Here is a 72,089-nt window from a genome sequence, read left to right as displayed (position 1 = left end):
GCTGTAGATATTAGGAGATGGAAGATCCTTTCTAATCTCAATTAGTTAAAAGTCATATTCATGTTGAATTGGTTTCAGAGGCTTTTTCCACATCCATTGACATGCTCCAATGATTTTCCCTAATTTGTTACTGTGGATAATTATAATTGAGCTATTTTCTAGTTTGAATCATATTTTCATTCTTTAGCCATAACCTGTCTGTTCATGTAATTCACTGCTATATTGAATATGCTATTAGTTTGCTTAGCATATTTGCTACTGTGTGGCTGAACTTTGCTCAAGTGTTCTTTTCATGGTGGGAGTAGGGGTACTCATCTGGTTTTATAGTCAAGAAGAGCTAGTCAGAAAATAAGTTAAATAATTTCCCCGTTTTGTGTGTGTGTGCTTTAGAAAAGTTTACATAAGATGGAGATTAGTTCTCCCTGACCATTGGTAGAAATGACCACCGGAAATGCCTGTTTTGGAACATTTGAAGGTAGCCTGGGTGTTGACTACAGTTTAAGTTTGTATTGTTTAAAGTTTTCTATCACTTTATGGACTGATTTGGTCTTTTTTTAAAAGTAATTGTCCATTTCACCCAGAATTTCAAGTTTATTGCATGATATTACTAATACAACTTTATTATTATAACAGATGCTGTAAAACACATATAGCAGTAGAGAATGGTATAAGGGACCCAATATGCTTGGCAGCCAGCATCAATCATCTGTAGCACTGGCCGGTCTGGTTCCAATGTCCCCTAACCTTCCCCACATCTCTGCCAGTTGACTAATGTGAAGGTAGTCCAAGACATCAGGATGTTTCATCTCTAAATATGTCAGTATGCATTTCTAAAAGACAAGGGATATTGTGTAAAACATAAACCCAAAACAATGATCATTCCTAAAAATTTAAATGTTTCAACAAGAGCAAATATCTAGTAATTTTTCACATTTACCTTATACAGTAATGTTTTTTCAGTTTGTTTGGATAGAAATATGGTCTATATATTGTGATTTTTTTATGTTCCTTAAGTCTTTTTTAATCAATATGTTTCCCCTGCATCTTTTTTTCTTTGTTTTGAAAAAAAAAAAAAGAAAAGTGTTTGTTGTGAAAAGAAAAAGCAAGTTTTGTATTTTTCAAGTTTTCCATAATATACATTATGTTGAATGAAAACAGTTTGATGTCATTTAACACGACTGGCCCTTAAACAGTTCTTTAAATTGCTAGTTACAGGTAGAAGCTTGATTAACGTGTTTATCTACAAGACTGCTACCTAGGTGACGCCATGTACTTCCATTAAGAACATGTTTTCTTTTCCTTTGTGCTGAGTTGGCAGTCATTGATGATCCTCACCTTCATTTACCCATTGAGGGTTGCAGAGGGGTAATTTTCAAATTCTCTCATTCAGTTTTAGTTTATTACCTGAAGTACTTTCATATGGAGAAACGTTTCCTTGTCCACCATTTGCTTATCTTGAGGGAATCATATAACATATTTGCTGTGTCTTTACGTCATTTAAGTAGGTTTGGCATCTATAGTTTATACAGTTTTAATTTATATTGTTTATGTGTTATATTTTTTCTTTAGTATCTGGTCATATTTTCGAAAAAAGCCTCTTTCATAAATATCTTCAAGTAACTGGCATTTGTGTTTTGGCCTTACTGCTTTCCAACTCATTATTTCTACACTTATCTTCATTATTTCCTACCTTCTATTACCTAAGGTTTCCTATGATGTTCATTACCTAGCTTCTTGAATTTCTTGGGGGATTTAGATAGCTCTTGTTTTTTAACACATCTATTTCAGGATATATATTTCCCTTTGAGTACCATTTTGGCTCTTTTGCAGAAGCCATGCTATCTAATTCTATGTATACTGCTTGAGAAATCTGTATGCGGGTCAGGAAGCAACAGTTAGAACTGGACATGGAACAACAGACTGGTTCCAAATGGGAAAAGGAGTAAGTCAAGGCTGTATATTGTCACCCTGCTTATTTAACTTATATGCAGAGTACATCATGAGAAACGCTGGACTGGAAGAAACACAAGCTGGAATCAAGATTGCCGGGAGAAATATCAATAACCTCAGATATGCAGATGATACCACCCTTATGGCAGAAAGTGAAGAGGAGCTAAAAAGCCTCCTGATGAAAGTGAAAGAGGAGAGTGAAAAAGTTGGCTTAAAGCTCAACATTCGGAAAACGAAGATCATGGCAACCGGTCCCATCAATTCATGGGAAATAGATGGGGAAACAGTGGAAACAGTGTCAGACTTTATTTTTGGGGGCTCCAAAATCACTGCAGATGGTGACTGCAGCCATGAAATTTAAAGACGCTTACTCTTTGGAAGAAAAGTTATGACCAACCTAGATAGTATATTCAAAAGCAGAGACATTACTTTGCCGACTAAGGTCCATCTAGTCAAGGCTATGGTTTTTCCTGTGGTCATGTATGGATGTGAGTGTTGGACTGTGAAGAAGGCTGAGCGCTGAAGAATTGATGCTTTTGAAATGTGGTGTTGGAGAAGACTCTTGAGTCACTTGGACTGCAAGGAGATCCAACCAGTCCATTCTGAAGGAGATCAGCCCTGGGATTTCTTTGGAAGGAATGATGCTAAAGCTGAAACTCCAGTACTTTGGCCACCTCATGCGAAGAGTTGACTCATTGGAGAAGACTCTGATGCTGGGAGGGATTGGGGGCAGGAGGAGAAGGGGACGACAGAGGATGAGATGGCTGGATGGCATCACTGACTCGATGGACGTGAGTCTGGGTGGACTCCGGGAGTTGGTGATGGACAGGGAGGCCTGGCATGCTGCGATTCATGGGGTCGCAGAGATTCGGACACGACTGAGCGACTGAACTAAACTGAACTGATATTGCTTGAATTATTTTTATAAGTTGACTAAATCACTGTGTTACTTATGCTATTAGAAATTTTCAATATATGCCCCCAAAACAGCAAGTGTAAAATTTAGTTTTGAGAAGGCTGTGAAGATGACGATGAAATATGCATTATTTGTGGAAAGTTTCAGAGCCCAGGGGTATTTTGTTTTATTATTATTTTTATTAATTACAGAAGAGACAAACATATTTAACTGCTGGTGGCAGAGCTGGGTTTATGCCAGGAATGCAAAGGACTTTACTAGAAGATCAGTCACTATAATTGGCTGCATGTAACAGTCAAGGATTGTCCAGGAAAATAGAAAGAACTGTAAATACTTAACATGGAGAGAACGTAATGCCAGGGGTTGGTTACAAAAGTGGTAGGAAGCCAAGTGGGAAAGAATTGGGAAACCCAATTATTAGCAACACGAAGAAATCAATCACCTCTAGGATGGAAGGGCAAAGAAAGGAGACAGTATTACTGGAACCTGGGTGTTGGATTCAACAGGATCCAGAGCCATGATGGGCCAATCTCATGGCTGAATGGCTGGAGCCATGACTATAGAACCACTGAAGGGCAAGAACCACCTGACGCAGAGGAAGGAGAAAAATCTTTGACTGCTCTGTCTTCCAGGATTCTAAATTCTTGCTGGTGTTTCTGGTGAGCTGAACCAAAATGGCAGCCAACTGTTGGCTAGTTTGTTTGCAGCCTGCCAGACTCGGCCCCTGTGTAATCTAGAACAGAGCAAGGAAGAATGAGGGATGGATCTGGGAATGCATAAGCCTCATTAAAATAACAGATTGAGTGAGAAAAATCAGACCTACACTGATGCAGGAAAGTATTAATAAAAATCAACATCCAGTCATCATCAAAAGAAGGGTTAGTCCAAAGTATTCAACTGAGGTAATGAGTTTTGGGGAGGAAGACCAGAGAGACAAAGTGCCATTCTTATCACATCATATCAAGGGTACATACTATCAACATGATTTATCACCATTGATATTTACCTCGATCACCTAGCTGAAGTAGTATTTGTCATGTTTTCTCCTCTCTTGAGCTCAGATGCAGAAATAAGGAATAGAGGAAGACAGCACTTGCATCATGTCCTAAATAACCAGCCAGAAATCACTGCTAACTGTGGCTAACTTGTCACACAGATTCAGTTCAGTTCAGTCGCTCAAGTCATGTCCAACTCTTTGCGACCCCATGAATTGCAGTGCGTCAGGCCTCCCTGTCCATCACCAGCTCCCGGAGTTCACCTAAACTCATGTGCATCGAGTCGGTGATGCCATCCAGCTATCTCATCCTCTGTCGTCCCCTTCTCCTCCTGCCCCCAATCCCTCCCAGCATCAGGGTCTTTTCCAATGAGTCAAGTCTTCGCATGAGATGGCCAAAGTATTGGAGTTTCAGCCTCAGCATCAGTCCTTCCCATGAACACTCAGGACTGGTCTCCTTTAGCATGGACTGGTTGGATCTCCTTGCAGTAAAAAGGAATCACAAGAGTCTTCTCCAGCACCACAGTTCAAAAGCATCAAATCTTTGGTGCTCAGCTTTCTTCACAGTCCAAATCTCACATCCATACATAACCACTGGAAAAACCATGGCCTAGACTAGAGGGACCTTTGTTGGCAAAGTAATATCTCTACTTTTTAATATGCTGTCTAGGTTGGTCATAACTTTCCTTCCAAGGAGTAAGTGTCTTTTAATTTCAAGGCTGCAATCACCATCTGCAGTGATTTGGGAGCCCCAAAAGATAAAGTCTGACACTGTTGCCACTGTTTCCCCATCTATTTGCCATGAAGTGATGGGACCAGATGCCATGATTTTAGTTTTCAGAATGTCGAGCTTTAAGCCAACTTTTTTCACTCCCCTCTTTCAGTTTTATCAAGAGGCCTTTTAGTTCCTCTTCACTTTCTGCCATAAGGGTGGTGTCACCTGCATATCTGAGGTTATTGATATTTCTCGCGGCAATCTTGATTCCAGCTTGTGCTTCTTCCAGTCCAGCGTTTCTCATGATGTACTCTGCATATAAGTTAAATAAGCAGGGTGGCAATATGCAGCCTTGACGTACTCCTTTTCCTATTTGGAGACAGTCTGTTGTTCCATGTCCAGTTCTAACTGTTGCTTCCTAACTTGCATATAGGTTTCTCAAGAGGCCAGTCAGGTGGTCTGGTATTCCCATCTCTGTAAGAATTTTCCACAGTTTTTTGTGATCCACACAGTCAAAAGCTTTGGCATAGTCAATAAAGCAGCAACAGATGTTTTTCTGGAACTCTCTTGCTTTTTCCATGATCCAGCGGATGTTGGCAATTTCATCTCTGGTTCCTCTGCCTTTCCTAAAACCAGCTTGAACATCTGGAAGTTCACGGTTCACGTATTGCTGAAGCCTGGCTTGGAGAACTTTGAGCATTACTTTCCTAGCGTGTGAGATGAGTGCAATTGTGCACATCTTTGGCATTGCCTTTCTTTGGGATTGGAATGAAACCTGACCTTTTCCAGTCTTGTGGCCTCTGCTGAGTTTTCCAAATTTGCTGGCATATTGAGTGCAGCACTTTCACAGCATCATCTTTCAGGATGTGAAGTAGCTCAACTAGAATTCCATCACCTCCACTAGCTCTGTTCGTAGTGATGCTTTCTAAGGCCCACTTGACTTCACATTCCACGATGTCTGGCTCTAGGTGAGTGATCACACCATCGTGATTATCTGGGTCATGAAGCTCTTTTTTGTACAGTTCTTCTGTGTATTCTTGCCACCTCTTCTTAAGCTCTTCTGCTTCTGTTAGGTCCATACCATTTCTGTCCTTTACTGAGCAGATTACAACCCAACAAAAAATATTCAGCCCTGTTTCCTGCAGTGAAACAGAAGTCTTTCAACATGGAAAACAATAAATGGGATCATGGTGTAAATAGAGAATCTATGGCAGTTTGTGTCCAACTTACGGGGACCCTGAATATCAGAGGAAGGGGTGTCGACCTTATGTTACACACTAAGTTGCTTCAGTCGTGTCAAGACTCTTTGCGACCCTAGGGACTGTACTTTTCCAGGCTCCTCTGTCCATGGGATCCTCCAGGCAAGAATACTGGAGTGGGTTGCCATTTCCTTCTCCAGGAGATCTTCCCTGCCCAGGGATTGAACCTGCATCTCTTATGTCTCCAGCATTGGCAGGCAGGTCCGTTTCCCCTGGTGCCACCTGGGAAGCTTTTCTTTTATGGGTGGTAGATAATTAAGCAGCAGAGTGACATGATCACACCTGGGCTCCTCTCCTCCCCAGTTCCTTTTGGGAGTGGGATTTGGATCTGTTTTCTTATATACTGTCCTCACCGGGTATGAGGAAGGCTTAAATGTTCTCACTTTGGGATGTACTTATGAATATCTCAAAAGAACGGCCCATTTAAGCTCCCGTCTAAGAGCAATCCTTTGCTCATTTTGAGATTAAGGTGTTTCAATAAGTCACACATTCAGTTCACCTGTGTTCTCTTTATTCTTTCAGGTCAAATTCCATCCAGTCACTGCTCAACATCATGGCCCCAAACCCTGGAAAGCATGAAGTCTTGATGAGGAGCTGAAAACACCAGTTGAGCACCTTCATTCTTCATTGTGTATTATGGACTCCCTATCCTATGGTCATGTGCACCATTGTATTTCCATCTGAATTCTGATTGTAGGCCTATTTTTGTGCCCAGGTATCTATCACCTCACTGTCTTGACCTCTCTGTTGCTAGAAGGGTGGATTTGCTAAACTAACACTGTCTCAGGTCCTTTTGACTTAAGCAAAAGTGAAACAGAAGTACTAAATACTTGTTTCACACACTCACTTTTCTGTAATAGTGACAGGAAGGCCAGGCCTGGAATTCGGACTGTGAGGGTACTTGTTTCTTGTGTACTGACATTTAACACATACACTGTCATGGAAGGGCCAGAATGTTTATCTTCTTAGAAGAGTCAAAGTTGTCTGTATCTTGGAGGTGCCAGAGGAAAGGCACATCCATCCTTTCCTTTTAGGTAAGGACTGGGTTTTATACTTCTGGGAGTCATCAGAATATTGTACTCCTCCAAACCTAAATTGTCTTCCTATTGTGCCTAGTTGGTCCTTGCCTCCTAAATGCCACTTTGGTTATCCCAGAACGTGGAGGACACGGGCTCAGCTTGTCACTCTATGAGGAGCTCTTTCTTGCCATCATTTTGTTCTTTCATGGCAGTGATCAGATTTTGGGATTTTTTAAAGCTACCTATGGCCTAAAATGGTTCTGTCTCTGTTGGTGACGTAAGTGTCAGGCACCTCTCCTACAGATGTTTGCAGAGGTGTGTTTGCGCCACTGCTCCTGTTTGTGTTTATGGTTGTGTTGACCTGTTGCATGTGCTACTGCTAAGTCACTTCAGTCGTGTTCAACTCTGTGCGACCCCATAGACGGCAGCCCACCAGGCTGCCCCGTCCCTGGGATTCTCCAGGCAAGAACACTGGAGTGGGTTGCCATTTCCTTCTCCAGTGCATGAAAGTGAAAAGTGAAAGTGAAGTCGCTCAGCCGTGTCTGATTCTTAGCGACCCCATGGACTGCAGCCTACCAGGCTCCTCCACCCCTGGGATTTTCCAGGGAAGAGTACTGGAGTGGGCTGTCATTGCCTTCTCCGGTTGCATGTATTGGGGGCCAAATAAAGTTGATCCAACCAGATTGCAGGAGCCATGAGTAAGACATTAACTAGCAAACACTTTCTGATCTCCCACGGAGTGCCAAGGACCATGGTGGACACCAAGACCACAGAGCATGACCAGTAGCCCTTACCCAGAGGAGCTCACAATCTTGATAGCTAAGTTGCTCCAAAGTTTTGACTATTCTTCAGAGTTCTGATAAAGTTGGTTCTTACACTTTCTGCTTGAGTTTTTGAAGTTTCTGAGGTTCTACACATTTTCTTTTTAGAAAAATTTAAAATGTGATATCCATTCTCGAATAGTTGTAGTACACATCAGGATTGAGTGGGGTAGTTTCCGGATTTTGAGGAATTGTACGATTCCATTTAAGTTCTTGAATTTATCTACCATACATAGATTTGTTCTTAGTGTTTCCTTTTTATCTTTCCAACGTCTTCAGTGTAGGGCTTGTAGAATTGTAGTTATAGTCAGTATTTCATTTCTGGTATTAGTCATTTGTCCTCTCTTTTTCAATTTTGTTTATCTGGCTAGAGTTTTATCAATTTTGTTGATCTTTCCAATGAACCAGTTTTTTTTTTTTTTCCCATGATTTTTTTTTTTTCCTCCTATGTTTCTAGTTTGTTTTCAGATTGCTTTGGGTAAAGTTTTCTCTTCTTTTTCTAAGTTAAGGTGGGAGCACAGATTACTGCTTGAGGTCCTTCTTCTTTCTTAACCTAAACATTAAATGCTATAATTTTCCCTCTTAACACTGATTTAGCTGCATGCCATGAATTGTAATACATTGCACTTTCCTTTTAATTCATTCTATTGCAGTTTCTGCTTCCTTGAGACTCTCTTTGACCTATGGATGGTTGTTTAATTTCCAAGTGTTTTGAGATTTTCTTCTCCTTCCATATTGCTTGATCTCTATTTTCATTCCTTTCTTGTCAGAGAACATACTCTGCATCATTTACATGTTTTCAATGTCTTTTGAGGATATAGGATTCTGTCTTGGTGGATGTTTCCCATGTACTCGAAATAAATGTGCATTTTGCTGTGGTTGATGCAGTGATGCTTAGATCCATAGTGTTTGTGAATCATGCAGGGCCCAGCCTGCCCCTTGGGCAACGGTTCAGTTCTCCATGCTTTTGGTGTTCTGCCTAGGGTGAAATTCCTACATGCACAGCTCAGGTCAAACTCAGGAGTTCCTACAACATGCTGGAATCCCTTGCTCATATTTGCTCTTCTCCACTCTCTGCCCTCACTCTTTGGCTACCAGGAGGCTTTCCTTCTGGTCCTCTCACTCTGAGTGGGGGTATTTAGTTTCCTCCCTCTGTCGTGTACTTCCCTTGAATGGATTCACCTAGATCACCAAGCGGTGAGGTAATACAAAAATAGCACAACCGTCACTTCTCACAAATTTTTTGTCTTTACAGAGAGAAAAAACGCCCTCCCTCAAAATTTTAGGTGTCTACCATGCTGTTATTGAGTCTTCCACCACAGGGTTACAACTCTAGACCTGGGGTTTTTGCTTCTATCCATGTTATAAATCCCTCAGTATGTTCATGCTACTTTGCTTTACACCAGGGATCAGCAGATTTTCCCGGTAAATGGCTAAATTGTAAATATTTTTGTCCTTGTAGGCCATACTTTCTCTGAGATAGACAGATTTTAAATTTTATTTTTGTATTATATTCATAATAATTTTGTCTTTAATGTATTCATATTTAATGTTTATGATTAATTTAGTTACTTAATTGATCGATTTACTTAATATAAAGTTTTAATTATTTAATATCTGAGTGTTCATTGGAAGGACTGATATTGAAGCTGAAACTCCAATATTTTGGCCAGCTGACGCGAAGAGCTGACACATTTGAAAAGACCCTGATGTTGGGAAAGGTTGAGGCAAGAGGAGAAGGGGACAACAGAGGATGAGATGGTTAGATGTCATCACCGACTCAATGGAAATGAGTTTGGGTAAACTCCAGGAGTTGGTGATGGACATGGAGGCCTGGCGTACTGCAGTCCATGGGGTCGCAAAGAGTTGGACACGACTGAGCAAATGAACTGAACTGAACAGTATAACAGTAATTAGCTTATATTATATTTTTATAGTTAGTCTTTAACTCATGTTCTTTTTTCTTAGAGGGTCATTTTACATCCAGCATACCACAGTCTATGTAGCTGTCATATTTCCTTAAATTTGTCGTTGCAGGGACAGTTTCTCAGACTTTCGTCTTTTTTTGTTGTTTTTTTTCCTCTCATGACATTGACAATTTTGAGGCATCCTGGTTAAGAATATTGTAGGGACTTCCCTCATGGTCCAGTGGTTAGGACGCTCTGCTTCCACTGCAGGGGCCGTGGGTTTGATCCCTGGTTGGGGAACTAGGATCCTGCATGCTGAGTGGCCAACATAATTTAAAACATCAAACTATGTTGTGGCAACCACGAGTCCCTCTTTATCCCTCTGGACTTGACTCTTGAGCTCCACACACTGCAGGACACTCTGGCTGTCCACTGAGTTAAGTTCACAGCTATTTGAATATCATGGTACTTTGCTCACCTTAAAGGACAATTTCATGGACTCCTACAAGAAAGCAGTGGAGTTCTAGGAAATAAATTACAGCCACTCTCAGTTCAGCACAGCTTCTGCAGACACTGGCGTTTACTCACCACAGGAGCAACTGCTAAAAGTCATTGTGAGACATGGAGTTACCACGTTAGAGATCATTTCTCCAGTTCCCAGAGGGGGAAAAGGGTGTCCTCAAGATCTTACCCTGGAGAGCCAGCTCTCCGTGCAGCCCCTCTGAGCTGGCAGGCGTTGGCAAAAAGGGTTTTGTGGAGGGAGACTGGGTAAGACCCAGATACAGATGGAGTAGGGGTAGAGTGGCCCTTGTCCTGACCTCTGTAAACCTGGACTTTGGGTTCAACCCTAGAGCTGGCGAAATGGCCTGGGAAGCCCATGGTCAGAGCAAAGTGCCCTAGAATTGAGGATCCTCTACCTTAAGAATGAAGATCTCTGTTTATTATCTCTACAGGTATTGCAACATATATGCTCATCTCTTTGGGAATGCTTCTGGCTCCTGACCCCTGGGCAGGGAGGCTTTGGCTCTAATCCAGGGCAGGTGGGTCTCTCTCTGAAGCTCTTCATTCAGATAACTGGAACCAAGAGTAATTTATCACTTTGTGAAGGATTAATCAAATGTGTTTCAAGTTCACTTCAAAGACAGTTCAAGTGATGAAAATATACAAGACACTTGAGGGCCATAGACCAGGTGCAAAAGTTAGAATAGGACTTTAGGAGAGCAGAACACTATGGAGATACTGTTAGACAGTCTTAACCTATGTCTTCTGCTCTGTTACATATTCCTCTGTCATGTGGTGTTTACTACTCTTGACTGTGTGGTGGTAATTGTCAAAGCTGGAAAATGGACTCACATTGTTCTCTGTTTGCATGTGGGGAGAGAGGTGACACTTTCTGAGTAACAAATCTTTGAACCAGGAAAGCAACTCTTAACCTGCATGTGTCCTCCAGTTCCATTAGTTATTACTGATGTTCAGTCAGGGGAGGTAAGGGAATTTGAAATTTAAAGTCTGACAATGTATAGATGCCAACTTTAAAACACTAAAACAAGCAGAAACTGGGATGACCCAAGAGGGATGGTACGGGGAGGGAGGTGGGAGGGGTGTTCAGGATGGCGAACACGTGTATACCTGTGGCGGATTCATGTTGATGTATAGCAAAAACAATACAATATTGTAAAGTAATTCATCTCCAATTAAAATAAATAAATGTATATAATAAAAAAAAAGGCAGAAAAGGATTCTGATCTGCAGACTGGTTTCCAGAGTGTTATATGGGATGCTGCACTGGAGCCAGAATTGACAGCATCTCCTAAGGGATGTTTCAAATTTTGCTCACACTGAGAACTGTTTCTTGCTCAAGTCTGGAAGCGTCACATGGGTGAATGACACCACCACTGCAGTTAGGTTTACTCCACTAGAAGAGAAGCCTCGCTAGCAAGGAGGGATGGAGTTCAAGCAAAAATCTTGACATGTTGATATGATACATTTATAAATGGTGAAATGATTACTGACATAGTATTAGTTACCACCTCCATCCTGTCACATTTCTTTCTTTCTTTCTTTTTTTTTTTTTTTTTGTGGCGAGAACGTAGAAGTTCTACTCTCCTAGCAACAGTCAAGTATTTGATACAGAATTGTGAGCTATAAGCATGCTGCTGTACACTGGATTTCAAAACTTGTTAGTATTATAAGTGGGGGCTAGTACCCTGTGAACAATCTCTGCCTATTTCCCCATCCCCTAATTCTTGGTAAACACCACTCTTGTCTCCATTTCTCTGTTTGTCCTTTTTACTTCTTAAATTTATTTTTATTTATTTATTTTTTTAATGTTTGGCCTTGCTGCTCAGCATGTGGGATCTTAGTTCTCCAACCAGGGATCAAATCCATGCTCCTTGCATTGGAAGCACAGAGTCTTAGACACTGGACTGCCAGGGAAATCCTGGTTTGTCCTTTTAGGATTCCACATGTAAGTGACAACAACCGGTGTTTATCTTTTTCTGTCTCACTTATTTTACTTAGCATAACGCCCTCAAGCTCCTTCCAAGTTGTTGCAAACGGCATGATTTCCTTCTCTCACATGGCTGTGTATTGAATGTGTCACATCTTTATCCATTCATCCACTGACAGACACTTAGGTTGTATCCACATTTTGGATATTGTGAACAATGATGCAATAAATGTAGGAGTGAAAATATCTTTCTGATATCCTATTTTCATTTTCTTTTGAAAATACACTCAGAAGTGGAGTCGCTGTATCATATGGTAGCTTCCTTGATTGTGTTCTTTGATGCAGAGACATTTTCTCTTTTTAATTTGATGAGGTCCAATTTATCTGTGTTTTCTTTTTTTTTGCCTCTGTTTTTGGTATCATATCCATGAAATCATTACCATCTAAAATATTTCTAGATATATAAATAAACACAGATAGGAAGTACACATATAATTCTTTGCTCTGTCAAAAAAGAGGTCCCCAGAACCAATGACTCTTCAGTACCTATGAGCACAATTAGTGTACAGATCTAGATTTGTCAACACCATTCGATAATAAAAGGAATAAAGGCTCCATGGAAAAATGGATGATTCTAGAATTGGGTTAGGAAATATGAAAAATGAGCCTGGAGCATCTTTGTAGGGTGTGGAAAAAAAAAAGTGCTCAAAAAGTGTTTAAAAAACGAAGCAACATTTCCAGGGGTATGACAAAGTTATTCACAAAGGGAACTGACAGGAAGAGCTCCCAATGGCCAATCTGAGAACAATTTGAAAATGAAAATATATAAATTTGTATTGGAGTTTAACCCAAAGTGTAATATAAATACCATGAGTCCATACTGAGAAAAATTAATGATTTCTTAATTACACAAAGATAGGCAAATCTCCCACAGAGAAAAATTCCAGTTTATGCAGACACTCCCACTTCTAGAAAGTGGAGCATAACTCCCTACCCGTGAAGCATGGACCGTCCATCGTCGCTTTCCTCCAAAGAGGACAGGATGGAAATGGGGCATAATACAATCACTTTATCGCACAGACACCTGAAAAGCACTACCTCAGCCAGATGATCAATGAGAGCATCATCAGTGATCAATTGTGCTAATAGAATATACACTTGATATGATGTGATGAGAATGGGATTTTTATCAGTAATATTCCTCTGGCAAACTCGTAATCCAAGACGAGGCATGAGTACAATATCAGACAAATCCCAATCAAGGGACAGGGACATTGTACAAAACATCTACTGAGTACTCCTCAAAACTGTCAATATCATCCAAAACAACGAAATGTTAAAGCGAAGGGGAACCCAAGGAGACATTACAACTAAATGTTAGGCTGGTTTCCTGGCCAAGATCCTGGAGTGGGTAAAACCTATAGAAATCTGAGTAAAGTATGGGCTTTAGTTGATAATAAATAATGCATCAATACTTCCTCAATAATTCCTCAGTAGTAAATGTATCATATTAATGTAAGATATTAGTAATAGGGGAAACTGGGTGAGGGCATATGAGAAGTCCACGATTTTCACAAATATTACTCAAATCTTAAAGGGTTACAACGGAAAAGCTCCAATTAAAGTCTATTGACAGTTTCAAAATAATTTTTTAAAAAAGACAAGGAATCTTTGGGGAAAAGATGCTGAGTATGTTTAAAAAGGGAATAGAAAGGAAACCAAACGCGAGCACACAGAACCTATAAGTGTGAAACAACCCTTCCTAAATTATCTTCAGCTGTTCTTCTCCCTTAACCTCCAACCCCATATAATATACTAACTGGGCCTCTTCCACCACAGAAACATCTCTGGATCCACTTTTTTCTCAAGTCCCACAAACACTGCCTTGATCCAATCTCATAGATGCTTTGCCTGGATGTGGCAAGAGCCACCACCTGAGGCCAGGGGTAGACCTGGAACCCTGTATTGCCCAAAATCCACTTTAAGATGTCTGCCAGTGTTATTTGCCACAGAAGAAGTCTGGCAAGTTCCAGCAGGGGTCAGTGTCTTGCCAAAGATAAAAGAGTCCAGAGCAAACCTTCAGATGTGCATACATGTGAGCATGCTCAGTCGCTCCGTCATAGCCGACTCTGCGACCCCATAGACTGTAGTCCCCCGGGCTCCTCTGTCCGTGGGATTTCCCAGGCAAGAATACTTGAGTGGACTGCCATTTCCTCCTCCAGAGTACCTTCCCACCCAGGGATCAAACTCGTGTCTCCCACATTGCAGGCGGATTCTTTAACACTGAGCCTCCAGGGAAGCCATGAGGAAACACAGGGCCTTCTCAGAAGAGCAGAACATTCACTGAGACTCCTTAAGCCAGGGGAGGCGCCTGTCCAATCGCTGATGCCCTGGGCAAGATCAGTTTGGGAACAGGGTGGTGTGTTTCCGCACAGAGGCTACTGCAGAAGATGCTGGATCCTGGAAATGACCTCCAGATAAGTCAGTGGGGGCAGGGAGCAGTTTGGGTCTCCTAGCAGCCAAAGGCCTGAGGTTCTTATGTACCCAGAGCAAGAACACAACCACACCTAACAGTCATATCCAATAAGGGGCATGAGGAGTACCTGTTATGAGAGCTGTCACGTATCCATCCTGGAGTGAAACCCAGGGCTGTGGTCCTGGCCTTGGCCCCAGAGCACGGATGTCCTCATGGAGGCCGGGGTGGCAGCTCACCTGCAGCAGCATCTGCTCCCCTCTCCCTCTCCTGGCCAGTCCCGGGAAAGTCAGATGGGATCTCCAGGGGCTTGCTGCTTCCACCTCTCTGCGGCAGCCGACCCTCTGTGCAGCCTGCACCCCTGGGATGCCAGATTCCTCTCCTCCCTGGTTCCTTTTCGAATCCCCATTGGAGTCTGTGGCCTCTGGCACCTAGGAGAGCGTCCTGGGTATGATCCCTGCCATCTGCTAGAGCCTGTCCTCTGCTCAAATAGACCGACTGGCTTCTAGCTGGCTCTGCGGGTGGCTGACCAGACACCCCTCTGCCTCTCTTATTCAGGCTCAAAAGCCATGACCTAACAGTCACATTCAAAGACCCTGCGTTTACTCCAACAGGTGGGATTCACAGGGAATGGTCTGATACACCTCAGGATTATACAGATGTGCCCCGCACATCCATGGCAATGATTACTACTGACCCACCACGAGGAGACTCGCCCAGGGGCTGCGTCAAGTCCTGCGGGCTCAAGCTGAAGCACCGTGGAAGGGGATGCTGCTCTGGGACTTCCAGATAAAGATACACACGTGAGGTCATCAGGACCAGGGCCTAAGCTGTTCTCAGTGGGGGGCCGGAGAGGGGGCCAGGCAGGACAAAACCCAAGGCCAGGTTCTGAGGGAGAGGGGGCACTGTGGGCAGCAGGGGTGGGAGGCCTCATGACTCTGGCCCATGAGGAGTATGCTCCCAACCCCAACAGGGACCTTTGGCAGCTGGCTGCTGTCCTCCCGATGGAGACTGAACAGAGCCCCGAAGGGGCTGACAGTGCCTCTCACCGGGGATGGTGGCAGGCTGTGGGTGGGGGTGGGTGGAATTCCTGCAGCCAGCTCCCTGTGGGCCAGCCTCTCTCAAGGGTCAGAAGTGCAGGACTTTAGTCCCTAGGAGAGAAGCCTCACTCAGAGTTGTCTATGTCTGTGTGTTGTCCTGACTTGATGATTAACTCCCAGGCACCTGTGTCCCTTCAAAACAAATGGTCGTGACAAAAAATGCTTCTTTTCCAAATTCACTGGTCACGGGTCATCACATGACCCTTCCAAAGTGAAGAGGCCTGGCAGGGCTGTGTCCCCATGTGTGCAGGGAGAGAGGAAGACAAGAAGCAACTGAACACCTGCTGCTGCTAAGTCGCTTCAGTCCTGTCCGACTCTGTGCGACCCCATAGACAGCAGCCCACCAGGCTCCTCCAACCTTGGGATCCTCCAGGCAAGAACACTGGAGTGGGTTGCCATTTCCTTCTCCAATGCATGAAAGTGAAAAGTGAAAGTGAAGTTGCTCAGTCATGTCCGACTCCTAGAGACCCCATGGACTGCAGCCTACCAGGCTCCTCCGTCCATGGGATTTTCCAGGCAAGAGTACTGGAGTGGGGTGCCATTGCCTTCTCTGACTGAACACCTGACATCTCTCCAATTCCACACTGCCTACCAGATGCTCAACAAAGAGCAGCAGTTAGAACTTATAATGACAAAATCTCCTGTTTTGGGGAAGAGAGTCTGAGCAGGTCACATGGGTCTTGAAATTCTCAACCATTTCCAAGTGTCCACTGACTATGTGGCAGGTGCCATGTATGTAGCCAGAATCACATCTTCTGTTCCTGTTGTTCTCTGGCACTCAGCAGGGAGAGCTGCCCCTTCAGCCCCCTGCACCCGCCCGCACACCGGACTGCAGTGACCTCACCACCTCCTGAGGCCAGAACTCGCTCCTGTCATTTGATGCCAGGCACAGCCTTAACCTGTTGAGTCTCTGCTGCCTCCACACTTCTGAACCTGCCTGAAGCCAGGGACGCTGGTGGATGTTGCATCTTTTTTTTTTTTTAATATCACAGCAAAAGAGACACAGATGTATGGATGCTGCATCTTTTCTGGCTAGTACTTATTTCTTTTGTCATTTGGATCTCAGACTCTGAGTCTCAGATAAATTAAAAAAGCAGTCAAAATCGCTGCTCTGTGCGTTTTCCTCTTAGAGGTTATGTTATTCAACCTGGGTGTATGTGTGTGCTTGAGGGGTGCGGAGCTGTGTCTTTCCCAGCTGGGAATCAAAGTTCCCAGGATCCAGTCACCCAGCAGGATTTCTCCACTTAGCAGCTTCTCTTCACTCATTTCATCCCTCTGATATCTAGAGCATGGGCACAAGTGGCCAAAATAAAGTCCAGATGACCAAATAAATGGTCATTTCAATATACTTGGTAATCTGCTTTCCCAGGACAGAGAGTAGAGGGCCAGCCCAGGGAATACTGGGCCATACTTCAAAGCAACATTTGCTCTTCTCCAGGATTCTGAGCAGATGGTGGGGCAGTGGTAAAAAACACCTCCTTTGCCCCTGTGGTCGACAGCAGTGCAACAACAGTCAGGACCCCTTCCTTCCTGCCCGAGAAAGAGATCTCTCTGTGTTTTATCCAAGATGCAAAAGGATACCTCACAGCAATGATCTGTTTCAGACTTTCCCGTCACCCCCAAGACACACTGTCTGCAAGTCTGAAGGATGCCACCATGCAGCCTCATCACAATCACCTCCCACAGAAGGAACCCAGCTTCCCAAAGCCCCAGAACGCCCTGGCTCAGACATTGACATTGCAGCGTTCCTCTAGGAGCCCGAGAGCCTTGCCCTGTGTTGCCTGGTTTAGTGTGACTAGGGGACTTATCTCCACCTTCTTCGTGTTGCTACGGCTCCTAGATCATCGCTCAAGGTGTGGGGGGTGTCCGGCTTCTCCCAGTGTCCCCACTGCTAACCCAGCCTTTCATGGAGCAGTGGCTCCATAAAGGTCTTTGGAATACACGAGCCGGTGAGCAGGGGGCTCAATTCATTATCCGCTAATTCCTTAAATAACCCAGGCAAATCCAAATGAACAAGACATTATTTAGTTTTTGAAAATGACACACGAGAAGGACAGAACCATGAATTCACTACAATTACTTTTATCATCTCTTCCATCATCAGTATTACTGGCAAGTAAGCTCACTTTTCCAAAACAGTTCTAATTCCCATTCCATTGCATCCTGTTCAGGACCACAAAATACCATGGAAGAGTCTCCAATCTCTTTTACAAAACAGCAAAACTCTTGCTCACAATCTGGGTAAGCGCAAATGCACTGTGATCAGCATCATTCACGAAGCTGAGACACTGAAGTTTATTTAGCATTCTATGAAAACAATCAAAGTTTGAAAATTTTCTAAGGAGAACTGGTGAATCTCCATGTCATCATACAGAAAGCAAAGGCAATGAAGCTATACACTGGTTCCCCAAACTGCCCCAGGCCCTCACTTCTGAGAAGGCTGACCGCTCCCTCTTCAATCTCAGAGCGAAGGGTCACCTGGATGCTGCTCTGGCTCAGTCCGCCTCATCGTCCTCCCTTGCAGCCTCTGCAGACTGCAGTGGGAAGGCCCTCAAAGCCCTTTGTTTGACCCTGAGCAGAAATGCCATGATTTCCCACTTGCTGGTCTCCGCATAAGCCCGGGGACCCCACAGGAACTCATAGCGAGCAGGGTGGCTGTAAGGCACCTGCCGGTACTCCAGGTACCCCTCCTGCACCCACACGTGGGTCAGAAGCGTCCTGGGCTCCCCAAAGATGCAGTGCACACTCCCAGCATACACACGCAATCTGCTGAGTGCTCCCCAGACCTTCTCCTCAGGGGCACGGTCTCCATTGCGCATGATCAGGTTGAGGACCAGCACCAGGAGGCCGGCCTTGGGGATGCTCTGCCCACTGCTCAGCATTGCGTTGCAGCTGAGGCCCAGGATGGAGACCATGATGTAGATGTGCTCCCTGGGGTCCACCTCCTTCACTTCCACGCCAAAGACCAGCTGCAGGCACTGCGAGGCTTGGCTGAAGACCACCGGGAAGTACTCCTGGTTATCCCTGAGGACCTTATTCAGCATTTCCGCCTGGGAGGTCGGCTCCTTGGCTCGATACTTGAGGAGCAGGAACTTCATTAGGCTAGCTATCATCTCATTCAGCACTTCCTGGGGCAAGGACTCCCCAGTGCCTAAGGAGGACACTGTGGGGGAGGAGGCCGAGGCAGATGCAGCCACCCCTGCCTCAGCCCCCAAGAGCTGCGCAGTCACCGGGCCCTGGGCCTCGCCAGGGTCCTGAAAATCTTCCTCGGGCTTGCTCAGCTCACTCATCTCGACCACGAGCGTGATGCCTGGGATCAAACCACAGACAGGAGTCAGCCAGGGTGACAGATGGGGACCACGGGCCAGGCTGGGGGAGAGAGGGGCTGTGAACGGCCTCAGCTGAGCACCACACCCTGGGCGGACTGACACAGGCAACTTACAGGTCTCCTCTTGAGGGGTGCTCTCAGACCTCACAGGGGCAAGCCTCCGGGGCAGCCAGTCCCCTGGCTACCGGAAGGAGGAAGTGAGGTGGCTCCGCAGGGTACAGTCAGCACAGTCCAAGATTTCTGAGGCTGACAAGGTGGGGGATTAGGCCCTTGGGTGGTCCCTTCTGTTCTGGGGTGGGGAGCCCCCAGTGCACATTCAGGGTACCCTCCTTACCTTGACTCTGGGTACTGCCTGCACCTTCTCTGCCCTCTGACCTCAGGGCACGAGCCTCAGTCCTCTGCCTTCCCCTCCTGGTTCCTGCAGCTCCTGTGAGAAAAAGGGAGGGGGCAGCTCGGGGGTATCCTGTGGCACAGCCCTGAGCCTTCTGTGACAGTACGAGGGGTGGACTCTGTGAGGTCCCCCCCAGTTGTGTGGTGGGAGGTCCCCTCAGGGCTCCCTTGTAGTGCTCACCTTGCCCCTGGCACCACCTGGTCCCTCCCCTCTGGGGGCCTGCATGGAAATTCAGAACCAGATCCCAGCCTCAACAGAAAGCGCTGAGGGGCTCCACATGCTGCCGAAACTGCCCAGGGCTTCCTGTGGGTCCTAGGCTGGGGACATGCTCGGTCCTCAGCTCCTCCTCACGTCCTGCCTGGCCTCCCAGCACTGACCACAGGGGCGGGGGTCTGCTTAGTCCTCCCTCGGGTTTGGGGAGTTCAGCCTCTGCCGACCTGAAGCCTCTGCCCTCCGCCCAAATAAACCTCACCTCCCGGGGTCCCTAAGCCAGAAGTCAAGAAACTGCTCACCCCGCTCTAGGGCCTCCAAGAGTCCCCACAAGGGCTAGGATCCCTGCCTCCCTGTTGGGGTCTTTCCGCTTCAGTCCACCCTCGCATGCAGCCCGGCCCTCAGGCAGGACCGGAGATTGTCCCGTCCGCCATTTTGAGACCCTGCCACTTTCACAAGATCCCCAGTCTCTCTCAGACCAGCATGTAAGAAAGGCAGACAGACAGAATGTGCTCCCAGGGCCGACTACAGGGGCGGGGATCTGTGGGGATCCGTCGCTCCTCATGCAGGGTCCCCTCAGTCCTCCTTCAGGCACCTCACCTGCCTCCGGCCGGGACCTGGGATTCTCGCCTCGCCCCAGCTGAAGCCCCGCCCCTTATACCAGGGCCCCAGTCTCTCCAAGACCCGGATGTCAGGAAGTCAGACCATGCCTGCTGCGCTCATCCGACCCCCACAGTTGCCCTGGACTGACAGCAGAGATGAGCCTCTCTGAGGTACCCTCTGATTGGGGTTCAGGGTCCTCTAGTTCCTCCTCAGGGTCCTCAACCTGACACCCCACCGGACCTGGGAATCGGACCACCTAAGGCCCCGCCCCAGATGCAAGGTCCCCAGTCTGAGATCCCGACTGACCGACTCAGGAAGTCAGCCCCCCTACCACGTCTCCAGTCTGAGATCGGATATGAGGAAGTGAAACCACGCACTGTGGGCTCATCCTACCCCAGGGCCGCCAAGGACTCACAGCAGCTACAGGCTTCTCTGAGGTCTCCTCTGATTGGGGTCCAGAGTCCGCTCAGTCCTCCCTCAGGGTCCTCAACTTGAAACTCTGGAGGAGCTGGGCTTCTTCCCTCTGCTCACCCGAGGCCACGCCCCCTTTCCCAGGTCCCCAGTTTCTCTGAGACCTGGATGTCAGGAAATGCAGCATGTGCTCATCCACCCTCTGTGTTCCCTGAGCCTTGATGTGAGGGTCCCGCCTCGGGTCAACACTAGGGGCATCCCTGGATCTGCCAGGGCTCAAGATGAGGTCCCTGAGGGATGATAAAAGGTAACCCCACTGATCCCTGCCCCTGCTGTCAGCCCTGGGCCACCCTGGTGGTGGGATGAGCACTTGGCAGCCTGTTCTGACTTCCGCATCTGCATCTCAGAGACATTAGGCAACTGTTAGAAGGGGCAGGGCCTCAGATGGGAAGAGGGGGAAATCTTAGTTCTTTTGAGGGTCAAGGTGAAGACACTAAGGGAAGACTGAGAGGACGCTGGACCCCAGAGCAGAGTGGGGTCTGGGAGGACATAGGGCAGATGAACCATGGTGCATTTCCTGACATCCGGGTGTCAGAGAGACTGGGGACCTGACATAACGGATGGGGCACGAGTGGGGAGAGGAGAGAATCGAAAGCCCTTACACAGAGACAGGTTGAGGTCCCTGAGGGATGACTGAAGGGACCCCAAGTGAAGACTCTAGGGACCCCAAGGTAAGACTGATGGAACCCCACAGATCTCAGCCCCTGTTATCGGCCCTGGGAGCCCTTGGGGTGAGAAGAGCACACTAGGTCTGTCCTCTCTTCCTGAGTTCCGGGTCTGTGAGTGTGGGGACCAGGTGTGAGGAGCAGGGACCTCTTCCCACCTTTCCTAGTGGGGAGACGCCAGAGCCTAGGTCCTACCGGAAGTCAAGGTGAACACCCTGAGTGAGGACTGAGGGTAGTCAGATCTCAGACCAGAGGGAACCTTGGTAGTCCCCAGGCAGGACAACTTCATGCCGCATTGCCTGACATCCCTGTCAGAGAGACGGGTGAAAGCAGCAGAGCCTCCCGATTGCAGACAGCACACTTGCATATCTTGCCTGGAGTACAGGCTCCATGCGAGGAGGGACCGCGAGACAGTTAGACCCCAACAGGGAGGGACTTGGCCATTGCAGGAGGGTCTTGGAGGGCCCAGAGCAGGGTGGTGAGCAGGGTGAGCAGCTTCTTGACATCTGGCCTAGGGACCTCGTGAGGTGAGGTTTTTCGGGTGGAGTGCCGATGTCTTCAGGTTAGCAGAGGCTGGACACACCAATCCCGATGGAGGACTAAGCAGACCCCTGCCTCTGTGGTCAGTGCTGGGAGGCCAGGCATGACGTGAGGAGGAGTTGAGGACCGAGCATCTCCCCAGCCTAGGACCCGTGGGATTCCCTGGGCAGGTGCGGCCTCTTGTGGGGCCCCTCAGCACTTTTTGTTCAGGCTAGGGTCTTGTTCTGAGTTTCCTTGCAGGTCCCCAGAGGGTAGGGATCAGGTTGTACCAGGGGAAGGGTGAGCACTGCAAGGGAGCCCTGAGGGGACCTCCCGCCACACAAAACTGAGGGGACCTCACAGAGTCCACCCCTCGTACTGTCACAGAAGGCTCAGGGCGGTGCCACAGGATACCCCCGAGCTGCGTCCTCCCTTTCTCTCACAGGAGCTGCAGGAACCAGGAGGCGAAAGCAGAGGTCTGAGGCCCGTGTCCTGAGGTCAGAGAGCAGAGGTGGTCCAGGCAGTACCCGGAGTCAAGGTGAACAGGGTGCCGTGAGTGTACACCAGGGGCTCCCCATCCCAGAACAGAGGGGACCCCACATGGGCCTAATCCCACCACCTTGTCAGCCTCGGAAGTCTTGGACTGTGCTGACTGCACCCTGGGGAGACACCTCACTTCCTTCTTCAGGTAGCCAGGGGACTGGATGCCCCGGAGGCTTGCGCCTGTGAAGTCTGAGAACACCTTTCAAGAGGAGATGCATAAGTGGCCTGTGGCCGCCCAGGGTGTGGTTTTCAGCTGAGGCTGTTCACAGCCCCTCTCTCCACCATCCAGGCCTGTGGTCCCCATATGTCCCCATCTGCCCCCGCACCCCTCCACGGCCTCCCTCCTGCCTCAGGCTGTGGTTTGATCCCAGGCATCGCGCTCATGGTCGACATGAGTGAGCTGAGCAAGCTGGAGGAAGAACTTAGGACCCAGGGCCAGGGCCCATTGGAGGCGCAGCTCTTGGGCCTGAGGCAGGGGAGACTGCAATTGCCCCCCCCAACAGTCTCTGGCCTTGCCCCCGTAGCTCTGAATGAGATGCTGGCTAACCTGATTAAGTTCCTGCTGCTCATGCATCCAGCCAAGGAGCTGACCTCCCAGGTGGAAATGCTAAAGAAGGTCCTCAGGGATAACCAGGAGCACTTTCTGGTGGTCTTCAGCCAAGCCTCACAGTGCCTGCAGCTGGTCTGTGGTGTGGAGGTGAAGGAGGTGGAACCCAGGGAGCACATCTACATCATGGTCCCCACCGTGGGCCTCACCTATGATATGATGCTGAACAGTGGGCAGGGCCTGCCCAAGGCCGGCCTCCCAGTACTGGTCCTAAGCCTAATCACGTGGAATGGAGACCGTGCCCCTGAGGAGAAGGTCAGGGGAGCACTCAGCAGGATGGGGGGGGTGTTGAGAGTGAGCACTGCAACTTTGGGGAGCCCAGGGAGCTGCTTACCCACATGTGGGTGCAGGAGGGGTGCCTGGCATACCGGCAAGTGCCTGAAAGCCACCCTGCCTGCTCTGAGTTCCTGTGGGGTCCCCAGGCCTATGCGGAGACCAGCAAGTGGGAAGTCGTGGCATTTCTGCTCAGGGTCAAACAAAGGGCTTTGAGTGCCTTCCCACCCCTGTCTACGTAGCCTGCAAGGGAGGAGGATGAGGCGGGCTGAGCCAGAGCAGCATCCAGGTGATCCTTCCCTCTGTGATTGAAGAGGGAGAGGTCAGCCTTCTCAGACGTGCTGGCCCAGGCCAGTTGGGGAAACTGGTGTATAGCATCTTTGGGTTCCTGTTCTCTATGATGACATGGAGATTCATCTGATTTCCTTAGAGAACTTTCAAACTTTGATTGTTTTCTTTTTTTTTCCATGATTGTTTTCATAGAAGCCTAAATAAACTTCAGTGTCTTACCTTAGTGAATGATGTTGATCACAGTGTGTTTGAACTTACCCAGGTCAAGAACAAGAGCTTCGCTGTTTTGTAAAACAGATTGGAGACTCTTCCATTGTGTTTTGTGGTCCCGAACAGGATGCAATGGAATTGGAATTAGAACTGTTTTGGAAAAGTGAGTTTACTTAGCAGTAATATTGATGGGGGAAGAATTAGATGATAAAAGTAATTGTAGTGAATTCATGGTTCTGTCCTTTTGTGTCATTTTCAAAAACTAAATTATCTCTGTTTATTTGGATTTGCCTGGGTCATTTTAGGAAGTAGCAGATAATGAATTGAGCCCCCTGCTCACTGGCTCGTCTATTCCAAAGACCTTTTTGGAGCCTCTGCTCTGCGAAATGCTGTGTTAGCAGTGGGGACACTAGGAGAAGCAGGACACCTCCACACCTAGAGCGACGGTCTAGGAGCTGCAGTCACATGAGGAAGGTGGAAAGACATCCCATAGTCGCAATGAACAGTGCAACACAGGGCGGGGTAGTGGGGTTACGGGAGGAGTGTTGGAGTGTCAGTGCCTGAGCCAGGGTGGTTTGGGGCTTGGGAAAGCTGGGTTCTTTCTCTGGGAGGTGACTGTGTTGAGGCTGGGTGGTGGCAGCCCTCAGACTTGCAGACAGTGTGTCTTGGGGGTGACGGGAAATTCTGAAGTGGATCGTTGCTGTGAGGTGTCCTTTTGCATCTTGGATAAAGCCCAGAGAGATCTCTTTCTTGGGCAGGAAGGAAGGGGCCCTGGCTCTCGTCACATTGCTCTTGATCACAGGGGCAAATGAGGTGTTTTCACACCCCATGCTGCTGCTACTGCTGCTAAGTCACTTCAGTCGTGTGTGACTCTGTGCGACCCCATAGACAGCAGCCCACCAGGCTCCCCTGTCCCTGGGATTCTCCAGGCAAGAACACTGGAGTGGGTTGCCATTTCCTTCTGCAGTGGGTGAAAGTGAAAAGTGAAAGTGAAGTCGCTCAGTCATATCCGACTCTTAGTGACCCCATGGACTGCAGCCTGCCAGGCTCCTCCATCCATGGGATTTTCCAGGCAAGAGTACTGGAGTGGGGTGCCATTGCCTTCTCCATCATACCCCATATCTGCTAGGAATTCTGCAGAACTTGGTCACACTCCCTTGAAGTGGTGCCCAAGAAATCCATGAAACTACTCTCTTTTTCCTGGACCAGGGGATCCGGATCATAAAGTGTTAATTAGCTTTGAATTATCTTGATTGTATTTGGCCATCATAATCAATGAATCGACCTCTGTTGGGGCTGCAATGAAGGAAAATAACGGTTTGGATGGAAGCCCGGCTGAGGCAGAGGCAAAGACTGGTTCTTGCTTCTATTTCCTATAGCAGCTTGGGTCCTGCTGGAACACTCCTTCACACCCAAGTTTAACAGGTCCTCTAACTGGAAATGGGGCTTAACAGGTAGCTAAAATGATGAAGAATCTGCTTGCACTGTGGGAGACCTGGGTTCGATTGCTGGGTCAGGAAGATTGCCTAGAGAAGGGCATGGCAACCCACTCCAGTATTCCTGCCTGGAGAATTCCATGGACAGAGGAGACTGGCAGACTACAGTCCACGGAACTGCAAAGAGTCAGACATGACTGAGTGACAAACACTATAGTCCACTATGGTCTAAGTAGAAAAGTTTCTTAGTTTTATTTATGAAACGTCCAGTTTGGCTGATTAGCTATTCCACATCCTCTTGAGGGTCATATTCTCTGACATGCCTGGACCACAAAGCAGCCAACCCCATCCCACAGTGGAGAGTGGAGGAGTGTCTGGGGGCAGCGATGTGCGAGATTCCTGTCGTGTCATCACAGTGCCAACGGCCGCCAGGCCCTGCGAGCTCTGTACTGTCCCTCAGGCCCATCCTGCAACCCAGCATACGGGGCTCCTCACACCTGCTCACCTCCCAGATGAAGAACTCAGGCCATGGGGTTTGGCCATCTTCCCAAGACCACCTGCTAGTGAGGGCCAGGGTGGGCTTAGAGCCCTGGTCTCAATTCCTCTGGAGCCCCTGCCCTCCCCGCCCAGCCCAGGCTGTGCCCCATCCTTCCGACACCTCACGCCTTCCTCTTAGTGCTACACGATGTCTCTGAGGCGACAAAAAGCAGGCTGGTAGAAGGAAGGGGACAAGGCGAATCAGAAGCACTGTGGGCTGCTCTGTGCTTTGCTGAGAACTGACTCTGTCTGGGGCCAGTGTCTCTGTGCAGTCCCAGCACCTCCCGAGTGAGGGCAGCACCCTGTCCTTGCTGCTGCCATGGGGCCTCCTGCCCAAGTGAATGTGCCAGGCTGACCAGCTTCTCACTGAGCAGGAGGGAGGAGGGCCTGACTGTATGGTCCCAGTACCCACTGGGATAAGGCTCCTATAGGAGCCTCCTCTGATATGGGAGGGAAGGTAACACAGGCAGACCCCCGAGGCTCCAGGTCTCTCCAGCTGCAGTGAGGGAGGGGAGCAGCTGCAGGGCCTCTGCTCTGGGGACACCAGGGTGGGGATGCCAAGCGCAGGGGCAGGAGAGCTAGGCTGAGAAGGGCAGGCCTTGGACATCATGAGAGCTTGGTGTGTGCACAATACATGTGTCCCAAGCACCAGCTGACGAAGACTCCTCAGTGCCACATGAACCCACTGCCAGGCCCCAGGTGGTGCCTGGAGGATGGGAACCAGAAAATGCAGCTCCCTCAGGACCCAGGGGGTGAGGCGGGGCCCCGAGTGGGGTTGGGTGGTGGCAGGAAATGCCACCTAGCCAAGCTGCCCACAGATACCAGTCTCCGGTCCCCTTCAGAGGAGCCACCAGCGGTCTCCAACAATCACAGCCTCCAGGGTCATGTTCCAGTCAGATGAACCGACCTGAAGGAATGCCTTGTCAGCCTGTTTAGGAGTGCAAAGGCAAGGGAGCAAGCCCAAGTCGAGGCCTGCAAGCTCCATTCTGGCCACCAGTCCTCAGGCCAAAATTCCTGGGAGAGCCTCTTCCACAGCCTCTTAGCTCTCCCCTTGCACACACCAGGCTGTGCCCCTCACACAGGGCAAATGACCCTGCTGAGTGGCAGAACTAGGGGGACACCATCTCTAGGGGGACAGTGCCCTAGGGTCCTCACACGTGGGCCTTTCCAAGGTGCTGGTCTGTCCCCTACATGGGATTTTGAAGAACAGCGGCCCGCAAAGGTCAGAGAACACACATCTCCAAACCCAGTGCCCTATCGTCCATGTGCTGTGAAGACAGGTGACTCTCACTTGGGTTTCATCCAGTCCCACACCCAGACTCTCATCCATTTTCAAATACAGGTAGACGGGGGCATCCTTTGGTCACATCTAGCTCAACAACTGAGAACTCTCCCTGGGGGTGAGTGTGTATAAAGGAGACTCCTTGAAAAGTACCTAACCTGTGAGCCAACAAAATCATTCAATGTACCAGCCATCTGGGTAAGGGAGAACAGGTCCACAGTGGTGGTGGGGGCAGGGGCAGGGGCAGGGGTGGAGAAGATCAGAGCTGGCCTCGGAGAGGACCACTGAAATGCTTGTTTTCAACAGAACAATCTGTACCTTGAGCCCCTAGTCAAGTCCTTCAAAGGGCAAGTACCCATGGGACATGCAAGTTGGACATGGGAGGCCAGGACTGGGGATAGCAGAAGTCAAACCACCCCAGTCACGAAAGGAAACAGGACTTCGAGTCAGCCTCCAGGGAGTCTAAATCCAAGTCTGAGACTCTGCGAAGGGGGCAGGGAAAGCACACACCCAGGTGTTCCCAAGGTGAGCCATGAGAGCAGTCTTTATAGGAAGAAATGGAAACTGAAGGCAACAACCTGTAATGTTCAGTGGGATGACGTCTGGGGGTGGGCAGAACTCAGGAGGCTGCGAGTTCAGCAGAGCACCTGGCTGTGCCCTCTTACACGGCATCGTGTGGAGTCTGTGTCTCGTGTGGAGTCCGTGTCCATGTCTCATTCTCCACAGTCAAGTGGAACGTGAGGTCGCTCCCACTGTGCTCAAGCACAGCCCTATTCTGGGGAGGGCTTGACCTGGGGGTGCTGAGGACAGGACAACAGGACTCTGACTTTGGGGCCATCTGAGCGGGACCTACCTACCAGCAGCACCAGTTGGAAGAGACCAAAGCCAGAAGAGGGGCAAGGAGAACGGGATGGGGGTTGGGGGTTGGGGTGGGACCAACAACTCAGCTAGGCCATCCAGCCCACTACGGACCCGGTCTTCTGGGAGGGACAGTCGCCAGGAGCCCATCTGACCCCTGGGGTCTCTCTCAGTGGAAGCTGAGCCAGGACTCACCAGGGCCTGGCCCTTTAGCAGAAGCCAGCCACAGGCCTGCCCATTGCTAAGGAGGGAGGTGGAGCCAGGGGCACGTTTGTCAACCCATCCAGGGCCTGGCCCCCTGAAACAAGGTGCCTGGCAGCAGATGAGAGCTTTTGCAGGCAACCTGAAACATGTTTTTCTGTACTTTCAGACAAGAAACAAGCTGGGGATCCCATCCCTGTCTACATCCCCCCTCCCCCACACTGGGTGCAGGGCTGCCTCACCACATCAGCTCTGTGACATCATGAAACAATTAAGGGAGCTGACCACTTAATTGGCTGCCAGATTCTAGAACCTCTAGAGAGTATTTTTGTCCCCCCCCCCACCCCTGGTCTGAGGCCCTTCTGCCCTGAGCATTCACTGCTTGGATAGAGAATGCTCCTGAGCTAGAGTGGCTCCATGGCTAGTTGGAGTTCCAACGAGGCACACAGCCCTGCTGGCCCCATCAACTGATGGGAAGCCCACAGCAGGAGATACCCCCCACCCATTCTTTCCCAATGCAAATGTGTATTCAGGGGAGGTTTTGGCAAAGCAGGGTGACCAACCCGAGAGCCTAGATCCGGGCTCCCAAGACAACCCACCCCCCCACAGGGCCCAAACCCAGAAACAGCCAACAAGGAAGAGAACAACACCATCCTCAGGCTGTCCTTCCCCAGGAAGCTCTGGATGATCGTGGAGGATGCGGCCTTCACCTCTGTGCACTGGAACAACAAGGGAGACACAGTGGTCATCAAGGCAGATCTCTTCCAGACAGAGGGCCTCCAGGGCAGAGGTGTGGACAGGATCTTTGAGACAGACAGCATCCAGAGTTTTATCTGTGAACTGAACCTGTATGAGTTCAGTAAAATCCATCCTTCGGGTAGCTCTGTGGGGAAAAAGAGGATGATGGTAAAGAAGAAAGCCCTTCCAGGGAGACTAGACTAGATGACCCGAGTGCGGGACGGCTTTCATTTCCCAGGAGAACTGTTTTCTCATGAGAGGGTGGTTAAGGAAAGAGAAGAAAGCAGGGCCTTTCGTGTTCCACAAATCCCCTTAGACAGGATCCACATGGGTGACTCCAGATCCTGAGAGGCCACTTGATGTCAGGGACCACCAGCAACACCTCAAGCGAGGCCAACCCCAGGGGAGCTCTAGGGAGCACACTCGCTAGGGCCTCATAACCTGCCAGGAATGAAAAGACCTTGTCTCCCTCCTTAGGGAAGGCCAGGACTGTGGTGGGGAGGAGGGCAGCGAGGAATGGCTATTCTCCTCCACAATGGCTAAAGTAATCCATGTCCTTTCAGATCTATCACAGCTCCAACTTTCAAAGAGACAAGCCTCTCTTCCTGCAGAACATCCAGACAAAAGGCAACCCCATAACAACTGCTCAGCCCACCACTGGCACAACAATGACTCCAAAGAGAAAGAAGTGAGCGTTGACGACCAGACACTCTCCTTGATTCCATCACAACGAGTCCACCCAAGAGGCTGACAAGAAGGCCCAGAAGGGAGCCCCAACTGCTCACGGAACCCACGGCCGGCACTCTTTTGTGTTCTGTGCCCTCTGGTTTATGGGCAGTGTAGTCACGCAGGCCGGGGCAAACCAACTTCCCAGAGAACAGGGCAGCCCCAGTGGAGAGGGTACGTCCAGCAATGCCACATTAGGATCGACAGGCTTGGTCTCCTTGCTGTCCAAGGAACTTTCAAGAGGTCCATGAATCAAGGCAAATTGGAAGTGGTCAAACAGGAGATGACAAGAGTGAACATCGACATTCTAGAAATCAGTGAAATAAAAAGGACTGGAATGGGTGAATTTAATTCAGATGACCATTATCTCTACTACTGTGGGCAGGAATCCCTTAGAAGAAATGGAGTAGCTGTCATAGTCAAAAAAAGAGTCTGAAATGCAGTACTTGGATGCAATCTCAAAGACGACAGAATGATCTCTGTTTGTTTCCAAGGCAAACCATTCAATATCATGGTCATCCAAGTCTATGCCCCAACCAGTAACGCTGAAGAAGCTGAAGATGAACAGTTCTATGAAGACCTATAAGACCTTATAGAACTAACACCCCCAAAAGATGTCCCTTTCATTACAGGGGACAGGAATGCAAAAGTAGGAAGTCAAGAAATACCTGGAGTAACAGGCAAATTTGGCCTTGGATTGCAGAATGAAGCAGGGCGAAGACTAATAGAGTTCTGCCAAGAGAACGCACTGGTCATAGCAAACACCCTCTTCCAACAACACAGGAGAAGACTCTACACATGGACACCACCAGATGGTCAACACCAAAATCAGATTGATTACATTCTTTGCAGCCAAAGATGGAGAAGTTCTATACAGTCAGCAAAAACAAGACTGGGAGCTGACTGTGGCTCAGATCATGAACTCTTTATTGCCAAATTCAGACTGATACTGAAGAAAGTGGAGAAAACCACTAGACCATTCAGGTATGACCTAAATCAAATCCCTTATGACTATACAGTGGAAGTGAGATATAGGTTTAAAGGACTAAATCTGATAGACAGAATGCCTGATAAACTATGGTTGGAGGTTCATGACACTGTACAGGAAACAGAAATCAAGACCATCCCCAAGAAAAAGAAATGCAAAAAAGCAAAATGGCTGTCTGAGGAGACCTTACAAATAGCTATGAAAAGAAGGGAAGCGAAAAGCCAAGGAGAAAAGGAAAGATGTATCCATTTGAATGCAGAGTTCCAAAGAATAGCAAGGAGAGATAAGAAAGCCTTCCTCAGTGATCAATGTAAAGAAATAGAGGAAAACAATAGAATGGGAAAGACTAGAGATCTCTTCAAGAAAATTAGAGATACCAAGGGAACATTTCATGCAAAGATGGGCTCGATAAAGGACAGAAACGGTAGGGACCTAACAGAAGCAGAAGACATTAAGAAGAGGTAGCAGGAATACACAAAAGAACCGTACAAAAAAGATCCTCACGGCCCAGATAATCACAATGGTGTGATCACTCACCTAGAGCCAGACATCTTTGAATGTGAAGTCAAGTGGGCTTTACGAAGCATCAGTACGAACAAAGCTAGTGGAGGTGATGGAATTCAAGTTGAGCTTTTCGAATCCTGAAACATGATGCTGTGAAAGAGCTGCACTCAATATGTCAGCAAATTTGGAAAACTCAGCAGTGGCCACAGGAGTGGAAAAGGTCAGTTTTCATTCCAATCACAAAGAAAGACAATGCCAAAGAATGCTCAAACAGATGGTATTACTTCATTATTTTTCATGACTGAGTAGTATCCCTGTGTGTGTCGGGGGGTGGGTGTGGGTGCGTGTGTGCACCACATCTTCTTTATCCACTCATCTGTTGATGGATATTTAGGGTGCTTCCATTTCTTGTCTGTTGTAGATAGTGTTGCAATGAACATTGGGGTGTATGTATCTTTTCATATTAGAGTTTTTGTCTTTTCCAAGCATATATTCAGGAGTGGGATTGCTGGGTCATATGGTAGTTCCGTTTGTTGTTGTTTAAGGACCTTCCACACTGTTCTTCATATTGACTGTTTCAGTTTATGTTTCCACCAATAGTGTACAAGGGTTCCTTTTTCTCTGCACACTCTCCAGCATTTATTCTTCATAGGTTTTATTGATGATGGCCTTTCTGACCAGTGTAAGGTGATAGTTCACTGGAGTTTTGGTTTGAATTTGTCTAATAATTAAGAATGTTGAGCATCTTTTCAAGTGCCTGTTAGCCATCTGTGTCATCTTTGGAGAAAGGGTCTTCTTTGGAGTATGGCTTTTGTGTAAGGGTCACACAGGCTGGGTAGCTCAAAGTGTGACCCGTGTTGGCTCAGTAGACCAGGAGCCGAGGTCGAGGTGTCAGCTGATGTTGGCTATCATGTGGGCTGTGGGAAGAGTCTGTCCCATCTCTACCCCCTCACTTCCAGGGCATTGCTGACCATGGTGGGTGTGTCTGGGCTTGGAGAGCTCCACCTTCTTCTTCAGCCAGAGTTCTCCTGTGTGCCTTTCTGTCTCTAAATGTGTCCTTCATATGGAGCCTGCGGTCCTGTTAGAGGAGGGTCCATCCTAATGAGCTCACTTCACCTCTGTCAGCTCTGTGAAGACCTTTTCTTTGTCTTTAATGTCACGCCAAGGTACTTGGGACTCAGACTCTAGCACCTGACTCTGAGGGGCATGATGTGTCTCCTCACACCCTACAAAGGCCCTGAGGTAGGAAGACACTGGAATGTTCCAAGTATGGAAGGATGATCTTCATGGCTACCAGGGGTGAATCTAGAGGGGAGGAGAGCAGGCCACCAGGGTAGGAGCCAGATCTCATGGGGCCTCACGGGCCTGTGGTAACTGTGGCTCTGCTGTTCTCAGGGAAGGGAAGGCCTGGACGGCCCTGGGATGGGTTCCTCTGGGACCTTGTCCCCGTCCTCACAGCCATGTGGAAACAGAGGCTCCCTTGGAGGTGCTGAGACCCTGCTGAGGTTCAGGCCTGAGGCTCTGCTCCTCGGCCTCCAATTCCCTCCAGTAAACAGGGACCCCCCCGCCTCCAGGTAAAAGAAAAGAAATGAGATTGGAGGTGTGTGTGGTCAGGTCCCCTGAAGTCATGGGCTATCTCTCTATCTCCCAGCATCTCCTCAGTCATGGAACGAGGTGACAGTAACCTAGCGGATTATTTGAGGTTTGAGTTCTGTGACCCCTGTGTGGTGCCGTCCCAGGCCCTGATGATGACATGGAGTGCATCCATTGCAGTAGTTCCTGCTCTCCTTTGTTCTTTCTCAAGGCTCTGGGCAAGGGCCAGGGTATCAGCTGACAGTGGCGTCTGGGGTGTGGGAAGGGCTGGGAGGGAGGTGGCTCCCAAAGGCATGCAGAAGACACCTGGTAGGGCCGTCTGAGCTTCAGGGCAGCCCCAGGGCCAAGGCCAGATTGGTTAGCACGGAACTGCCCTCAGCAGCCCTGGGCTGAGATGGGGGATCTATAGAGCATTGGCAGGGGTGGGGTTGGGAGCTGAGGGGTAGGGTGGTGGCCTGGGGTGGGGGAAGCCAAGCCCAAGACAGTGCCTGTCTCTGCTGGGAGAGGACCAGAGCCTAGCCTCTGGGCTGTGAAGCCAGGGGCTTGCCCTCCCTCCCCAGTGCTCCCCATGTTTCTGGGCCCTCTGTCTTGGAAGTCACCACGTGACTCTCTCCCACTGTCCTGCCCTCCTTCCTGACCTCCCCACAGCATCCATGTGATGAATGTGTCCTCTAGATTGCCATCCACCTGTCAGCAGACCATGTGGAGATGGATGGAAGGAGTCAGACCTCTCTGACAGCACCTGCCCCCATTCTGTGTCAGCAGGCTTGAAAGATGCTCAGGCATGTGGGGCTGAGGTCCGGCCCAGTGCTGAGGTCCAGCCCAGGGCTGTGAGCTTGGAGGCTGCTGTGTCAGGCTCCTGACCTTTGTGATTCTGTGTTTCCACAGCCACAGGAGGCCCGGAGAGCCCTGTGAGATGAAGTTTAACTGTCTGTCCTTCCAACAGCCTTTTTCAGGTTTCATCTTAAAGAGTGTCAAGACCCTGAAGATGTGGTGGTGGCCCATGCTATGTGGACCCGGCACTGTACCCTGGCCATCCACATGGCACACTGGGACTGGGAGGACGTGGCCTGGCAGGAGCTGCTAGAGCAGAGGCTAAGGATGGGCCCCACCTAGATCCAGGCCTGCTGTGTGATGGGGACAAGTTCAGCTGCAGAGTGATTGCAGGCAAGTGTCACCCTGCCCTGCGCTGCCTACACAGCCCTGGGTGCTGCCTTGGATCTCAGCTGGGTTGTGCTCATTTGTTTTCTGTTGAACTGGTTGGTGGGGGGTGGGGGGATGAGGGTTCTTCAGAGGGACAGCAAGGGTCCCTGGGCTGGGAGATGGTGGCCAAGGCGCCTGACCACCACTCTGTGCCTCAGTCCCCATTTGTGCTCTGAGGCAGAGGTGCATCCAGGTCTGCACATGGCACTTGTCTCTGTGTGTGTGTCCACACGTGTGTGTGTGTGTGTGTGTGTGTGTCTGGCAGAGACCATGAGAGGCAGGAAAGCACCCAGCCAGGGTTCCACACCCCCACTGCCTGCAACTGGGCTTGAGCAAGTCCCCTGACTCCCCAGGGATAGGCCCCACAGCAACACCTGTCTTCTGGCAAAATGTTTGGGGACCTGATGTCCACAGGCTCCCTGCTTGGGCCCTTCTGCTCTGCCCCTGTGGCCTGCAGTGGGCAGACTGAGACCTGCCTGTGGCCTGGTGCATTCCTGGAGCACCAGGCCTCTCCCTTTCATTTTGCTCCCTCCCTCGCTTGGCCTTGCCCTGAATTCCCTTAAGACTCTTGAGAGTCCCTTGGACTGCAAGGAGATCCAACCAGTCCATTCTGAAGATCAGCCCTGGGATTTCCTTGGAAGGAATGATGCTAAAGCTGAAACTCCAGTACTTTGGCCACCTCATGCGAAGAGTTGACTCATTGGAAAAGACTCTAATGCTGGGAGGGACTGGTGGCAGGAGGAGAAGGGACGACAGAGGATGAGATGGCTGGATGGCATCACTGACTCGATGGACGCGAGTCTGAGTGAACTCCGGGAGATGGTGATGGACAGGGAGGCCTGGCGTGCTGCGATTCATGGGGTCACAGAGTCGGACACGACTGAGCAACTGAACTGAACTGAACTGAACTGAACTGAACTGAACTGAAGGTGAGCCATCCTGAATTGCTCAGCCAGAGGACCCAATTCACCTCACATCCCCTTCATGATACAGTCTTCATCTCTAGGAGGTGCGACTTTGAATCACCTTGTTCGCTTTCTGTGTCCTGTCTTTGCACTCAGGTCTTGCGGACAGCGGGGACACTTTCTTGCACCCAGAAAACCTAGGTCCCGATGAGGTGGAGGAGCTGGAGATTCAAGCCCTTCTACCCGACCTGCAATAGAAGTACCTGACAGTGCTCGTCAACCCTAGCTGGCTGTTGCAGCCCTTCCCAGCAAGGGGTGGGAAGGACATCTTCCAGGTGGACATCCCCGAGCATCTGATCCCCTTTGGGCAGGAGGCCTGTCCAGACTGGGCTCTCAAAAGGAAGGTGACTGAGAGATCAGCACATGATGACACCATGCCCTGGACATGCGATTCTGTCTGAATCTGCCCCACCCTGCGGTGCCTACTTGGTGCAGGGCCGGGTGCAGGGACTCCCCTCATAAGGTGCTGTTCTGGACTCAGCAAGGGTCTCCACGACTTTGACCTTTACAAAATGATGGTGTTGCCACTCGCATTGGCTCTGCTGTGTCTGGGTGCTTGAGAAAAATGTGTTGTTAGGAAACCGGTTAGTGTTTTCTCCTCTTTGTTCTGGTCCAAACTCCCTGATGTTGGAACAGTGTCCACGGGGTGATGAGAGAAGGCTGGGGGCAGGGCTGAGCGTAAGCATCCAGTGAGGCCTCCAGCTGGTAGAGAGTCCCCCAGGCCCAGAAACAGGTCTTGGTGTGTCCTTGCAGGTGACCCTTGTCCTGCTGTAAACTGTTGCTTTGCTCACAAGGCCTGCATGTTGGACACACTGCCTGTCCGCATCATGTCCAAACACAGGCTCGTCAATACAGCTGTGAGGGCAGAGCAAAAAGGGCTGCCGTTCACCTTGTGGGAACCTGTACTTGTCTTTGGGTTTGGGGTCATGTGTTTGCAAGGCTCTTGGCGGGTGGGGTGAGTGACCCCACTTTCTGCTGAGCATCTTGGGGAGGCCCATGGATCGGTAGTTGGAGGTGCTCAGCTCCTGATCAGAAACTTGTGGTATCCTTGGGGGATCCTTGAGGAGCACCTTCTGCTTCAGGGTGCATAACTCATGGAAGGTGACACCCCCATGGACAGGAGCCAAGGCCCAAGAACCAGTCCATCCTGTGCTTGCCTCGTCATTCAAATCAGCAACCACACTCTTGGCCGAGTGTGTGAAATGTTGCTGCTTCAGAAAAAAGGAACCATGGGGTCCAGACCGAAGACTGTCTGCAGCATGGGCTTCCAGCCTCATTGGGCTCACCCTGTGCCATGTGAATAGCATGGACAGATAGAAAGAACACAGACTCGCAGTTCTCATTTGATTCTTTACTCCTGTGGAGTTCTGCTTTACTTCATCAGACCAGAAATCGACTTTTGATTACAAGAGAGGGCTTTTGAGTGCCCCTAGGGATCTGCCAGCTCAGGGATTTTGTTTGTGCTTGAGCAATGACACCACCCTTATGGCAGAAAGTGAAGAGGAACTAAAAAGCCTCTTGATGAAAGTGAAAGAGGAGAGTGAAAAAGTTGGCTTAAAGTTCAACATTCAGAAAATGAAGATCATGGCATCTGTCTCATCACTTCATGGGAAATAGATGGGGAAATAGTGGAAACAGTGTCAGACTTTATTCTTTAGGGCTCCAAAATCACTGCAGATGGTGACTGCAGCCAATAAATTAAAAGATGCTTACTCCTTGGAAGGAATGTTATGACCAACCTAGATAGCATGTTAAAAAGCAGAGACATTACTTTGTCAACAAAGGTCCGTCTAGTCAAGGCTATGGTTTTTCCAGTGGTCATGTATGCATGTGAGAGTTGGACTGGGAAGAAAGCTGAGCACCAAAGAATTGATGCTTTTGAAGTGTGGCGTTGGAGAAGACTCTTGAGAGTCCCTTGGACTGCAAGGAGATCCAACCAGTGCGTCCTAAAGGAGATCAGTCCTGGGTGTTCATTGGAAGGACTGATGCTGAGGCTGAAACTCCAATACTTTGGCCACCTCATGCGAAGAGTTGACTCATTGGAAAAGACCCTGATGCTGGGAGGGATTGGGGGCAGGAGGAGAAGGGGACGACAGAGGATGAGATGGCTGGATGGCATCACCGACTCGATGGACATGAGTTTGACTGAACTCTGGGAGCTGGTGATGGACAGGGAGGCCTGATGTGCTGCAATTCATGGGGTCGCAAAGAGTCGGACACGACTGAGCAACTGAACTGAACTGAACTGAACTGAATGGGACTGGATGCCATAATCATCATTTTTTTGAATGTTGTGTTTTAAGCCAGCTTTTTCACTCCCATCTTTCACCTTCATCAAGAAGCTCTTTTATTCCTCTTTGCTTTCTACTATTAGGGTGGTGTCATCTACATATCTGAGGTTATTGATATTTCTCCCGGCAATCTTGAATCCAGCTTAAACTGGTACCCAAACAAATATATGTACATGCATGTTCCCAGGTTGTGCAAGTGGAAAGAGCCCACCTGCCAATACAGGAGGTGTAAGAGACATGGGTTTGGTCCTGGGGTCGAGAAGATTTCCTGGAGGAGAGTATGGCAACCCACTCCAGTACTCTTGCCTGGAGCGTCCCATGGACAAAGGAGCCTGGCGGGTTACCGTCTATGGAGTGACAAAGAGTGGGACATGAGTGAAGCGACTTAACACACACATGTTCATGCAGCACATCCAATAGGCAAAAGTGGAATAAGCTGAGATATCCCTGGTTGCTCAGTCAGTAAAGGATCCATCTGCAATGAGGGAGATCTGGGATCTTGCCTGAGATGAGAAGATGCCCTGGAGCAGGGAACGACTACTGACTCCAATATTCTGGCCTGCAGAATTCCATGGAATGTATATAGTGCATGGGATTGCAAACAGTCGGACACATTGAGAGAGAGAAATAATGGGAGACACACAAAAAGAGACACTGTGAGAGTCACACAGGGACACACATACACAGAGACACACAGTGAAAGGGACACACACACACTGAGAGTTAGCCATGCAAACTGAGAGAGACAGACCAACACACACACACAAACATACTGAGAAAGACACACACATGAGAGAGAGACACACTGTGAAAGAGTCAACACACAACATACAGAGACACAAACACACTGAGAAACACACACACTGAGAGAGAGAGAGAGACATCCACAGTGAGATGGAGAAATACACACTGAGAGACACACATGCTGAGAGAGTCTTAAACACTTTGAGAGAGTCACAAACATTGAGAGACACAAACAGAGACACATAGAGACACATAATGCAGAGACACACACAGAGAGTCATACACATACAGAGAGACACACACATGCACACTGACACACACAAACTGAGAACCAGATACTCTCACACTGAGAGGCACACACAAAGAGACACAGAGACACACACACTCAGAGAAACAAGCAAACACACACTGAGAGAATGACACAAACACTGAGAGAGACATACACACTGAGAGAGTCACAAACACTGAGAAACACACACACAGACACAAACAGACACACAATTGAGAGATACACACATTGAGAGACATACCCTTAGAGAGAGAGAAAAACAAAAACACGGACACACACACACACTGAGAACAAGACAGACTTACACTGAGAGAGACACACACACTGAGAGACACAGAGAGAGAGAGAGAGAGACAAAAACACTGAGAAACACACACAGAGACACACAGGGACATGCAAACTGAGAGGGACAAACACACTGAGAGACACACACACTGAGAGAAATACACATACAGAGAGAGACACACACACGCATGCTAAGAACCAGACACACTCACAATTAGAGCGACACACTGAGAGAGACACATACTGAGAAAGAGAGAAAAACACACTGAGAGACACACATACTGAGAGAGACACACACAGATATTCAGAGACAAGCAAAATGACAGGGGCACACACACTGAGAGACACCCTCATCCAGGAAGAGACACACACTCCTGAGAGCAAGACACACACACACACACTGAGGGAGAGAAACTTAACCACAGAGAGCGAGACACACATTCACACACTGAGAGAGATACACACACACACTGAGAGGGAGACACACACAACTTACAGGGAGAGACAAACACATTGAGAAACACACACAGACACCACCAAAGAGACCCACAGCACTGAGGCAGACACACAATGAGACAGAAACACACACATGGAGAGAGAGACACATTGGGAGACACACAAACAGAGACATTGTGAGAGTCACACAGAGACACACACACACAGAGACACACACACTGAAAGGGACACACACACACTGAGAGTTAGCCATGCACACTGAGAGAAAGACAAACACACAAACACACACTGAAAAAGACACACACAAGGGAGAGACACTCACTTTGAAAGTGTGAACACACAACATACAGAGACACACACACTGAGAGAGAGAGACATCCACACTGAGAAGGAGAAACACACTGTGAGAAACACACACACTGAGAGAAACATACACACTGAGACAGAGACACAAACATTGTGAGCCACACATAGTGACATAGAGTAACACACACAGAGAGACACACACATACACACACACACACACTTAGAGACATACACATACAGAGAAAGACACACATACACACTGAGAGAGAGACATCCACAATGAGAAAGAGAAACACACACTGAGAGACACACATACTGAGAGACACACACACACACAGACCTAAATAATTAGAGTCACAAACACTGAGAGACACACACAGAGACACATAGAGACAGAAAATAGACAGACAAACACACTGAGAGTCAAAGAGATACAGAGAGAGACATAGGCGCAATGACACACACACACTGAGAATCAGACACACTCACACTGAGAGAGACACACACAGAGACACACACACCCAAAGAGAGAGATGTACAAACACTGAGAGAGACACAGACACTATATGAGAGTAGACACACACACTGTGTAAGATTGAACACAAAATATACAGAAACACACATTCATTGAGAAAGACACACACACACACCATGAAAGACAGACATCCACAATGAAAGAGAGAAACACACAGTGAGAGACACACACAGACACTGAGAGAGACATACAAACTCAGTCACACTCCATGAGAGACCCACACAGAGAGACATAGAGACACACACACTGAGAGTCATACCCATACAGAGAGACACACACACACACAGTGAAAGAGACATACACAGTGAGAGAGAGTAACATACACTGAGACACACCCAGAGACACATAGAGACACACACTGAGAGATACACAAACTGAGAGACATACCCTTAGAGAGAGAAAACAAAAACACGGACACACACACACACACTGAGAAACACACACACTGAGAGAGAGACAAAAACACACTGAGACACACACACAGAGACACAAAGAGACACACAATCTTAGAGGGACACACACACACTGAGAGACATACACATACAGAGAGGCATACACACACACGCTAACAACCTGACACACTCACAATGAGAGAGACACACTGAGAGAGACACACACTGAGAGAGAGAGAAAAACACACTGAGAGACACACATACTGAGAGAGACACACAGAGACAGGCAAACTAACAGGGACACACACACTGAGAGACACCCTCATCCAGGAAGAGACACACCCTCATGAGCGCAAGACACGACACACACGGAGAGAAACTTAAACACAGAGAGTGAGACACACATTCACGCACTGAGAGAGAGACATACACAACTTAGAGGAAGAGACACACACATTGAGAGACACACACATTGAGAACACACAAAGACACTACCAAGGAGACCCACAACACTGAGGCAGACACACAATGAGACAGAAACACACACATAGAGAGAGACACACACTGGGAGACACACAGAGACATTGGGAGAATCACACAGAGACACACTCACGGAGACACACACACACTGAAAGAGACACACACACTGAGAGTTAGACATGCACAATGAGAGACACAGACAAACACACACACACTGAAAAAACCACACACAAGAGAGAGACACTCACTTTGAAAGTGTAAACACACAACATACAGAGAAACACACACACTGAGAGACAAACACACTGAGAAGAAACACATTGTGAGAGACAAACACACTGAGAGAAACATACACACTGAGAGAGACACGCACTCTGAGACAGACTCAGTAACACATAGAGGCACACACACTGAGACACACACACACACATTGAGACAAACAAATACAGAGAGACACACACACACACACTGAGAGAGAGACATCCACACTGAGAGAGAGAAACAAACACTGAGAGACACACACATTGAGAGAGACTTAAATAATTCGAGAGAGTCACAAACACTGACAGACACACACAGAGTGACATAGAGACAGACAACGGACAGACACACACACTGAGAGTCATACACATACAGAGAGAGACACACGCACACTGACACACAGACACACACTGAGAATCAGACACATTCACACTGAGAGAGACACACACACTAGATGAGACTAGACACACACATTGTGCAAGACTGAACACAAAACATGCAGAAACACACACTCATTGAGAAAGACACACAGTGCAACAGAGAGACATCCACAATGAGAGAGACACCCACGTTGAGAGACACACACACTGAGAGACATACACATACATAGAGAGACACACACACACTGAGACACACACACACACACACTGAAAGAGACATACACACTGAGAGAGAGTCACAAAAACTGAGAAACACACACAGACACATACAGACACACAACTGAGAGATACACACACTGAGAGACATTCCCTTACAGAGAAAGAAAAACAAAAACACGGACACACACACACTGAGAACCAGACACACTCACACTGAGAGAGACACGCATACTGAGAGACACACACAGAGACACACAGAGACATGCAAACTGAGAGGGATACACACATTGAAAGATATACACATACAGAAAGAGGCAGACACACACATGCTAAGAACCAGACACACTCACAATGAGAGAGACACACTGAGAGAGACACACACTGTGGGAGAGAGAAAAACACACTGAGAGACACACATACTGAGAGAAACACACAGAAACACACAGAGACAGGCAAACTAACAGGGACACACACACTGAGAGACACCCTCATCCAGGAAGAGACACACACTCCTGAGAGAAAGACACACACACACACACACACACTGAGGGAGAGAAACTTAAACACAGAGAGTGAGACACACATTCACACATTGAGAGAAAGAGACACACACAACTTACAGGGGGAGATACACACATTGATAAACACACACAGACACTATGAAAGAGACCCACAACACTGAGGCAGACACACAAGGAGACAGAAACACACATGGAGAGAGAGACACAGTGGGAGACACACAAATAGAGACATTGTGAGAGTCACACAGAGACACACACACAGAGACACACACACTGAAAGGGACACACACACACTGAGAGTTAGCCAGGCACACTGAGAGAGACAGATACACAAACACACACACTGAAAAAGACACACACAGGAGACAGACACTCACTGTGAAAGTGTGAACACAAAACATACAGAGACACACACACTGAGAGAGAGAGAGACAACCACACTGAGAAGGAGAAACACACAGTGAGAGACACAGACAGACATTGAGAGAGCCATACACACTCAGAGTCACAAATCATGAGAGACCCACAGAGAGAGACACAGAGACACACACACTGAGAGACATACACATACAGGGAGACACACACACACTGAGAGACACACCACACTGAAAGATACATACACAGTGAGAGAGCATCACAAACACTGAGAAACACACACAGAGACACATGCAGACACACAACTGAGAGATACACATACTGCGAGATATACCCTCATATATAGAGAAACACAAAAACACGGACACATACACACTGAGAACAACACAGACTCACACTGAGAGAGACACACATGCTGAGAGAGACACACACAGGGAGAGAGACATACACACTGAGAGAAAGTCACAAACACTGAGAAACACACACACAGACACATATAGACACACAATTGAGAGATGCACACACTGACAGACATACCCTTAGAGAGAGAGAAAAACAAAAACATGGACACACAGATACCCTTAGAACAAGACAGAGTCACATTGAGAGTGACACACATACTGAGAGTGACACACACATGGAGAGAGACATACATACTGAGAGTCACAAACACTGAGAAACACACACACAGACACACAATTGAGAGATACACACACTGAGAGACATACCCTTATAGAGAGAGAAAAACAAAAAAGAGGACACACACACACTCTGAGAACATGACAGACTCACACTGAGAGAGACTCACACACTGAGAGAGATACACACATGGAGAGAGACATACACACTGAGAGACAGTCACAAACACTGAGAAATACACACAGAGACACATTCAGACACAATTGAGAGATACACACACTGTGAGATATACCCTTAGAGAGAGAGAAAAACAAAAACACAGAAACATACACACATGGAGAACAAGACAGACTCATACTGAAAGACACACAAATACTGACAGAGACACACACACTGAGAGACATCCACAAACATGCTAAGAACCAGACACACTCACAATGAGAGAGAGACACACTGAGAGAGAGAGAAAAGCACACTGAGAGACCCACATACTGAGAGACACACATACTGAGACACACACAGAGACACACACAGAGACACACAGAGACAGGCAAACTGAAAGCGACACACACACTGAGAGACACCCTCTTCTAGGAAGAGACACACACTCCTGAGAGTAAGACACACACACACACACACTGAGGGAGAGAAATGTAAACACAGAGAGCGAGACACACATTCACACTCTGAGAGACACACACACACTTAGAGAGAGACATGAACAACTTTGAGGGAGAGAAACACACAGAGACAGCACCAAAGTGACCCACAACACTGAGGCAGATACACAATGAGACAGAAACACCCACATGGAGAGAGAGACACACACTTGGAGACACACACACAAAGACACACACACTGAAAGGGGCATACACAGAGAGTTAGACATGCACACTGAGAGAGACAGATAAGCGCACACACACACACACACTGGGAAAGACACACACAAGAGAGAGACACTCCCTTTGAAAGTGTGAACACACAACATACAGACACACACACATACTGAGAGACGCACACACTGAGAGACAGAGAGATATCCACACTGAGAAGTAGAAACACACTGTGAGAAACACACACACTGAGAGGAACTTACACACTGAGAGAGACACACAAACTTTGTGAGCCACACATAGTGACACATAGAGACACAAACACAAAAACACACACACAAACACACACACTTAGAGACATACACATACAGGGAGAGACACACACACTGAGAGAGACTTAAATAATTCGAGAGAGTCACAAACACTGAGAAACTCAGAGACCCATAGAGACAGATGACGAACAGACACACATGCTGAGAGTCATACACATACAGAGATACACACACACACGGACACACACACACACTGAGAATCAGACACACTCACACTGAGAGAGACACACACAGACACACAGAGACACATACTCAGAGAGAGAGGCACACACACTGAGAGAGAGACACACACACTGAGAGATACCCTGATCCAGGAAGAGACACACACTCCGGAGAGCAAGTCTCACACACACACACTTAGGGAGAGAAACTGAACCACAGAGAGTGAGATGCACATTCACACACCGAGAGAGAGACATACACAACTTAGTGGGAAAGACACATATTGAGAAACACACACAGACACTAACAAAGAGACTCACAACACTGAGGCAGACACACAATGAGACAGAAACACACATGGAGAGGGAGACACACTGTGAGACACACAAACAGAGACATTGTGAGAGTCACACAGAGACACACACTGAGAGACATTGTGAGAGTCATACAGAGACACACACTGAGAGACACACAATGAAAGGGACACACATGCTGAGAGTTGGCCATGCACACTGAGAGAGACAGACACACAAACACACACACTGAAAAAGACACACACAAGAGAGAGATACTCACTGTGAAAGTGTGAACACAGAACTTACAGAGACACGCACACTGAGAGACACATACACTGAGAGAGAGAGACAACCACACTGAGAAGGAGAAACACACAGTGAGAGACACACACAGACACTGAGAGAGACAAACACTCAGAGTCACAAACCATGAGAGACCCACACAGAGAGATATAGAGATACACACATTGAGAGACACACACACTGAGTGACATACACATACAGGGAGAGACATACACACACTGAAAGAAACATACACACTGAGAGAGAGTCATGAACACTGAAACACACACACACACACACACAGATACAAAACTGAGCGACACACACTAAGAGACATACCCTTACAGAGAGAGAAAAGAAAAAAAAACCACGGAGACACACACACACACTGAGAACCAGACACATTCACACTGAGAGAGACACACACACTGAGAGAAACACATAGAGACACACAGAGACATGCAAACTGAGAGAAAGACAAAAACACACTGAGAGAAACACATAGAGACACACAGAGACATGCAAACTGAGAGAGACACACACACTGAGAGACATAAACATACAGAGAGAGGCACACACACACGCTGAGAACTAGACACTCTCACAATGAGAGAGACACACTGAGAGAGACACACCGAGAGGGAGGGAGAAAAACACACTGAGAGAAACACATAATGAGAGATACACACAGAGGCACACAGAGACAGTCAACTAACAGGGACACACACACTGAGAGACACCCTCATCCAGGAAGAGACACACACTCCTGAGAGCAAGACACACACACATACATACACACTGAGGGAGAGAAACTTAAAGACAGAGAGCGAGACACACATTCACACTCTGAGAGAGACACACACACACTAAGAGAAAGACATGCACAACTTAGAGGGAGAGACACACATGTTGAAGACACACACAGACAGCACCAAAGAGACCCACAACACTGAGGCAGACACACAATGAGACAGAATCACACATATGGAGAGAGGATACACTGGAGAGACAGAGACACACACACAGAGACACACACTGAAAGGGACACACACACCGAATGTTAGCCATGCACACTGAGAGAGATAGACAAACACACACACACACACTGTAAAAGACACACACAAGAGAGAGACATTCACTGTTAAAGTGTGAACACACAACATACAAAGACACACACACACTGAGAGACAAACACACTGAGAGAGAGAGAGAGACATCGACAGTGAGAAGGAGAAACACACTGTGAGAGACATACACACTGAGAGAAACATACACACTGAGATAGAGACACAAACATCATGAGCCACACATAGTGACACATAGAGACACACACACAGATACACACACACACACACTTAGAGACAGACACATACAGAGAGTGACACATACACACACACACTAGGAGAGAGAGACATCCACACTGAGAGAGCGAAACACACACTGAGAGAGACTTAAATAATTCGAGAGAGTCACAAACTCTGAGAGACAAACAGAGAGACACATAGAGAGACACAACAGACAGACACACAGTGAGAGTCATACGCATACAGAGAGAGGCACACACACACTGAAACACAAACACACACTTAGAATCAGACACATTCACACTGAGAGAGACACACACAAAGAAACACAGAGACACACACTCTCAGAGAGAGAAGCACAAACACAGAGAGAAACACACTGAGAGGCACACTCAAACTAAGAGTGACACACAACACTATATGAGAGTAGACACACATACTGTGGGAGATTGAACACAAAACATACAAAAACACACACGAATTGAGAAACACACACACACACTGCAAAAGAGAGACATCCACAATGAGAGAAACACATAGTGAGAGACACACACAGACACTGAGAGAGACATACACACTCAGTCACATACCATGAGACCCACACAGAGAGACATAGAGACACACACATTGAGAGACACACATTGGGAGGCACACACTGAGAGACATACACATACAGAGAGAGACACACAAACACTGAGACACACACACACACACACTGAAAGAGACATACACACTGAGAGTCACAAACACTGAGAAACACACACAGAGACACATACAGACACACAACTGAGAGATACACACTAAGAGAAATACCCTTACAGAGAGAGGAAAACAAAAACATGGACACACACACACACTTAGAACCAGAGAAACTCACACAGAGAGACACACATTCTGAGAGAGAGAGACAAAAACACACTGAGAGACACACACAGAGATATGCACTCAGAGAGAGAGGCACACACACTGAGAGAGAGACACACACACTGAGAGAGAGAGAGAAAAACAGACTGAGAGCCACACATACTGAGAGACACACACAGAAACACACAGAGACATGCAAACTAACAGGGACACACACACTGAGAGACACCCTCATCCAGGAAGAGACAAACACTCCTGAGCACAAGACACACAAATAAACACACTGAGGGAGAGAAACTTAAAGACAGAGAGCGAGACACACATTCACACATTGAGAGAGAGACATACACTGAGAGACATGCACAACTTCGAGGGGGAGACACACACATTGAGCAACACACATTGAGCAACACACAGACACTACAAAAGAGATGCACAACACTGAGGCAGACACAAAATGAGACAGAAACACACACATGGAAAGAGATACACTGGGAGACACACAAACAGAGACATTGTGAGAGTCCCAGAGACACACACAGAGACACACACACTGAAAGGGAAACACACACCCTGAGATTTATCCAGGCACACTGTGAGACACACACACACACACACACACACACACACACTGGGAAAGACATACAAGAGAGAGACACCAACTGTGAAATAATGAACACACAACATACAGAGACACACACACTAAGAGAGAGAGACATCCACACTGAGAAGGAGAAACACACTGTGAGAGACACAGAAACTGAGAGAAACATACACTGTGAGCCACACTCAGTGACACATAGAGACACACACACACACACACACACTTAGAACATGCAAATACAGAGAGAGAAACAGACACACACTGAAAGAGAGAAACACACACACACTGAGAGAGAGACACACACACTGACAGACTTAAACACTTCAAGAGAGTCACAAACACTGAGAGACACACAGAGACCCATAGAGACACACAATGAACAGACACAACACACACACTGTTAGTCATATACATACAGAGAGAGAGACTCACGCACACTGACACACAAACACACACTGAGAACCAGACATATTAACACTGAGAGACACACAAAGACACATACACACCAAGAGAGAGGCACACACACTGAGAGACAGACAAATGCACTGAGAGAGATATACACACTGAGAGAGTGTCACAAACCCTGACAAACACACACAGAGACACATACAGACACACAATTGACAGATACACACACTGAGAAACATACCCTTACAGAGAGAGAAAAACTAATACGGGCACACACACCCTGAGAAAAAGACAGACTCACACTGAGAGAGACACACAAACACACTGACAGACACACTCACACTGAGAGAGACACACACTATCTGAGAGTAAACACAGACCCTGTGCATGATTGAACACAAAACATAGAGAAACACACCCTCATTGAGAAAGACACACACAATGTGAAAGAGAGACATCCAAAAACAGAGAGAGAAACACACAGTGAGAGACACACACAGACACAGAGAGAGACATACACTCAGAGTCACACCCCTTGAGAGACACACACAGAGAGACATAGAGACACACACATTGAGAGACACACACAGAGACACACAGAAAGGCAAACTCACAGGGACACACATACTGAGGGACTTACACATACAGTGGGAGAAACACGCATTCCTGGGAGCAAACAAACACAGAGACTCAGACACACTCACACTGAGAGAGACACACACACTGAGACAGACACACACATTCAGAGACTCAAAACCCACTGAGACACACATGCAGAGACACACGGAAAGGCAAACTGAGAGAGACACACACTGAGAGACATACACATAAGGAGGGAGAAACACACACACACACCATGAGAACCAGGCACACTAATAATGAAAGAAACACACTGACAGAGAAACACTGAGAGAGATACAAAAACACAATGAGAGAGACACACTGAGAAAGACACACACTGAGAGAGACAGAAAAACACACTGAGAGACAAACATACAGATAGATACACACAGAGACAGGCAAAATGACTGGGACACACACACTGAGAAACACAATCATGCAGGAAGAGTCACACACTCCTGAGCGCAAGACACACAAAAAGACCTGAGAATCAGACACACTCACACTGAGAGAGACAACACACTGAGACAGACACACACATTCAGTAAGTCAAAACACACTGAGAGAAACACACAGAGACACACAGAGACAGGCAAACTGACAGGGACACACACACTGAGAGACACCCTCATCCAGGAAGAGAAACACTCCGGAGAGCAAGACCCGCAAACACTGAGAATCAGACACACTCACACTGAGAGGGTCACAAGCACTGAGAGAGAGTCAAAACACACTGAGAGACACACACATACAGTGGGAGAAATACTGACCCACACTAAGAACGGGGCACACTCACAATGAGAGAGACACACTGACAGAGACACACACTGAAAGACACAAAAACACACTGAGAGACACACATCCTGAGAGAGACACACACTGAGAGAGTGTTAAAAACACATTGAGAGAAACACACAGAGAGACACAGACAGGCAAACACACTGGGACACACACACTGAGAGACATACACATACAGCTGGAGAAACACACATTCCTGAGAGGAAACAAACACAAACACTAAGAATCAGACACACTCACAATGAGAGAGACACACACACTGAGAGAGACACACACATTCAGACTCAAAACACACTCAGAGACACACACAGAGACACAAAGAAACAGGTAAACTGAGACAAACACACACACTGGGAGACATACACGTACACAGGGAGAAACACTCACACACTAACAACCAGCACGCTCACAGTTAGAGAGAATACCAGAGAGAGAAACACACTGAGAGACAGTGGAAAAACACACTGAGAGACCCACACAAACTGAGAGACACACACAGAGACACACAGACAGGCAAACACACAGGGACACATATACTGAGGGACTTACACATGCAGTGGGAGAAACACGCATTCCTGGGAGCAAACAAACACAAACACTGAAAATCAGACTCACTCACACTGAGAGAGACACACACACTGAGAGAGACACAAATATTCAGAGACCCAAAACCCCCTGAGAGACACATGAAGAGACATGCAGTGACAGGCAAACTGAGAGAGACACATACTGAGAGCCATAAATATACAGAGGGAGAAACACACACACACTAAGAACCGGGCACACTCACAATGAGAGAAAAACACTGGCAGAGACACCCACTGAGAGAGGTACAAAAACACAATGAGAGAGACACACTGAGAAAGACAGACACTGAGAGAGACAGAAAAACACACTGAGAGACACACATACTGAGAGACACACACAGAGACACACAGAGACAGGCAAATTGACAGGGACACACACACTGAGAGACACCCTCATCCAGGAAGAGAAACACTCCTGAGAGCAAGACACCCACAAACACTGAGAATCAGACACACTCACACTGAGAGAGACAACACACAGAGACAGACACACACATTCAGAGAGTTAAAACACACTGAGAGAAACACACAGAGACAGCAAACTTAGAGGGACTCACACTGAGAGGCACACACATATAGTGGGAGAAATACAGACACACACCAAGAACCAGGCTTACTCACAAAGAGAGAGACACACTGGCAGAGACACACACTGAGAGAGAGAAAAACACACTGGGAGACACACATCCTGAGAGAGACACACAGTGAGAGAGTGTTAAAAACACACTGAGAGAAACAAAAGGAGACACAGAGACATGCAAACTGACAGGTAGACACACACTGAGACACATGCACATAAAGTGGGAGAAACACACACACAAAGAACCAGTACCACTCACAATGAGAGAAATACACTGACAGAGACACAGAGAGAGAGGAAGAGAGAGACACAATTAGAACGACACATTCAGAGAAAGGCACACTGAAATAGAAAAACACACTGAGAGACACACTTGCTGAGAGACACACATACAGAGAGACAAGCCCCGAGACACAAAGACACAGCAAACAGACAAGGACACACATACTGAGAGACACCGTCATCCAGGAAGAGTCACACACTCCTGAGCGCAAGACACACAAAAACCCTGAGAATCAGACACACTCACACGAGAGAGACAACACACTGAGACAGACACACAGAGAGTCATAATACACTGAGAGAAACACACAGAGACACACAGAGACATGCAACTTGAGAGGGACACACACACTGAGAGACACACACATACCGTGGGAGAAATACAGACACACACTAAGAACCAGGCACACTCACAATGAGAGAGACACACTGACAGAGACACACACTGAAAGGGACAATAATACACTGAGAGACAAACATCCTGAGAGAGATACACACTGAGAGAGTGTTAAAAACACACTGAGAGAATCACACAGAGACACACAGACAGGCAAACTCACTGGGACACACACACTGAGAGACATACACATACAGCTGGAGAAACACACATTCCTGAGAGCAAACAAACAAAAAACACTGAGAATCAGACACACTCACATTGAGAGAGACACACGCTGAGAGAGACACACACATTCAGAGACTCAAAACACAATGAGAGACACACAGAGAGACACAAGAAACACGGAAACTGAGACATACACACACACTGGGAGACTTACACATACACCGGGAGAAACACACACACACTAAAAACCGGCACACTCACAATTAGAGAATCCCTGAGAGAGATACACACTGAGAGACAGTGAAAAACACACTGAGTGATGCACACAAACTGAGAGACGCACACAGAGACATGCAAACTCACAGGGACACACACACTAAGAGATATACGTATACAGTGGGAGAAACACACACCCCTGAGAGCAAAAAACACAAACACTGAGAATCAGACACAATGACACTGAGACAGGCACACACACTGAGACAGACAGACACATTCAGAGACTCAAAACCCACTGAGAGACACATGCAGAGACACGCAACGATATGCAAACCCAGACAGACACATATTGAGAAACATACACATACAGAGGGAGAAACACACACACACATACTGAGAACCAGGCACATTCACAATGAGAGAAACACACTGACAGAGAAAAACACTGAGAGAGATACAAATACACAATGAGAGACACACTAAGAAAGACACACACTGAGAGAGTCAGAAAAACACACTGAGAGACACACATACTGAGAGACACACACAGAGACAGGAAAACTGACTGGGACACACACACTGAGAGACGTCCTCATCCAGGAGAGAAACACTCCTCAGAGCAAGACACCAGCAAACCCTGAGAATCAGACACACTCACACTGAGAGAGACACAAGCAATGAGAGAGAGTCAAAACACACTGAGAGACACACACAGAGACATGCAATCTGAGAGACACACACACTGAGAGACATACACATACAGTGGGAGAAACACACACTCATGAGAGCAAACAAACACAAACACTGAGAATCAGACACACTCACACTGAGAGAAACACACACACTGAGAGAGACACACTTCTTGAGAGAGACAAACACAGAGTGTGTCAAAACACACTGAGAGACACACACATACAGAGAGACACATACAGAGAGACACACACAGAGACACACAGAGGGGCAAACTCCCTGGGACACACACATTCAGAGACATACACATACAGTGGGAGAAACACACACTCCTGACAGCAAACAAACACAAACACTGAGAATCAGACACACTCACACTGAACAGACACACGCACACAGAGACATACACATTCAGAGACTCAAAACACACTGAGAGACTCATACAGAGACAGACAGACACACGCAAACTCAGAGAGACATACACACAGAGAGACATACACATACACTGGAAGAAACACACACACACTAAGAATCAGGCACACTCACAATGAGAGAGACACACTGACAGAGTCACACACTGAGAGACAGAGAAAAACAAAAAGAGAGAGACACACTGACAGAGACACTCACTGAGAGAGAGACACACAGAGAGAGAGAGAGAAAAACACAGTGAGAGACACACATGCTGAGAGACACACATACAGAGAGACAAGGCCAGAGACACACAGACGCAGAAAACTGACAAGGACACAGACACTGAGAGACACCCTCATCCAGGAAAAGTCACACACTCCTGAGTGCAAGACAAACACAACTCCTGAGAATCAGACACACTCACACTGAGAGAGACAACACACTGAGATAGACACACACATTCAGAGACTCAAACACACTGAGAGAAACACACAGAGACACACAGAAACATGCAACCTCAGAGGTACACACACACTGGGAGACATACAAGTACACAGGGAGAAAAACACACACACACAAACAACCAGCACAGTCACAATTAGAGAGAATCCCTGAGAGAGATACACACTGAGAGACAGTGAAAAACACTCTGACTGGCGCACACAAACTGAGAGACACACACAGAGACACACAGACAGGCAAACTCACAGAGACACACACACTAAGAGATATACGCATACAGTGGGAGAAACATATACTCCTGAGAGCAAAAAAACAACCAAACACTGACAATCAGACAAACTCACACTGAGACAGACACACACATTCAGAGACTCAAATCCCACTGAGAGACTCATGCAGAGACACACAGAGACATGCAAAACCAGACGGACACACACTGAGAGACATACACATACAGAGGGAGAAACACACACACGTACACTGAGAACCAGGCACACTCACAATGAGAGAAACACACTGAAAGAGACACCCACTGAGAGAGATACAAAAACACATTGAGAGACACACTGAGAAAGACACACACTGAGAGAGACAGAAAACCCAGTGAGAGACACACATAGTGAGAGACACACACAGAGACACACAGAGACATGCAAACTGACAGGGACACACACACTGAGAGACACCCTCATCCAGGAAGAGAAACACTCCTGAGAGCAAGACCCGCAAACACTGAGAATCAGACACACTCACACCGAGAGGGTCACAAGCACTGAGAGAGAGTCAAAACACACTGAGAGACACACACAGAGACACACAGCGACATGCAAACTGAGAGGGACACACACACTGAGAGACATATACATACAGTGGGAGAAACACACACTCCTGGGAGCAAACAAACACAAACACTGAGAATCTACACACTCACACTGAGAGAGACATACTTATTGAGGGAGACACACACACAGAGTCAAAACACACTGAGAGACACACACATACAGAGAGACATACACAGAGACACACAGAGAGACAAACTGACTGGGACACACACACTCAGAGACATACACACACACTCAGAGACATACACATACAGTGGGAGAAACACACTCCTGGGAGCAAACAAACACAAACACTGAGAATCAGACACACTCACACTGAGCGAGACACACACACACAGAGACACACACGTCCAGAGACTCAAAACACACTGAGAGACTCATACAGAGACACAAAGTAACGTGTAAACTGAGACATACTCACACACTAGGAGACATACACATACACAGGGAGAAATACACACACACACTAACAACCGGCATGCTCACAATTAGAAAGAATCCCTGGGAGAGATACACACTGAGAGACAGTGAAAAACACACTGAGTGACGCACACAAACTGAGAGACACACACAGAGACACAGACAAGCAAACTCACTGGGACAAACACTCTCAGAGACATACACATACAATGGGAGAAACACACATTCCTGGGAGCAAACAAACACAAACACTGAGAATCAGACACACTCACACTGAGAGAGACACACATATTCAGCGACAGAAAACCCACAGAAAGACACATGCAGAGACACGAAGAGACAGGAAAACTAAGAGAGACACACACTGAGAGACATACACATACAGAGGCAGAAACACACACACACACCTTGAGAATCAGGCACACTCACAATGAGAGAAACACATTGGCAGAGACACACACTGAGCGAGGTACAAAAACATAATGAGAGAGACACACTGAGAAAGACACACACTGAGAGAGACAGAAAAACACACTGAGAGACACACATACTGAGAGACACACACACAGAGACACAGAGACAGGCAAACTGACAGGGATACACACACTCAGAGACACCCTCATCCAGGAAGAGAAACACTCCTGAGAGCAAGACATCCACAAACCCTGAGAATCAGACACACTCAGACTGAGAGAGACAACACACTGAGACAGACACACACATTCCGAGAGTCAAAACACACTGAGAGAAACACACAGAGACACGTAAACTGAGGGAAATATACACTGAGAGACACACACAGAGACACGTGAACTGTGAGGGAAACATACACTGAGAGACACACACATGCAGAGAGACACACACACAGACACACAGAGAGGCAAACTCACGGGGACACACACACTCAGAGACATACACATACAGTGGGAGAAACACACATTCCTGGGAGCAAACAAACACAAACACTGAGAATCAGACACACTCACACTGAGAGAGACACACACACTCAGACAGACACACATATTCAGAGACACAAAACCCACTGAGAGACAAATGCAGAGACACGCAGAGACATGCAAACTGAAATAGACACTCACTGAGAGACATAGACATACAGAGGGAGAAACACACACTCCTGAGAGCAAACAAACACAAACACTGAGAATCAGACACACTCAAACTGAGAGGGACAAACACTGAGAGAGAGTGAAAACACACTGAGAGATACACACAGAGACACACAGAGACATGCAAACTGAGAGGGACACACACACTGAGAGACACACACGTACAGTGGGAGAAGTACTGACACACACTAAGAACCAGGCCCACTCACAATGAGAGAGACACACTGACAGAGACACACACTGAAAGAGACAAAAACACACTGAGAAACACACATCCTGAGAGAGACACACACTGAGAGAGTGTTAAAAACTCACTGAGAGAAACACACAGAGACACACAGACAGGCAAACTCTTTCAGACACACACACAGAGAGACCTACACATACAGCTGGAGAAACACACATTCCTGAGAGCAAACAAACACAAACACTGAGAATCAGACACACTCACACTGTGAGAGACACACACATTCAGAGACTCAAAACCCACCTAGAGACACATGCAGAGACATGCAGAAACATGCAAACTGAGAGAGACACACACTGAGATACATACATATACAGAGGGAGATACAAAACACACACACTAAGAACCAGGCACCATCACAATGAGAGAAACACACTGATAGAGACACACACTGAGAGAGATACAAAAACATAATGAGAGAGACACACTGAGAAAGACACACACTGAGAGAGACACACAGAGACACACAGAGACTTGCAACGTGAGGGGGTCACACACACTGAGAGAGAATCAAAACACACAGAGAGACACACACAACGACTCACAGAGACATGCAAACAGAGAGGGACACACACACTGAGAGACATACACATACAGTCAGAGGAACACACTGCTGAGAGCAAACAAACACAAACACTGAACATCAGGCACACACACACTGAGAGAGACACACACACTGAGAGAGACACACTTACTGAGAGAGACACACAGACAGAGACTCAAAACACACTGAGAGACACACACATACAGAGAGACGCCCACAGAGACACACAGAGAGGGAAACTCACTGGGACACACACACTCAGAGATAGTCACATACAGTGGGAGAAACACACACTCCTGAGAGCAAACAAACACAAACACTGAGAATCAGACACATTCACACTGATAGAGACAACACACTGAGACAGCCACACACATTCAGAGAGACAAAACACACTGAGAGAAACACACACAGACACACAGAGACATGCAACCTGAGAGGGACACACACACTGAGAGACACACACATACAGTGGGAGAAATACTGACACACACTAAGAACCAGGCCCACTCACAATGAGAGAGACACACTGACAGAGACACACACTGAAAGAGACAAAAACACACTGAGAAACACACATCCTGAGAGAGACATACACTGAGAGAGTGTTAAAAACACACTGAGAGAAACACATAGACACACAGGCAAACTCTTTCAGACACACACACTGAGAGACATACACATACAGCTGGAGAAACACACATTCCTGAGAGAAAACAAACATAAACACTGAGTATCAGACACACTCACACTGTGAGAGACACACACATTCAGAGACTCAAAACGCACTGAGAGACACACAGAGAGACACAAAGAAACATAAAAACTGAGACAGACACACACACTGGGAGACATACACGTACAGAGGGAGAAACACACACACACACACACACACTAACAACCAGCATGCTCACAATTAGAGAGAATCCCCGAGAGAGAGACACACTGAGAGACAGTGAAAAACTCACTGAGAGATGCACACAAACTGAGACACACACACAGAGACACACAGACAGGCAAACTCACAGGGACACACATACTGAGGGACCTGCACTTATAGTGGGAGAAACACACATTCCTGGACCAAACAAACACAAACACTGAGAATCAGACACACTCACACTGAGAGAGACACATACACTGAGACAGACACCCACATTCAGAGACTCAAAACCCACCTAGAGACACATGCAGAGACACGCAGAGACATGCAAATTGAGAGAGACACACACTGAGAGACATACACATACAGAAGGAGAAAAAAACACACACACACTAAGAACCAGGCACACTCAAAATGAGAGAAACATGCTGGCAGAGACACAGACTAAGAGAGATACAAAAACACAATGATAGAGACACACTGAGAAAGACACACACTGAGAGAGACAGAAAAACACACTGAGAGACACACATACTGAGAGACACACACAGAGACACACAGACAGGCAAACTGAAAGGGACATACACACTGAGAGACACTCTCATCCAGGAAGAGAAACACTCCTGAGGGCAAGACACCCAAAACACTGAGAATCAGACACACTCACACTGAGAGGGACACACACACATTTAGAGAGTCAAAACAAACTGAGAGACACACACAGAGACACACAGAGACATGCAAACTGAGAGGGACATACACACTGAGAGACACACACATACAGTGGGAGAAATACTGACACACACTAAGAACCAGGCCCACTCACAATGAGAGAGACACACTGGCAGAGACACACACTGAAAGACACAAAAAGACACTGAGAAACACACATCCTGAGAGAGACACACACTGAGAGAGTGTTAAAAACACACTGAGAGAAACACACAGACACAGAGACAGGCAAACTCATTTGGACAAACACACTGAGAGACATACACATACAGCTGGAGAAACACACATTTCTGAGACCAAACAATCACAAACACTGAGTATCAGACACACTCTCACTGAGAGAGACACACCCATTCAGAGACTCAAAACACACCGAGAGACACACACAGAGACACACAGAAACATGTAAACTGAGACAGACACACACACTGGGAGACATACACGTACAGTGGGAGAAACACACAGTCCTGAGAGAAAACAAATACAAACACTGAGAATCAGACACACTCATACTGAGAGAGACAACACACTGAGACAGACACACAGATTCAGAGAGTCAAAAAACACTGAGAGAAACACACAAAGACATGCACCCTAAGAGGGACACACACACTGAGAGAGACACAGATACAGTGGGAGAATTAACGGACACACACTAAGGGGGTTGGGCAATTGCAGTCTGCCCTGCCTGAGGCTCCAAGAGCTGCACCTCCAATGGGCCCTGGGCCTGGGTCCTAAGTTCTTCCTCCAGCTTGCTCAGCTCACTCATGTCGACCATGAGCGCGATGCCTGGGATCAAACCACAGCCTGAGGCAGGAGGGAGGCCGTGGAGGGGTGCGGGGGCAGATGGGGACATATGGGGACCACAGGCCTGGATGGTGGAGAGAGGGGCTGTGAACAGCCTCAGCTGAAAACCACACCCTGGGCGGCCACAGGCCACTTATGCATCTCCTCTTGAAAGGTGTTCTCAGACTTCACAGGCGCAAGCCTCCGGGGCATCCAGTCCCCTGGCTACCTGAAGAAGGAAGTGAGGTGTCTCCCCAGGGTGCAGTCAGCACAGTCCAAGACTTCCAAGGCTGACAAGGTGGTGGGCCTAGGCCCATGTGGGGTCCCCTCTGTTCTGGGATGGGGAGCCCCTGGTGTACACTCAGGGCACCCTCCTCACCTTGACTCTGGGTACTGCCTGGACCACCTCTGCTCTCTGACCTCAGGACACGGGCCTCAGACCTCTGCTTTCGCCTCCTGGTTCCTGCAGCTCCTGTGAGAGAAAGGGAGGACGCAGCTCGGGGGTATCCTGTGGCACCGCCCTGAGCCTTCTGTGACAGTACGAGGGGTGGACTCTGTGAGGTCCCCTCAGTTTTGTGTGGCGGGAGGTCCCCTCAGGGCTCTCTTGCAGTGCTCACCTTTCCTCTGGTACAACCTGGTCCCTACCCTCTGGGGACCTGCAAGGAAACTCAGAACAAGACCCTAGCCTGAACAAAAAGTGCTGAGGGGCCCCACAAGAGGCCACACCTGCCCAGGGAATCCCACGGGTCCTAGGCTGGGGAGATGCTCGGTCCTCAACTCCTCCTCACGTCCTGCCTGGCCTCCCGCACTGACCACAGAGGCAGGGGTCTGCTTAGTCCTCCATCGGGATTGGTGTGTCCAACCTCTGCTAACCTGAAGACATCGGCACTCCACCCAAAAAACCTCACCTCACGAGGTCCCTAGGCCAGATGTCAAGAAGCTGCTCACCCTGCTCACCACCCTGCTCTGGGCCCTCCAAGACCCTCCTGCAAGGGCCAAGTCCCTCCCTGTTGGGGTCTAACTGTCTCGCGGTCCCTCTTCACATGGAGCCTGTACTCCAGGCAAGATCTGCAAGTGTGCTGTCTGCAATCGGGAGGCTCTGCTGCTTTCACCCGTCTCTCTGACAGGGATGTCAGGCAATGCGGCATGAAGTTGTCCTGCCTGGGGACTACCAAGGTTCCCTCTGGTCTGAGATCTGACTACCCTCAGTCCTCACTCAGGGTGTTCACCTTGACTTCCGGTAGGACCTAGGCTCTGGCGTCTCCCCACTAGGAAAGGTGGGAAGAGGTCCCTGCTCCTCACACCTGGTGCCCACACTCACAGACCCGGAACTCAGGAAGAGAGGACAGACCTAGTGTGCTCTTCTCACCCCAAGGGCTCCCAGGGCCGATAACAGGGGCTGAGATCTGTGGGGTTCCATCAGTCTTACCTTGGGGTCCCTAGAGTCTTCACTTGGGGTCCCTTCAGTCATCCCTCAGGGACCTCAACCTGTCTCTGTGTAAGGGCTTTCGATTCTCTCCTCTCCCCACTCGTGCCCCATCCGTTATGTCAGGTCCCCAGTCTCTCTGACACCCGGATGTCAGGAAATGCACCATGGTTCATCTGCCCTATGTCCTCCCAGACCCCACTCTGCTCTGGGGTCCAGCGTCCTCTCAGTCTTCCCTTAGTGTCTTCACCTTGACCCTCAAAAGAACTAAGATTTCCCCCTCTTCCCATCTGAGGCCCTGCCCCTTCTAACAGTTGCCTAATGTCTCTGAGATGCAGATGCGGAAGTCAGAACAGGCTGCCAAGTGCTCATCCCACCACCAGGGTGGCCCAGGGCTGACAGCAGGGGCAGGGATCAGTGGGGTTACCTTTTATCATCCCTCAGGGACCTCATCTTGAGCCCTGGCAGATCCAGGGATGCCCCTAGTGTTGACCCGAGGCGGGACCCTCACATCAAGGCTCAGGGAACACAGAGGGTGGATGAGCACATGCTGCATTTCCTGACATCCAGGTCTCAGAGAAACTGGGGACCTGGGAAAGGGGGCGTGGCCTCGGGTGAGCAGAGGGAAGAAGCCCAGCTCCTCCAGAGTTTCAAGTTGAGGACCCTGAGGGAGGACTGAGCGGACTCTGGACCCCAATCAGAGGAGACCTCAGAGAAGCCTGTAGCTGCTGTTGGTCCTTGGCGGCCCTGGGGTAGGATGAGCCCACAGTGCGTGGTTTCACTTCCTCATATCCGATCTCAGACTGGAGACGTGGTAGGGGGGCTGACTTCCTGAGTCGGTCAGTCGGGATCTCAGACTGGGGACCTTGCATATGGGGCGGGGCCTTAGGTGGTCCGATTCCCAGGTCCGGTGGGGTGTCAGGTTGAGGACCCTGAGGAGGAACTAGAGGACCCTGAACCCCAATCAGAGGGTACCTCAGAGAGGCTCATCTCTGCTGTCAATCCAGGGCAACTGTGGGGGTCGGATGAGCGCAGCAGGCATGGTCTGACTTCCTGACATCCGGGTCTTGGAGAGACTGGGGCCCTGGTATAAGGGGCGGGGCTTCAGCTGGGGCGAGGCGAGAATCCCAGGTCCCGGCCGGAGGCAGGTGAGGTGCCTGAAGGAGGACTGAGGGGACCCTGCATGAGGAGCGACGGATCCCCACAGATCCCCGCCCCTGTAGTCGGCCCTGGGAGCACATTCTGTCTGTCTGCCTTTCTTACATGCTGGTCTGAGAGAGACTGGGGATCTTGTGAAAGTGGCAGGGTCTCAAAATGGCGGACGGGACAATCTCCGGTCCTGCCTGAGGGCCGGGCTGCATGCGAGGGTGGACTGAAGCGGAAAGACCCCAACAGGGAGGCAGGGATCCTAGCCCTTGTGGGGACTCTTGGAGGCCCTAGAGCGGGGTGAGCAGTTTCTTGACTTCTGGCTTAGGGACCCCGGGAGGTGAGGTTTATTTGGGCGGAGGGCAGAGGCTTCAGGTCGGCAGAGGCTGAACTCCCCAAACCCGAGGGAGGACTAAGCAGACCCCCGCCCCTGTGGTCAGTGCTGGGAGGCCAGGCAGGACGTGAGGAGGAGCTGAGGACCGAGCATGTCCCCAGCCTAGGACCCACAGGAAGCCCTGGGCAGTTTCGGCAGCATGTGGAGCCCCTCAGCGCTTTCTGTTGAGGCTGGGATCTGGTTCTGAATTTCCATGCAGGCCCCCAGAGGGGAGGGACCAGGTGGTGCCAGGGGCAAGGTGAGCACTACAAGGGAGCCCTGAGGGGACCTCCCACCACACAACTGGGGGGGACCTCACAGAGTCCACCCCTCGTACTGTCACAGAAGGCTCAGGGCTGTGCCACAGGATACCCCCGAGCTGCCCCCTCCCTTTTTCTCACAGGAGCTGCAGGAACCAGGAGGGGAAGGCAGAGGACTGAGGCTCGTGCCCTGAGGTCAGAGGGCAGAGAAGGTGCAGGCAGTACCCAGAGTCAAGGTAAGGAGGGTACCCTGAATGTGCACTGGGGGCTCCCCACCCCAGAACAGAAGGGACCACCCAAGGGCCTAATCCCCCACCTTGTCAGCCTCAGAAATCTTGGACTGTGCTGACTGTACCCTGCGGAGCCACCTCACTTCCTCCTTCCGGTAGCCAGGGGACTGGCTGCCCCGGAGGCTTGCCCCTGTGAGGTCTGAGAGCACCCCTCAAGAGGAGACCTGTAAGTTGCCTGTGTCAGTCCGCCCAGGGTGTGGTGCTCAGCTGAGGCCGTTCACAGCCCCTCTCTCCCCCAGCCTGGCCCGTGGTCCCCATCTGTCACCCTGGCTGACTCCTGTCTGTGGTTTGATCCCAGGCATCACGCTCGTGGTCGAGATGAGTGAGCTGAGCAAGCCCGAGGAAGATTTTCAGGACCCTGGCGAGGCCCAGGGCCCGGTGACTGCGCAGCTCTTGGGGGCTGAGGCAGGGGTGGCTGCATCTGCCTCGGCCTCCTCCCCCACAGTGTCCTCCTTAGGCACTGGGGAGTCCTTGCCCCAGGAAGTGCTGAATGAGATGATAGCTAGCCTAATGAAGTTCCTGCTCCTCAAGTATCGAGCCAAGGAGCCGACCTCCCAGGCGGAAATGCTGAATAAGGTCCTCAGGGATAACCAGGAGTACTTCCCGGTGGTCTTCAGCCAAGCCTCGCAGTGCCTGCAGCTGGTCTTTGGCGTGGAAGTGAAGGAGGTGGACCCCAGGGAGCACATCTACATCATGGTCTCCATCCTGGGCCTCAGCTGCAACGCAATGCTGAGCAGTGGGCAGAGCATCCCCAAGGCCGGCCTCCTGGTGCTGGTCCTCAACCTGATCATGCGCAATGGAGACCGTGCCCCTGAGGAGAAGGTCTGGGGAGCACTCAGCAGATTGCGTGTGTATGCTGGGAGTGTGCACTGCATCTTTGGGGAGCCCAGGACGCTTCTGACCCACGTGTGGGTGCAGGAGGGGTACCTGGAGTACCGGCAGGTGCCTTACAGCCACCCTGCTCGCTATGAGTTCCTGTGGGGTCCCCGGGCTTATGCGGAGACCAGCAAGTGGGAAATCATGGCATTTCTGCTCAGGGTCAAACAAAGGGCTTTGAGGGCCTTCCCACTGCAGTCTGCAGAGGCTGCAAGGGAGGACGATGAGGCGGACTGAGCCAGAGCAGCATCCAGGTGACCCTTCGCTCTGAGATTGAAGAGGGAGCGGTCAGCCTTCTCAGAAGTGAGGGCCTGGGGCAGTTTGGGGAACCAGTGTATAGCTTCATTGCCTTTGCTTTCTGTATGATGACATGGAGATTCACCAGTTCTCCTTAGAAAATTTTCAAACTTTGATTGTTTTCATAGAATGCTAAATAAACTTCAGTGTCTCAGCTTCGTGAATGATGCTGATCACAGTGCATTTGCGCTTACCCAGATTGTGAGCAAGAGTTTTGCTGTTTTGTAAAAGAGATTGGAGACTCTTCCATGGTATTTTGTGGTCCTGAACAGGATGCAATGGAATGGGAATTAGAACTGTTTTGGAAAAGTGAGCTTACTTGGCAGTAATACTGATGATGGAAGAGATGATAAAAGTAATTGTAGTGAATTCATGGTTCTGTCCTTCTCGTGTGTCATTTTCAAAAACTAAATAATGTCTTGTTCATTTGGATTTGCCTGGGTTATTTAAGGAATTAGCGGATAATGAATTGAGCCCCCTGCTCACCGGCTCGTGTATTCCAAAGACCTTTATGGAGCCACTGCTCCATGAAAGGCTGGGTTAGCAGTGGGGACACTGGGAGAAGCCGGACACCCCCCACACCTTGAGCGATGATCTAGGAGCCGTAGCAACACGAAGAAGGTGGAGATAAGTCCCCTAGTCACACTAAACCAGGCAACACAGGGCAAGGCTCTCGGGCTCCTAGAGGAACGCTGCAATGTCAATGTCTGAGCCAGGGCGTTCTGGGGCTTTGGGAAGCTGGGTTCCTTCTGTGGGAGGTGATTGTGATGAGGCTGCATGGTGGCATCCTTCAGACTTGCAGACAGTGTGTCTTGGGGGTGACGGGAAAGTCTGAAACAGATCATTGCTGTGAGGTATCCTTTTGCATCTTGGATAAAACACAGAGAGATCTCTTTCTCGGGCAGGAAGGAAGGGGTCCTGACTGTTGTTGCACTGCTGTCGACCACAGGGGCAAAGGAGGTGTTTTTTACCACTGCCCCACCATCTGCTCAGAATCCTGGAGAAGAGCAAATGTTGCTTTGAAGTATGGCCCAGTATTCCCTGGGCTGGCCCTCTACTCTCTGTCCTGGGAAAGCAGATTACCAAGTATATTGAAATGACCATTTATTTGGTCATCTGGACTTTATTTTGGCCACTTGTGCCCATGCTCTAGATATCAGAGGGATGAAATGAGTGAAGAGAAGCTGCTAAGTGGAGAAATCCTGCTGGGTGACTGGATCCTGGGAACTTTGATTCCCAGCTGGGAAAGACACAGCTCCGCACCCCTCAAGCACACACATACACCCAGGTTGAATAACATAACCTCTAAGAGGAAAACGCACAGAGCAGCGATTTTGACTGCTTTTTTAATTTATCTGAGACTCAGAGTCTGAGATCCAAATGACAAAAGAAATAAGTACTAGCCAGAAAAGATGCAGCATCCATACATCTGTGTCTCTTTTGCTGTGATATTAAAAAAAAAAAAAGATGCAACATCCACCAGCGTCCCTGGCTTCAGGCAGGTTCAGAAGTGTGGAGGCAGCAGAGACTCAACAGGTTAAGGCTGTGCCTGGCATCAAATGACAGGAGCGAGTTCTGGCCTCAGGAGGTGGTGAGGTCACTGCAGTCCGGTGTGCGGGCGGGTGCAGGGGGCTGAAGGGGCAGCTCTCCCTGCTGAGTGCCAGAGAACAACAGGAACAGAAGATGTGATTCTGGCTACATACATGGCACCTGCCACATAGTCAGTGGACACTTGGAAATGGTTGAGAATTTCAAGACCCATGTGACCTGCTCAGACTCTCTTCCCCAAAACAGGAGATTTTGTCATTATAAGTTCTAACTGCTGCTCTTTGTTGAGCATCTGGTAGGCAGTGTGGAATTGGAGAGATGTCAGGTGTTCAGTCAGAGAAGGCAATGGCACCCCACTCCAGTACTCTTGCCTGGAAAATCCCATGGACGGAGGAGCCTGGTAGGCTGCAGTCCATGGGGTCTCTAGGAGTCGGACATGACTGAGCAACTTCACTTTCACTTTTCACTTTCATGCATTGGAGAAGGAAATGGCAACCCACTCCAGTGTTCTTGCCTGGAGGATCCCAAGGTTGGAGGAGCCTGGTGGGCTGCTGTCTATGGGGTCGCACAGAGTCGGACAGGACTGAAGCGACTTAGCAGCAGCAGGTGTTCAGTTGCTTCTTGTCTTCCTCTCTCCCTGCACACATGGGGACACAGCCCTGCCAGGCCTCTTCACTTTGGAAGGGTCATGTGATGACCCGTGACCAGTGAATTTGGAAAAGAAGCATTTTTTGTCACGACCATTTGTTTTGAAGGGACACAGGTGCCTGGGAGTTAATCATCAAGTCAGGACAACACACAGACATAGACAACTCTGAGTGAGGCTTCTCTCCTAGGGACTAAAGTCCTGCACTTCTGACCCTTGAGAGAGGCTGGCCCACAGGGAGCTGGCTGCAGGAATTCCACCCACCCCCACCCACAGCCTGCCACCATCCCCGGTGAGAGGCACTGTCAGCCCCTTCGGGGCTCTGTTCAGTCTCCATCGGGAGGACAGCAGCCAGCTGCCAAAGGTCCCTGTTGGGGTTGGGAGCATACTCCTCATGGGCCAGAGTCATGAGGCCTCCCACCCCTGCTGCCCACAGTGCCCCCTCTCCCTCAGAACCTGGCCTTGGGTTTTGTCCTGCCTGGCCCCCTCTCCGGCCCCCCACTGAGAACAGCTTAGGCCCTGGTCCTGATGACCTCACGTGTGTATCTTTATCTGGAAGTCCCAGAGCAGCATCCCCTTCCACGGTGCTTCAGCTTGAGCCCGCAGGACTTGACGCAGCCCCTGGGCGAGTCTCCTCGTGGTGGGTCAGTAGTAATCATTGCCATGGATGTGCGGGGCACATCTGTATAATCCTGAGGTGTATCAGACCATTCCCTGTGAATCCCACCTGTTGGAGTAAACGCAGGGTCTTTGAATGTGACTGTTAGGTCATGGCTTTTGAGCCTGAATAAGAGAGGCAGAGGGGTGTCTGGTCAGCCACCCGCAGAGCCAGCTAGAAGCCAGTCGGTCTATTTGAGCAGAGGACAGGCTCTAGCAGATGGCAGGGATCATACCCAGGACGCTCTCCTAGGTGCCAGAGGCCACAGACTCCAATGGGGATTCGAAAAGGAACCAGGGAGGAGAGGAATCTGGCATCCCAGGGGTGCAGGCTGCACAGAGGGTCGGCTGCCGCAGAGAGGTGGAAGCAGCAAGCCCCTGGAGATCCCATCTGACTTTCCCGGGACTGGCCAGGAGAGGGAGAGGGGAGCAGATGCTGCTGCAGGTGAGCTGCCACCCCGGCCTCCATGAGGACATCCGTGCTCTGGGGCCAAGGCCAGGACCACAGCCCTGGGTTTCACTCCAGGATGGATACGTGACAGCTCTCATAACAGGTACTCCTCATGCCCCTTATTGGATATGACTGTTAGGTGTGGTTGTGTTCTTGCTCTGGGTACATAAGAACCTCAGGCCTTTGGCTGCTAGGAGGCCAAAACTGCTCCCTGCCCCCACTGACTTATCTGGAGGTCATTTCCAGGATCCAGCATCTTCTGCAGTAGCCTCTGTGCGGAAACACACCACCCTGTTCCCAAGCTGATCTTGCCCAGGGCATCAGCGATTGGACAGGCGCCTCCCCTGGCTTAAGGAGTCTCAGTGAATGTTCTGCTCTTCTGAGAAGGCCCTGTGTTTCGTCATGGCTTCCCTGGAGGCTCAGTGTTAAAGAATCCGCCTGCAATGTGGGAGACACGAGTTTGATCCCTGGGTGGGAAGGTACTCTGGAGGAGGAAATGGCAGTCCACTCAAGTATTCTTGCCTGGGAAATCCCACGGACAGAGGAGCCCGGGGGACTACAGTCTATGGGGTCGCAGAGTCGGCTATGACGGAGCGACTGAGCATGCTCACATGTATGCACATCTGAAGGTTTGCTCTGGACTCTTTTATCTTTGGCAAGACACTGACCCCTGCTGGAACTTGCCAGACTTCTTCTGTGGCAAATAACACTGGCAGACATCTTAAAGTGGATTTTGGGCAATACAGGGTTCCAGGTCTACCCCTGGCCTCAGGTGGTGGCTCTTGCCACATCCAGGCAAAGCATCTATGAGATTGGATCAGGGCAGTGTTTGTGGGACTTGAGAAAAAAGTGGATCCAGAGATGTTTCTGTGGTGGAAGAGGCCCAGTTAGTATATTATATGGGGTTGGAGGTTAAGGGAGAAGAACAGCTGAAGATAATTTAGGAAGGGTTGTTTCACACTTATAGGTTCTGTGTGCTCGCGTTTGGTTTCCTTTCTATTCCCTTTTTAAACAAACTCAGCATCTTTTCCCCAAAGATTCCTTGTCTTTTTTAAAAAATTATTTTGAAACTGTCAATAGACTTTAATTGGAGCTTTTCCGTTGTAACCCTTTAAGATTTGAGTAATATTTGTGAAAATCGTGGACTTCTCATATGCCCTCACCCAGTTTCCCCTATTACTAATATCTTACATTAATATGATACATTTACTACTGAGGAATTATTGAGGAAGTATTGATGCATTATTTATTATCAACTAAAGCCCATACTTTACTCAGATTTCTATAGGTTTTACCCACTCCAGGATCTTGGCCAGGAAACCAGCCTAACATTTAGTTGTAATGTCTCCTTGGGTTCCCCTTCGCTTTAACATTTCGTTGTTTTGGATGATATTGACAGTTTTGAGGAGTACTCAGTAGATGTTTTGTACAATGTCCCTGTCCCTTGATTGGGATTTGTCTGATATTGTACTCATGCCTCGTCTTGGATTACGAGTTTGCCAGAGGAATATTACTGATAAAAATCCCATTCTCATCACATCATATCAAGTGTATATTCTATTAGCACAATTGATCACTGATGATGCTCTCATTGATCATCTGGCTGAGGTAGTGCTTTTCAGGTGTCTGTGCGATAAAGTGATTGTATTATGCCCCATTTCCATCCTGTCCTCTTTGGAGGAAAGCGACGATGGACGGTCCATGCTTCACGGGTAGGGAGTTATGCTCCACTTTCTAGAAGTGGGAGTGTCTGCATAAACTGGAATTTTTCTCTGTGGGAGATTTGCCTATCTTTGTGTAATTAAGAAATCATTAATTTTTCTCAGTATGGACTCATGGTATTTATATTACACTTTGGGTTAAACTCCAATACAAATTTATATATTTTCATTTTCAAATTGTTCTCAGATTGGCCATTGGGAGCTCTTCCTGTCAGTTCCCTTTGTGAATAACTTTGTCATACCCCTGGAAATGTTGCTTCGTTTTTTAAACACTTTTTGAGCACTTTTTTTTTTCCACACCCTACAAAGATGCTCCAGGCTCATTTTTCATATTTCCTAACCCAATTCTAGAATCATCCATTTTTCCATGGAGCCTTTATTCCTTTTATTATCGAATGGTGTTGACAAATCTAGATCTGTACACTAATTGTGCTCATAGGTACTGAAGAGTCATTGGTTCTGGGGACCTCTTTTTTGACAGAGCAAAGAATTATATGTGTACTTCCTATCTGTGTTTATTTATATATCTAGAAATATTTTAGATGGTAATGATTTCATGGATATGATACCAAAAACAGAGGCAAAAAAAAAAGAAAACACAGATAAATTGGACCTCATCAAATTAAAAAGAGAAAATGTCTCTGCATCAAAGAACACAATCAAGGAAGCTACCATATGATACAGCGACTCCACTTCTGAGTGTATTTTCAAAAGAAAATGAAAATAGGATATCAGAAAGATATTTTCACTCCTACATTTATTGCATCATTGTTCACAATATCCAAAATGTGGATACAACCTAAGTGTCTGTCAGTGGATGAATGGATAAAGATGTGACACATTCAATACACAGCCATGTGAGAGAAGGAAATCATGCCGTTTGCAACAACTTGGAAGGAGCTTGAGGGCGTTATGCTAAGTAAAATAAGTGAGACAGAAAAAGATAAACACCGGTTGTTGTCACTTACATGTGGAATCCTAAAAGGACAAACCAGGATTTCCCTGGCAGTCCAGTGTCTAAGACTCTGTGCTTCCAATGCAAGGAGCATGGATTTGAACCCTGGTTGGAGAACTAAGATCCCACATGCTGAGCAGCAAGGCCAAACATTAAAAAAATAAATAAATAAAAATAAATTTAAGAAGTAAAAAGGACAAACAGAGAAATGGAGACAAGAGTGGTGTTTACCAAGAATTAGGGGATGGGGAAATAGGCAGAGATTGTTCACAGGGTACTAGCCCCCACTTATAATACTAACAAGTTTTGAAATCCAGTGTACAGCAGCATGCTTATAGCTCACAATTCTGTATCAAATACTTGACTGTTGCTAGGAGAGTAGAACTTCTACGTTCTCGCCACAAAAAAAAAAAAAAGAAAGAAAGAAAGAAAGAAATGTGACAGGATGGAGGTGGTAACTAATACTATGTCAGTAATCATTTCACCATTTATAAATGTATCATATCAACATGTCAAGATTTTTGCTTGAACTCCATCCCTCCTTGCTAGCGAGGCTTCTCTTCTAGTGGAGTAAACCTAACTGCAGTGGTGGTGTCATTCACCCATGTGACGCTTCCAGACTTGAGCAAGAAACAGTTCTCAGTGTGAGCAAAATTTGAAACATCCCTTAGGAGATGCTGTCAATTCTGGCTCAGCATCCCATATAACACTCTAGAAACCAGTCTGCAGATCAGAATCCTTTTCTGCTTGTTTTTTTTTTCTTAATATATAAATTTATTTATTTTAATTGGAGATGAATTTCTTTACAATATTGTATTGGTTTTGCTATACATCAACATGAATCCGCCACAGGTATACACGTGTTCCCCATCCTGAACGCCCCTCCCACCTCCCTCCCCGTACCATCCCTCTTGGGTCATCCCAGTTTCTGCTTGTTTTAGTGTTTTTAAATTGGCATCTATACATTGTCAGACTTTTTAAATTTCAAATTCCCTTACCTCCCCTGACTGAACATCAGTAATACCTGATGGGACTGGAGGACACATGCAGGTTAAGAGTTGCTTTCCTGGTTCAAAGATTTGTTACTCAGAAAGTGTCACCTCTCTCCCCACATGCAAACAGAGAACAATGTGAGTCCATTTCCCAGCTTTGACAATTACCGCCACACAGTCAAGAGTAGTAAACACCACATGACAGAGGAATATGTAACAGAGCAGAAGACATAGGTTAAGACTGTCTAACAGTATCTCCATAGTGTTCTGCTCTCCTAAAGTCCTATTCTGAATTTCGCACCTGGTCTATGGCCCTCAAGTGTCTTGTATATTTTCATCACTTGAACTGTCTTTGAAGTGAACTTGAAACACATTTGATTAATCCTTCACAAAGTGATAAATTACTCTTGGTTCCAGTTATCTGAATGAAGAGCTTCAGAGAGAGACCCACCTGCCCTGGATTAGAGCCAAGGCCTCCCTGCCCAGGGGTCAGGAGCCAGAAGCATTCCCAAAGAGATGAGCATATATGTTGCAATATCTGTAGAGATAATAAACAGAGATCTTCATTCTTAAGGTAGAGGATCCTCAATTCTAGGGCACTTTGCTCTGACCATGGGCTTCCCAGGCCATTTTGCCAGCTCTAGGGTTGAACCCAAAGTCCAGGTTTACAGAGGTCAGGACAAGGGCCACTCTACCCCTACTCCATCTGTATCTGGGTCTTACCCAGTCTCCCTCCACAAAACCCTTTTTGCCAACCCCTGCCAGCTCGGAGGGGCTGCACAGAGAGCTGGCTCTCCAGGGTAAGATCTTGAGGACACCCTTTTCCCCCTCTGGGAACTGGAGAAATGATCTCTAGCGTGGTAACTCCATGTCTCCCAATGACTTTTAGCAGTTGCTCCTGTGGTGAGTAAACGCCAGTGTCTGCAGAAGCTGTGCTGAACTGAGAGTGGCTGTAATTTATTTCCTAGAACTCCACTGCTTTCTTGTAGGAGTCCATGAAATTGTCCTTTAAGGTGAGCAAAGTACCATGATATTCAAATAGCTGTGAACTTAACTCAGTGGACAGCCAGAGTGTCCTGCAGTGTGTGGAGCTCAAGAGTCAAGTCCAGAGGGATAAAGAGGGACTCGTGGTTGCCACAACCTAGTTTGATGTTTTAAATTATGTTGGCCACTCAGCATGCAGAATCCTAGCTCCCCAACCAGGGATCAAACCCACGGCCCCTGCAGTGGAAGCAGAGCGTCCTAACCACTGGACCATGAGGGAAGTCCCTACAATACTCTTAACCAGGATGCCTCAAAATTGTCAATGTCATGAGAGAAAAAAACAACAAAAAAAGAGGAAAGTCTGAGAAACTGTCCCTGCAACGACAAATTTAAGGAAATATGACAGCTACATAGACTGTGGTATGCTGGATGTAAAATGACCCTCTAAGAAAAAAGAACATGAGTTAAAGACTAACTATAAAAATATAATATAAGCTAATTACTGTTATACTGTTCAGTTCAGTTCATTTGCTCAGTCGTGTCCAACTCTTTGCGACCCCATGGACTGCAGTACGCCAGGCCTCCATGTCCATCACCAACTCCTGGAGTTTACCCAAACTCATTTCCATTGAGTCGGTGATGACATCTAACCATCTCATCCTCTG

The 72,089-nt window shown here is 48.2% G+C and overlaps 2 protein-coding genes and 3 pseudogenes across 10 annotated transcripts; 4 read left to right on the top strand and 1 right to left on the bottom strand.

Moving 5' to 3' along the window:
* Positions 1–17,874: 17,874 nt before the first annotated feature.
* LOC138930334 (melanoma-associated antigen 10-like) lies at positions 17,875–20,897 on the bottom strand. Of its 4 annotated transcripts, none has more exons than XM_070290363.1 (4): positions 20,551–20,897; positions 19,266–19,358; positions 19,046–19,177; positions 17,875–18,913 (listed from the first exon to the last, which is right to left on the bottom strand). In XM_070290363.1, exon 4 carries the CDS (start codon positions 18,891–18,893, stop codon positions 18,099–18,101), a length of 795 nt encoding a protein of 264 aa, XP_070146464.1. In that variant the 5' UTR covers positions 18,894–18,913; positions 19,046–19,177; positions 19,266–19,358; positions 20,551–20,897; the 3' UTR covers positions 17,875–18,098. The 4 variants fall into 4 exon arrangements, with proteins under 4 accessions (XP_070146464.1, XP_070146462.1, XP_070146463.1 ...); XM_070290361.1 differs by lacking the exon at positions 20,551–20,897 and adding an exon at positions 20,133–20,480; XM_070290362.1 differs by lacking the exon at positions 19,046–19,177 and having other exon boundaries at positions 20,133–20,894.
* A 1,827-nt stretch (positions 20,898–22,724) lies between these two features.
* LOC138930765 (melanoma-associated antigen 8-like) lies at positions 22,725–23,485 on the top strand (annotated as a pseudogene).
* A 2,836-nt stretch (positions 23,486–26,321) lies between these two features.
* Positions 26,322–29,743, top strand: LOC138930764 (heat shock transcription factor, X-linked member 3-like; annotated as a pseudogene).
* Positions 29,744–33,493: 3,750 nt separating this feature from the next.
* LOC138930763 (protein EOLA1-like) lies at positions 33,494–35,519 on the top strand (annotated as a pseudogene).
* Positions 35,520–60,614: 25,095 nt separating this feature from the next.
* Positions 60,615–63,839, top strand: LOC138930333 (melanoma-associated antigen 10-like). Of its 6 annotated transcripts, none has more exons than XM_070290357.1 (4): positions 60,615–60,980; positions 62,151–62,243; positions 62,332–62,463; positions 62,596–63,839. In XM_070290357.1, the coding sequence occupies exon 4, from the start codon at positions 62,616–62,618 to the stop codon at positions 63,408–63,410; it is 795 nt and encodes a 264-aa protein (XP_070146458.1). In that variant the 5' UTR covers positions 60,615–60,980; positions 62,151–62,243; positions 62,332–62,463; positions 62,596–62,615; the 3' UTR covers positions 63,411–63,839. The 6 variants fall into 6 exon arrangements, with proteins under 6 accessions (XP_070146458.1, XP_070146460.1, XP_070146456.1 ...); XM_070290355.1 differs by lacking the exon at positions 60,615–60,980 and adding an exon at positions 61,307–61,376; XM_070290358.1 differs by lacking the exon at positions 60,615–60,980 and adding an exon at positions 61,369–61,674.
* Positions 63,840–72,089: the final 8,250 nt, after the last annotated feature.

The sequence above is a fragment of the Ovis canadensis genome, chromosome X (assembly GCF_042477335.2).
Source record: "Ovis canadensis isolate MfBH-ARS-UI-01 breed Bighorn chromosome X, ARS-UI_OviCan_v2, whole genome shotgun sequence".
Lineage (NCBI taxonomy): Eukaryota > Metazoa > Chordata > Mammalia > Artiodactyla > Bovidae > Ovis > Ovis canadensis.
The sequence above is the reverse complement of the archived record's forward strand: the minus strand, read 5'-3'. Positions and strand labels throughout refer to the sequence as shown.

What these genes read in the sequence shown, in the direction of transcription:
- LOC138930333 (XM_070290357.1), top strand. Translation starts at nt 62,616, where the DNA reads ATGAGTGAGCTGAGCAAGCCCGAGGAAGATTTTCAGGACCCTGGCGAG.
- LOC138930334 (XM_070290363.1), bottom strand. Translation starts at nt 18,893, where the DNA reads ATGAGTGAGCTGAGCAAGCCCGAGGAAGATTTTCAGGACCCTGGCGAG.